This window comes from Onychostoma macrolepis, chromosome 10, assembly GCF_012432095.1.
Source record: "Onychostoma macrolepis isolate SWU-2019 chromosome 10, ASM1243209v1, whole genome shotgun sequence".
Classification (NCBI taxonomy): domain Eukaryota; kingdom Metazoa; phylum Chordata; class Actinopteri; order Cypriniformes; family Cyprinidae; genus Onychostoma; species Onychostoma macrolepis.
In genome coordinates, this window is record NC_081164.1 from 10,116,619 (window position 1) to 10,184,319 (window position 67,701).

The window sequence follows — 67,701 nt, forward strand, 5'->3', positions numbered from 1 at the left end:
CATTTAAACTGCCATATTGGGGGGTTCAGTATATCACTGGATTATTTGTAAGTCGCTTTGTATAAAAGCATCTGCTAAATTAATAAATGTAGATGTAAATTTGAACCAGTGGCTCTCTAATTAGTTTTAGATTATGGGCCAAAGATGGGAAAGTTGTGGCACCACCACATGGAAAAGACTGTAAGCTCCTCTGAATATTAATTAGCTTAAGCTGATCTTTTCAGATTTTTTAGACATTAATTAATATAATAAATTGCCACGTGGAGTTGTATGACCTTTCAATGTTACACAATGACTGATGGTTCTGAAACACATTATCAAGTTTGCCCATATATTTGTACATGACCTATTAATTTATAATTAACCTGTATAGCTCATCTACAAGGTTTCAACCAATTTACATCAAGATATGATTCTAAATAAAATGTATAAAATCATTATAATAAAAAAAAAATAAAAAAGCAATGGCTCAATTTGATTTGGTTGATATAAGTTTTGCCTCCTAAAATCACTGTAATTTCATATATACAGTATATATCATCATTTTAGTATTATTTATACACTATTATACACTATTTGTTTATTCATACTTTGAGTTAGCTTTTTATATATATTCAGCTTTCATTTTAATTTTAATTTAAGTTTTAGTCATTTATGTGCATTTGTCATTTATTATATTTTTTATTGTCAATCTATATTTTTAATATTTCTATTTAGCTTAATTTTGTATTTCAGTTTTAGTTTTATGTTTGGTACTTCAACTAATTTGCAACATTGCAACATTTTAAATTGTTATTTAAATTAAATTTAAGCAATTTCCACCAAATATATTTTATTTCAGTATATATTATTTAATATATTAATATATTTTAATTAAATGATTTACTTCTTTTCAATTGATCAAAACTATTTTTAATAGTTTTAGTTAACGAAAACAACACACTGCAAAAAATGCTTTTCTTACTTAGATTTTTAGTCTTGTTTCCAGCCAAAATATCTAAAAATTCTTAAATCAAGAAGGATTTTCTAGACAAGTGAAAATTATCGTCTCGTTTTCAGAAAAAACATGTAAGTAATGTGACTAAAAAATCTAAGTAAGAAAAGCATTTTTTGCAGTGCACTCATTTTCTCATTTTGTGAACATGTCATAAATTTAATTTAATAACTTCATTCTGACTTCAAAAATATGCAAATCAAAATGTAAAATTGGAAATATCATAAACTCATGATCTCAAGTGACTAAGCAAAGTAATATTTCCCATTGACAAACTCAGAAATCTACTTGAGAACTGCCGTATAGAAAAACAAGGTATTAGAGATGTGATTTAAATACAAGCCAACAGATGCTTACATTTTAATATCAGATGACTAAATTTAGTTGAGCAAGTGCCAATGATTTGAACACACTAACAATTCCCTCAAACAACTGATGAAACCCCTTGAAATAACCACATCTCCCTTTAATACAAAGAGATACTTTAACTAAATCTGTGAAGGCGGGGAGAGCTTGAAGGCACAGAGTATGTGCACAAACCACTCTTTCTGTGTGCCTTTTCAAAGAAAAAGGAAGGAGATTGTGGACCTTGAAATCTTTATTTCTCTGTTTTAGAAATAGTCATGCTTATTGAATTTGCCAGTAGACATTCATTCACACAGCACAAAGCAAACATCTGAAACGGAAGCATGCAAACTGAGGCAGCATGATGGTACCACGATGTGACAAGGTTTGATTGTTCTAGTTATATAAATAGTCGTTTCAGTTGATATTTCTCGGTCAAGCTGAGGTAAGTGCATAGGCCAGGTTGAATGACAGGCATATCGAACCTATTTCCCTAAAAACATGTTCCACTTAACTGGCCTCCCCACAGAGCCACAGGTGTGTACAAAGCAGTGACGTTCAACCCACAGGAAAAAGAGCGGACGAATGTCTCCTTGTGTTCAAATTACATAGTAACACATATCATTTTCAACTCCTCTTCAAAACCAAAGCAATACCTTTCACAGTCAGGCTAGCTTTAGCTCTTAGCCTTCATGCTGCTGCATAACGCTCACAGTGCCTTTCTCATCAGCTACAGAGTTCCAGAAGTCTGTTTGAACATCAAGCATAAAGTTCAAACCTCAGCATAGGAAACGCAGCAAACCCACGGCTGGTTGCCGGAGATGGGATATTAATACTAAAGATTGAAACTGTCAAAGATAATAAGGTTGTTGTGGAGGCCAAGCGTTCTATCCAGCCTGTCATTGAGGAAATTATAGTTTATTCAAGTATATTTAAAGAGTGATTACCGTACTGGATTACACCAAAATGATGTGGGTCACATGTGTGCGCATTAGCCATGTTGTCTCATCTGCCACACTTCCACATTTGTGGGAACAGCAGAGGATAAGTGTAGGATGACGGCTCCATCTGAGGAGAGCTCCTTCTCCATGTCTGTCAGAGCTCAAATATTCTGTCTCCACCTACACAGATCACAGATGGATTAACCCACAGACCTGCGGGCACCAGACCAGCAGGGGGTCCCGATGAGCTGCAGTGCCTTTATATTTTCTAGACCTGTAGTAATAAAAAATATGGCTGCATCTGAAATCGCATACTCTCTGAGTAGGTATTTCTTTTCAATAAGTAATTACTTGTCAAGAGTTCTAAAAGTAGATATTTACAAATCCTACTTCATCCACTGGAACGCCACTCTCTTGTGAATGTGCGCATGACAGTTTTATGGAAGCTAGAGATTACAATTAGATTACAAAAGTTTTAAATATGAATATTTTCTTACACAAATGCATTGATTCGCTTCAGAAGGCCTTTATTAACCCCTCAGAGCAGTGCGGAGCACTTTTTATGATATATGGATGCATTTTTGGGCTTCAAAATCTTGACCACCATTCACTGCCATTATAAAGCTTGGAAGAGCCAGAACATTTTTTAACATAACTCCAATTGTAATTGTCTGAAAAAAGAAAGTCATACACCTAGGATGGCTCGAGGGTGAGTAAATCATGGGTCAGTTTTTATTTTTGGGTGAACTATCCCTTTAAAGTTAATCTTTAAAAGTTTAAGTTTTTTTTTTCAGCAATGATGTGTTAAGTTGATCAAAAATGACAGGAAAGATCTTTAAAAAAATAAATATTTTCAATAGATGTTATTCTTTTGAACTTTCTGTTCATCAAAGACTCCTAAAACAAATGTATCATGGTTTCCACAAAAATATTAAGCTGCACAACTGTTTTCAACATTGATAATAATAAGGAATGTTTCTTGACCACCAAATCAGCATATTAGAATGATTTTTGAAGGATCATGTGACTGCTGAATTGACTGCTGAAAATCAGTTTTGCCATCACAAGAACGAATTACTTTCTATAATATATTAAAATACAAAATAGTTATTTTAAATTCTAATAATATTTCACAATTGTACTGTTTTTGTTTTTGATCATGAGACTTCTTTCAAAAACCTAAAAAAATGTTACTGACCCCAAACTTAAATGGTAGTGTCACTAAAAGGACATCTTTGCCTGTCACAGCACATCGCACTGGACAAATATCTTGAGTGTTACATGTGCAACACCGTATGAAAGTTAATGCCCCATTTAAATGCACCTTCTGTTCAGTTCTGTTGCGCTCCGTCTGTTTTGAAAGCAAGAACACGTCCTGTGATGGGCCCCATCCGTGCCCAGAGCATGCCAACACCATAATCCGTCCCTGATCCACACATGTTGACTTACGCTACCAAAACCGCTCATTGTTCTGTTCTCAACAGCTACTGTATCCACAGAAAGAACTCCCTCGAGTCCACGCATTGAACCCTAAAGGTACACAACCTTTGACAGAGACTGAACAAGAATTCCCAGAGCCTCTTGGCAACAGCGGTGACAGTCAAGTGGGATGTGGTGATTAATGCAGAACATGAATAACCAGAGAGAATAAGCACCTTTCCAGCCGAGAGCAATCTTGGCATGCTGAGAATACGTGGGCTTTGTTTGGATTAAATGTCTGGAGTGCAGAGTTTTTGGGAATTCTGGGTGATGACAAACTCTTGACTGTAAAGTATCCAAGGGGCTCTCAAAACAAAACCTACACATTTCATATAGCTTTGACTCATGGGTGTGATGTTGTTCCTTAGTAAATTGCTCATAGCTTTTGGCCACAGGAATGGCTTCTTCGATTCAAATGAAGGGTAAGCTTAGAGATAATGTCACTTTTGTTCGATTTGAAAGACAGAGCTGTAAAATTGAAGCAGACAGATGATTACAAATCAAATGTTACGCAGTCTGAACTTAATGACTGCATTGAACTTTAATTTGTGGAACGATTACACATTGTATGGTAAACAAAATAATTTTGTATATTATGAGTCAATGCCACTGTTAAGTAAAACGCCACTGGTATTATTTCCAATACTTTTTGCAAATTCTCCTCAGCGATGAACACAGTTTTTCCAAAATAAACTCAGATTCATGATTCTTGGTCTCAGATTCATGGTACTTAATGTTATTTTGTCTTCCAAGAGTTTCTATGTACAAAAAAGGCTTAAATTTGGTTAATAATTATTATAAATAATAATAATGATAAAAAAATATATATATATATTTTGCAAACATGAATAAACAATACAAATGAATAACTTCATTAATTAACAAACTAAATAAATAATAAGTAGCTAATTATAATTCTGAAACAAAATTAAATGGTTGTTGTTCAACTGAAGCCAAGGACTAAAAAGTTTTTGTTGCACTGCTCTGCAATCTGTCCTCAGACACTTTAGCAGACAAGCCTAATAATCCATGACACAACAGAAAGAAATATTTACATTTGCAGAGGAGTAATGAGATGCAATTATGGCCAGAATTGTGTAAGTTAGATCCAGACCTTTCATGACTGTCCTACACAATACTTTAATGTTTTACAAGCGTTTTGTTCAAAGGTGCTTCCTAACAGAAGAGTATCCCGGTACCATATGCAAGTGATTCCCACTTGGCAAATGAAAGGCCATTTCGCTCCAACAATGTGTTGTAAAATTGAAAGCTCTTAACCACAGTCTATCGTTTACTGGATCTACAAAGCTTCCCTCTGTCCTGATGGGGTGTGAACATTTGCCACAGTGAAACCCGCTCCTCTTTTTCACTTGAGATGCTCTCTGCTTCTCCATTGGAAGGTGGTAAAATGTGTGACAAGGAGATGGTGTAGAATCAAGGAGAAGTGGTAGAATTATGGCCTTCGAGAGAAGACACTTCACGTTAATGAAGCCATTAGCAACTCCAAGGTTCATTCAGAATTTCAGCAGATCTCTACTTTAAGATTAAACTATGACCTTGCTGCTCTAAGTAAAATCTGACCGAAATGACTCTGTAGTCTGGTAAGAAATAGACATTTTATAATAAGGTTATATAAGGGAAAATGTACATCCCTTACATGGTGATTAGGAGCTGAGAGGAATGAACATGTTCAAACATGACAAATATTTTAAGGGATAATATACAGTCACACCACTTACACAGATTTTTACCACATAAATTTGTACAGGGACATGAAATATTGATTTGAGAAGAAACTTTTTAAAATCTTACCTGTTTACTATCTCATAATCATTAGAGTGTACAAAACAATCATAACGCAATATTACTATAGGCCTACTATTTATACTGAAGTCCTCCAATTTCATTTTAAATATAGTCGATAACTGACACACAAGATGAAATTAGCTGTGTTTGGGTGGAACAAGAATGCGCTATGATCTGAGTAACAATACAGCAGTCATTAAACGGTGTTGAGATTATTGTTGACAATTATCGTGGAATAAGTGTCCTCGGTGCGTAGCGACTGACCAATCAGAATTAAGCTTTTCAGAGCGCAGTGTAATAATGTTAATTAAATTCTGCTGTTATTTACTTATCCTCCCGTTGTTCTAAACATTTTTTTCCCTCTTTTTTTTCTATGGAACACAAAATAAAATAAAATAAAATAAACAGATTATATAGATCAAAAAAAATAATAATAATAAAAAATGCTGAAACATTTCTCAAAATATCTTCTTTTATGTCGGCAGAAAAAAGAAAGTCATACAATTTTGGAATGACATAAGGTTGAGTAAATAATGGCGGATTTTTTGAGGTGAACTATCCTAATGCATAGCTAACAGTGAATTAATATTTGGTTAAAGTTAGTATGTAGAAAATAAGTAGGAAAAGAACACATATTAGCTATCAACAATATAAAAATATTTTTTCAAAAAAAATGTAAAAAATATGACAACATTTATTTAAAATACATTTATTTCATACTAAGTATACTTCAAATATATTAACATATTTATTGACGTATTGCTTAAGACGTACAGATATAAAATTAAAATTCAACTTTATTTGGAGTATTTCTTTTTTTGCACAATGCACATTTCTTAATATTATGCCTAAATTGTGTTTTAATATCACTATTAATAAGGATTGTATGATCTGTATAATGTCAGTCTTTAATTGCAAGATACTACCTGAAGCATACTTGCAGTTTCACTTCAATCAAATATACTTAAGTATATCTTCGGACCTCAGCAGTACCTCTGCACGATTAAAGTGCATTACGCACAAAATTAGTTTTTCCAAAGCACTGTAAGTACATGTAAGTGCACATACTGTAAAATAAAGTGCAACCAACTTTAAATATACAGGTTAGTACACCAAAAGTTCAATTGCAGGGTATTTTTATTAAGCACATAAATATGCAGCCTAAATGTATTTGTAATATACTTAGCTTTAAATAAATGTATTTTAAATTCATTTTAGTATGTTTTAACATGGTGTACATTAACCTAAACTAATAAAATGTTGTTGAACCTCACTGTAAAGTCTTATAAAAATAGATCTTACACTTTATAAAAAAAAATAAAAAAAAATCTCCTTCACTGTAAGTCTATTGTTTTTTTCACACTTTTTTATTGTCCTCAAAAAATAAAAATAAAAAATTATTTAAAGTTCAATCACTTTAAAGTAACTCCCTCAACAAGCCGCAAGAGGTATCATACTTGTCCACAGCACAAACAAGATATCAAAGTAGGTAGAGGCTAACTGAATCTACATAACAAATGTGGATTTTCTTGCACTGGTGCAACAGTGCTAACTGAGCATGCAACCAATAATGTGACAACTATTTTCAATTACTAACACAGACAACTCATCTCATTCAAGCTAATGAGCAACTCAGCTGACACTTTGAGACCACTCAGTGACGGAAACTTCACCTTCTCACATTTATAAGTCCCCGGCAGAACCGTGGGATACCGAGTGATTCACAATGACAGATTTTCCGCAAGGTGACATTTTTTAATCAAAACTTTCTGCTGACTGGCAGAATGACTCTGTCGCCGAGTACATACTTGACAGTGGCCTTCACTTCAGATTCTGTCATGCACACTAACCCGAATAGGCTACAGAAAAACAGCAGGGAGACTTACAGCAGAGAAAACAGCCAAGTGAAAGATGATGTTTGCTGAGGGTACCTGTGAGAACATCCAGTTCAGATTTATTACAACAAAGCGTCTCAGTTCACTAAACAGGAGTCCTAAAAGACCATCTGGGTATCATGTTAATCAAATGTGACTCAGAGCACCCTGTGTTTTTCATCAGTGTAAATGTCACGCCGGACCATGTAAATGATCTTTTCTGGGGTGAGTGTCTGATCTCCTGTCGGTGGTCTTTTGTTAAATGGCAGTGTTGACATGGCTGTGAGCTGACCTCGGTAAAGCCGAAAGCACAGAAGCACACACACTAACGCAGGTATAGCGCTCCAGATGACCTCCAGCTTTTACTACTGACACTCAGTAGAGATGAAAGCCGCCTGAGGGCTTGAAGAGAGAAGGGCTAATAACAGAGCCCTCTGATATCTGATCACAAAGGACAGTTTCGCTCTGGCCCCTTCTGCCTTTCATTTCTGTCTCTTTCTTCTTCTTTTCTCACACTTCACGCTGCAGAAATGAGGGCCATACCAATGGAGCACTGCACGACGTCTTGAAGAAGAATGCACATCAGGAATACTGTGAAAGGAACACTTAGCACACTTATGTAGTGTGATTTCAATGTGCCATCAGATGTTCATGTGTGTAAATAAGTAATTTAAAGGATTTTTACACTTTTACAACAGTGCCATCTATAGGCAGTCATAATTATTGCAACACTGACATTCTTATTTCAGTGATGTTTACTTTATATTGCTAATGCTCATATTTTCATGCTACATGCATGAAAGATATCTCAAATCATACAGATTTTTGAAGAGATGCGCTATTGGTTTTCTAATTGATCAATACTGCATGATGGACAAATTAAAGACCAAAAAATCCAATTTTAGGAGGGACCAGAATGAAAACGTGATCTTCTGCAATCTTATTCACACCTTAATCCACACAAAAGAATACAGCCACAACAATAACAATAAAAGCACAGAGGAAGTATATTATTGGAATAACTTTCAGAAAGTTTTTTTTTTTTCAGCTGATGAATGATTAAAACTTTGACAACCAATCAGAATCCATCCTGCTTTGAAGAGCTCGATCATTTAAAGCGGCAGTGCATGGTTATAATAAACAGAGTTGGTGTGGATGCTAATATAGTAATCGTTATAGTTATCTTTGTAGTTATCATTCTTGGTGTGAGTGGGTCTTTAAAGGAATAGTTCACCCAAAAATGAAAATTCTGTCATTAATTACTCACCTTCATGTTGTTCCAAACTCGTATGACCTTCGTTCATCTTCGCAACACAAATTAAGATCTGACCCTGCATAGGCAGCAATGCAACTGACACGTTCAAGGCCCAGAAACGTAGTGAGGACATTGTTAAAATAGTCCATGTGACATCAGTGGTTCAACCTTCATTTTATGAAGCTACGAGAATACTTTTTGTGCGCAAAGAAAACAAAAATTCAACAATTTCTTCTCTTTCGTGTCAGTCTTTGCCTATTATCTATCACCTTCATGTCAAACTCCCGGTCGCGTAGATTCCTAGTGAAATGACTGGAATATGCTTGTGAAATTTCGCTGAACGATGGTATATGTGACCTCACCTTTATACTTATATTGTTACGCTTCTTTTTGACATGTTTTACTCTTTTCCATGTAAATTTTAAGCAGTACTACTATCACTGCTCAAAACATATTGGTAGAAAACAGACATGCTTGTTAAACCATGTGCGTAGTGTTTTTAGCTTTGGTAGGGGCCCCTTTTAGCCTCAAACACCCCCATGTGTCACGGTGCCTGTGAATGGCCCAGGACTCACTAACTCTACCCAGCTGGGATGGAGACCAAGAGGCTGGGGTGCCCCCTCTGCTGCACTTCAAAGAGCCACGCTGGGTGTAAGTAACATATCTTTCCTTGCATCTTTTCATTGAGGTGTGGGTCTTACCACAGGCTGCAATATGAAGGCCTGAGAGATGCTGTGTCAATAGTTATGGTTACTGAGGTGGGCTGTCATCCGGAAGGCTGTGGGTTTGAATCCCCCTGCTATGAGGGTGGTGTGTGTCTTTAATATACAGTACAGGGAAAAACACTTAACGTAACTTAATGCATTAAAACAGTGTTTTTAAAAATACCAAACTCAATAAACATTATTTATTCATAATGCATGAAGCCATGGTAAGCATTTTCCTTATAACAGTTTTCTATGGGAGGAAAATGCTTAACGCGTAATTAAATGCGTTGTGTTCTATGGGCTCATATCTGCTTTTCTGCACATAGTATGATTTATTAATAATGTTTATTGAGATTGGTATTTTTAAAAACACTATTTTAATGCATTGGGAGGAAAACTTAATGAATCAGTTCAAAAAGATTCATAAAACAGCCCCGGCCTCACACTCTCAGAAATAAAGGTACAAAAGCTGTCACTGGGGCGGTACCTTTTCAAAAGGTACACTTTTGTACCTATTAGGTTCAAACATGTACACTTTAAGCACTAATATGTACCTTTAAGGTACCAAAATGGACCCTTTAGGTACAAACATGTACCTTTTGAAAAGGTACCGCCCCAGTGACAGCTTTTGTACCTTTATTTCTGAGAGTGCACTTGTTAGTGGGTTGAATCAAGTAATCAGTGAATTGATCACAGCTGACTCCCTCAGTGCACCACGAGTCATTTTACGGTTATGTGACAATTTGAAATGAACGGGAACTGTAACAATAATGTAAATTCAAGTTTGTGAGTGTTAAATTATACAGTACTAATTTTGGTCATTGCTTAAAATAGAGAAGTTCAGTTGAAATGTTTAAACAATAAAGAGAAATTGTTTGAGAGTAAAAATGTAAGGTGGAATTTTTCCCCCATTGTCCATGCAGCTGGGGTGAAGAACAATTCCCACACAGATTACAACCTGACATCTCCGGACACACAAAACCATCACTAACGTCTGAGTGTGCGTATCCTGAGGGACTTCTTAGCACTTTAACATGACTCAGCCTGCCCTATTGGTGTAGTACAACAAAAGATCCTCTTTGGTGCATTTCCTGTGTAGCTCACACAACTCCTGTCAGCCATCAAAGTTGACCGCAATGAGTAACAAGTGACTCAAACACACGCAAACCCTCTGGAAACCCAGAACTTCACAGGCCCATTGACCTCAGATCTGGATATTTCACACCGTTCTACAAGAACAGACTTCCTTTCTTCAACTGTCAATTATACAAAACCATTATACAGTACAGTGGGAACCAAAAGTCTGAAACCACTAGAGAATTTTTTTTTTTTTAACGTAATAAAAATAGTAAGTATTTGAGTGAAGAAATTTATTTTATTTTTTTACCAAAAAATTACTTTTATTCACCAAGGAGGTATTAAAATAATCAAAAGTGACAGTAAAGAATTATAAAGAAAAAAATAATAATAAATATTTTTTTCCCCCAATTTTGATAATAATAAAAAAATGTTTCTTGAGCTGCAAATCAGTATATTAGAATCATTTCTGAAGGACCATGTGACACTGAAGACTGAAGTAATGGCGTAATGTAATTTTAAATACATTAAATACGGTAAATACATTACTGACCCCAAACGTTCGAACTGTAGTGAATATATTCTATACTGCTTATTTCACACCATGTTTCAGCTGATATAACACGCTGTATATTTCCGCATGGGTGGCGAAACACCTGAGAAGCATTTTACAAGTGCTAGAAGAGGCTCTATGACAATGTCAGGCTCAATTTTGTCAACTAAGACTTCTTGGGTGCAGACTCTCTCTCATTCAGTGTCCACTTCCACAGGAAATGGCTCCCAGCCCAAATCAAATTATGCTGACTAGCATGTCCATATCTCTGATGTGAGTGGAAAGGAAAGAGATCAGTTTGCCTGCGGGGGCCAAAATGCCAAAGGCATTTATTCAGCAGTAAGGATACGCCCTGTCTTGTGTTTTAATGTCTTTTTATGTTACCTCAAACACCTCGATGTGTCACACAAGGGGACGTTTCTCATGAAACCTGCATATTTTTATTTTCAGCAAAGCCACTTCCTGGCATAGACTCTGAAAACGTCTCTCACATCTCGAGAGTAACACTAGCGTGATGCATAGTAAATGGCTTCATCAGGATGTGAAAATGAGATGTAATGTTACACTAAGAGATGCATGTCACGTTAAACAAATCACTCAAATAAGCACCTTAGAGGCACTTTCTCAAATGTGACATCAAAATCAAATCGGTTCAAAATCAGCACATCTGGACATTTTAATGAGATAAAGTATCACGTAAACTAGCAGTCAGATGTTTGGAATAATATTTAGTGATGTTTTTATACTCACAATGGCTGCATTTACAGTGGGTACGGAAAGTATTCAGACCCCTTAAATTTTTCACTCTTTGTTATATTGCAGCCATTTGCTAAAATCATTTAAGTTCATTTTTTTTCCTCATTAATGTACACACAGCACCCCGTATTGACAGAAAAACACAGAATTGTTGACATTTTTGCAGATTTATTAAAAAAGAAAAACTGAAATATCACATGGTCCCAAGTATTCAGACCCTTTGCTGTGACACTCATATATTTAACTCAGGTGCTGTCCATTTCTTCTGATCATCCTTGAGATGGTTCTACACCTTCATTTGAGTCCAGCTGTGTTTGATTATACTGATTGGACTTGATTAGGAAAGCCACACACCTGTCTATATAAGACCTTACAGCTCACAGTGCATGTCAGAGCAAATGAGAATAATGAGGTCAAAGGAACTGCCTGAAGAGCTCAGAGACAGAAAGGTTACAAAAAAAATTCTGCTGCACTTAAGGTTCCTAAGAGCACAGTGGCCTCCATAATCCTTAAATGGAAGACGTTTGGGACGACCAGAACCCTTCCTAGAGCTGGCCGTCCGGCCAAACTGAGCTATCGGGGGAGAAGAGCCTTGGTGAGAGAGGTAAAGAAGAACCCAAAGATCACTGTGGCTGAGCTCCAGAGATGCAGTCGGGAGATGGGAGAAAGTTGTAGAAAGTCAACCATCACTGCAGCCCTCCACCAGTCGGGGCTTTATGGCAGAGTGGCCCGACGGAAGCCTCTCCTCAGTGCAAGACACATGAAAGCCCGCATGGAGTTTGCTAAAAACACCTGAATAAGATTCTCTGGTCTGATGAGACCAAGATAGAACTTTTGGCCTTAATTCTAAGCGGTATGTGTGGAGAAAACCAGGCACTGCTCATCACCTGTCCAATACAGTCCCAACAGTGAAGCATGGTGGTGGCAGCATCATGCTGTGGGGTGTTTTTCAGCTGCAGGGACAGGACGACTGGTTGCAATCGAGGGAAAGATGAATGCGGCCAAGTACATGGATATCCTGGACGAAAACCTTCTCCAGAGTGCTCAGGACCTCAGACTGGGCAAGGTTTACCTTCCAACAAGACAATGACCCTAAGCACACAGCTAAAATAACGAAGGAGTGGCTTCACAACAACTCCGTGACTGTTCTTGAATGGCCCAGCCAGAGCCCTGACTTAAACCCAATTGAGCATCTCTGGAGAGACCTAAAATGGCTGTCCACCAACGTTTACCATCCAACCTGACAGAACTGGAGAGGATCTGCAAGGAGGAATGGCAGAGGATCCCCAAATCCAGGTGTGAAAAACTTGTTGCATCTTTCCCAAAAGACTCATGGCTGTATTAGACCAAAAGGGTGCTTCTACTAAATACTGAGCAAAGGGTCTGAATACTTAGGACCATGTGATATTTCAGTTTTTCTTTTTAATAAATCTGCAAAATGTCAACAATTCTGTGTTTTTCTGTCAATATGGGGTGCTGTGTGTACATTAATGAGGAAAAAATGAACTTAAATGATTTTAGCAAATGGCTGCAATATAACAAAGAGTGAAAAATTTAAGGGGGTCTGAATACTTTCCGTACCCACTGTATTTGATCAAAAATACAATAAAAACAGTAATACCGTGAAATATTTAAATTTTAAACCAACCTTTTTTCTCTTTTAATATATTTTAAAATGTACTTTATTCCTTTTCGTAGCAAAGCTGAATTATTAACTATTAATCCGTCTTCAGTGTCACATGAAATCATTATTATTAATAACGGTTCTTCTTATTATCAATGTTGAAAAAAGTTGCTGCTTAATATTTTGGAATTTTAGTTTTTTCAGGATTCTTTGATAAATACAAATTTCAACAGAACAGCATTTATTTGAAATAGCAATCTTACAAAACATTATGAATGTCTTTATTGTTACTTTCAATCAATTTAATGTGTCTTTGTTGAATAAAAGTATTCATTTCTTTTTTTAAATATTACTTACCCAAAACCTTTAAATAGTCTTGCATGGTTTCCATTAAAATAAATAAACAAATAAAAATAAGCAGCAAACACTGTTTTAAACAGTGATCATAATAATAATAAAAAATAAATAAAAATCATGTGACATTAAAGACTGGAGTGATGAAAATTCAGTAAATTACATTAAAATATATTAAAACAGAAAACAGTTGTTTTAAATTGTAATAATATTTCACAATCTTATTGGTTTTACTGTATTTTTGATTAAATAAAATGATTCAATTATTGTTATAATTATATTATTATTATATTATAATACAATAACTGAATTATTCACCGGTAGTGTAAATGTCCTAAAAAGGCAGTATTACGCATGCCTGCACTTCTTACTCACAGGATGCACGCATGAATGTGCACATAAACACTTGTATTACATAAATGCAGGATCAAATTATCATAGTGCAAGTCCTTTAAAGACAGCAGGACTTTTTGATCAATGAATAAACATTAGGTCAACACAATTGTCGTCCCCCTCAGCGTCTTTCATTTACTCTCTTACAATTCATCATCATTAGAAATGGGATATGATACTGTGCTGAGTCCTCTTCGACGTATTGTGTTGACCCAACGTAATGGCTTCCTGTTGGTTAACATAAATCTGAGTAAAGATAATGACTCTGATCAATGGGATTGTTTGGGAAAGGCCTAATCAAATCGCTCTGATGCAGTGCTTCCTCTGCAGGAGATCTGATGCTAAACACATTATCTCCCCATTTCCATCAGGCCTGAGGCTCTCCCTGCCGCACACTGTCTGCCAGACGATCCGTCTCTATAGGAGAGCAGAGAGAGAGAGATTTGAGAGATCTGGTCGTGTCATTCTGTCTGATCTAAATGTCACAGGCCTGATCTTCTGTCCTTGATGTGTCAGGATCTGTTCCTGATATACCTCGTATGCAACAGAGTGTGAGTTCCAGAACGATTAAAGATTCAAGCTAAGAGTTATTTTGTACTGATACAAAAGATGTTGGTTCATCACAGATGTAATGTGAAAAATGTATAGATGTGTTTGATCTTTTTCATGTCGTTTGAATGGATTCAAACTCTACAGTTAGCATTTCAGCTTTTACATATAAATCTATGTCATCTCCATGGACACCTCAAGCAAAATTGAAAAGATAAAGTATACTGCCACCTGCTGGACATACACCATTACTGCAAAGCCCTCTACTGTAAGTAACTGTAGAAGATGAAATATCCCTTGATATGTTAAGTAATATTCTAGCAGTTGTATAATTATTTTTATGTGTTATATTTATGTTTTTAGATTTTGTGATTATATTTTTGGCTTTAAAAATGTAAATGTAACTTTATAATTATTTTGTTCGATTTGATATTTAATAAAAATATTATATAATAACAATTAAACATAAATTTAATGATTTAGAAAAGCATATTTATTATATATTGTAATTATCACACATTTTATTATAAAAAATAAAATCTATTTGCCAAAAAAAAAAATATATATATATATATATATATATATATATATATATATATATACTGTATACAGTATCTCACAAAAGTGAGTACACCCCTCACATTTCGGCAATCAGTATATCTTTAGTATATCTTTTCAAGGGACAATTCTATAGAAATAGAGTAGTCAATGTGCAACTTGTATAGCAGTAAAGATTTACTGTCCTCTGAAAATAACTCAACATTCAGCCATTATTGTCAAAAAAGCTGGCAACAAAAGCGAGTACACCCTACATGAAAACAGCTATATCTCGTTTAACCATGCAAAGCCACGTCCTATTCATCATGTTCATGTTTTTGTCTGCTTGACAGGACTATACCAATTTGTGTATCTTGTTTTAGAGCAGTTAAAATTTGGTGCTTTGAGTACAATTCTCTCATACTGACCACTGGATGTTCAACATGGCGTCTCATGGCAAAGAACTCTCTGAGGATTTGAGAGTTAGAATTGTTGCTCTCCACAAAGATGGCCGAGGCTTTAAGAAGATCAGTAACAACCTGGAACTGAGTTGCAGTACAGTTGCCAGTGGCATACAGAGGTTTTCCAAGATGGGTTTCACTCGGAACAGGCCTCGCAAGGGTCGATCAAAGAAGTTGAGTCCTTGTGGTGCAGAAGCTGGCTTCAAAAAACAGACGAATGAGTGCTGCCAGCATTGCTTTAGAGGTTGCAGAAGCTTGTCAGTGCTCAGACCATATGCCGCACACTGCAACAAGTCAGTTTGCATGGCCGTCGTCCCAGAAGGAAGCCTTTTCTGAAGCTGGCTCACAAAAAGCCTGCATACAGTTTGCTGAAGACAACCTGGCAAAGAGCATGAATTACTGGAACCATGTCCTGTGGTCTGATGAGTCTAAGGTAAACATGTTTGGCTCAGATGGTGTCCAGCATGTGTGGTGATGCCCTGGTGAGGAGTACGAAGAAAATTGTATCTTGCCTACGTCAAGCATGGTGGTGGCAGCATCATGGTCTGGGGCTGCATGAGTGCTGCTAGTACTGGAGAGCTGAGGTTCATTGAGGGAAACATGGATTCCAACATGTACTGAGACATTCTGAAGCAGAACATGATGCCTTCAGAAACTGGGCCGAATGGCAGTTTTCCAACATAATAACGACCCCAAACACACCGCCAAGATGACAACTGCCTTGCTGATGAAGCTGAAGGTGATGGAGTGGCCAAGTATGTCTCCAGACCTGAACCCTATTGAACACCTGTGGGTCATCAGCACACCAGCCTGCACCAAAACATTAAATAGTTTGACCCTGTACTCCAGGACTACGTTGAATTAATTATATCTTGTTCATAACTAACTATAGTGACAGCGAGTGTAAATACATAAGTGCCATTTTTAAACAAATGATCGAGAGTATCTTCTTTATCTTGATTAGGCTAGTCCTGTAAAAGTGGCTGTGGCATTTCATGACAACACTGGCCTGATTAAATCAAGAAATAAAAAATAGGTTACTCGCATTTTAGGCATAGCTAATACCAGTTTCTAAATCTGTTTTGTTACAGCAATGAACACGACTGGCTCAATTCTGAAGTGTGCACTTGATGGACACTTTGCTATCCCATGAAGACACGGGAGAAGAGTTACGAATGGCAGTGAAGGGACGCAACTGACGCAGGTCATGTGACAGTAACAACAAGTTGGATGTAGTACATCCGAATTTAATTCATACTAGGTGCATTCATACTATATAGAACTTACTTTTTTAGCAGTCACTAAAGAAGTTCAAATTCGAATATAGTATCTACTCAGACAGTATGCGATTTTGGACGCACTGATTAGTGCTTTTTTGAACAAATTGATTTGAAAGAAAGATTAATTAGAACTCATACCACCTATTTTGTTCCTTAATGAATCCTGAATGAATTAATTCCTGAATGATTTGTTGAGTCAAAAATGTTCAGTCCCAAATGCATAAAAAACGGCAGGTAGGCTGGATGAACATGCCAATTCATACTTTAGCAAAATAGTGTGTTCATGAGCATCATGGTTTTGTGTAACAGCAGTAGTTCTAGAAAGATGGAACCATCTAGGTACTTTTTGCCTCCTGTTACTGTGAATTCGAACACACTTCATTTGAAAATACTGTTTTTGCCTACTTTATACTGTAGTAGAGAGGCATGCAATTTCAGATGAAGCCATAGTCACTTACTAACAAAGTAATGCTGATCAACAATTCATATGTGAGTATCAGAACTAACCATTGTATAAAATTACTTTTCGCAGATATCTTCTTTAATTCATTCATTTAGGAAGAGTTACACAAAATGCTAATTATTGTAAAACGTTTTTTTGTTTGTTTGTTTGTTTCAAACATTCTGTGAACTTTAGGTAATCATTGAAAAGCAACGTCATGGTATTACCCGACCATGTTCTTGCTGCATAACTGACAGATCTTCACACTAGTCAGAGGGACGGAGGCATACCAGGAAGTGAAGAGGGACTGTGTCTACTTCAGTGGCTCTGAAGCTTGTTAGTGTGAGATAAACGGGACCGCCAGGGGAGCAGCAAGAGAGACACACACACAGAGAATCTCCATTTCAAATCTCTCTGCCCACTAGCTCTCCCCTCTCGTCTCCCCTGCCGTAAATGCCAGCTGCCCCCTGCTGTAAACGATGGTGTTCATCTGCACAAAACCCACTACAGTCATTAACTAGAACTACGGCATAGCATGAATCCAGTCGCACACTGGAGGACCAGATCTCACGTCCCAAATGCTAAATTAGAGGGCCTTCACAGCATGGACAATTATCATGTAATCCCTCTTTTTATGTTAATAAGCAGCGTAACCCCCCAGTGTGTCTTTCCAGCTTGACCCATCCAGAGAGAGATTAACCTAAACAAGAGGGTGGCCTGGCAGGAAGGCCCCTCAGAGCCCTTAGTACAGAAAATTATTCCTCCAAAATCATCTGAAATTTGCATTCTAGCAATCTTATCCACCTTATTTTAACATTAGAGTGAGTGCAAACCTTTGTAACTTGTGCAAGTCTTTCAGTGTCATTCACTTCCACTCATTTTACCTGTACTGAAAGTCTGTTTATTTGATCATATTATTTTAAATCATTATCATAATTATAAACTCGTTTGTAGGGCAAGTAGTTTTACCGTTTACTGCACTTTGTTATTCTTCTTGTTCGGAAGACTCACACATTCAAAGGAAATAGCTCAGTTCTGCGGTCCAAATAAGGTGGATAAGAGTCATTAAAAGAGTTCTGTAACTTTAATGAAGCAAACTGCACATCTCAAGCTCCACTGGATTGATACTGACTGTATTCTGCCTGTCTTTCTCTCTCTCAACAGTGAGACAGCTCTACCCTACAGCACTAACCTAGAAATCCCCAGCCAGCCAATCACAATCAAGCATGGCCTGACTTTAGCTCTGTTCGAATCCTGTAATACTGATGCTTCTTAAATCAGCCAAATGTTCTTACACGCCTTCATTTCATGTATCTTTTTCTATCTCTATTTTCTTATGTGGCCTTCTGTTTGGAATCCAGATCAATTTTTTAGTATCACAGTTCTTTTTTTATTTATTATCATAATTTACTATCATCATTATTTTTTTGTCTTGTGACACATACATTTAGATTATGACAAATTCATGTTTAAAACACACTCGATGATTTCTCATACCTGCAAGGATGTTGTACTGTAACAGGTGACCAGCAGAGGGCAGCAGGTGTCGCGGAACAAACAGAAGCTCTTATTTTAACCCTCACTAGAGAGTGCTAATGTACCACGGAAACGACACGAGTGGCAAATATCAACATGTTTAATACCTCAGACTCGGTAATGAGACCAGACATCAGCTAGCAAATATACTGAGGCCGTCAGACATGCCTAACTGTGAGATGGATGGATTCACTTCTCCTTATCTTCAGAGGCCAAAGAGCAGAACATCTCTTTTTGCCACTGATCCACAGATGCTCCAGAATTCACTGGATTATCTGAATTTTCTTATCTGGGTCAAAGATCACCTGCAGGACCCCTCAAAACCTGCCTGAGGAAGGATGCCATGATGTGACCATTCAAAAAAAAAAAAAAAAGTCCTTTCAAGAGAAAAGTTAAGGCAAATACTGAAACTCACAAGAAATAAAAATACAATAATACAAATAATTAAAACAATAAACCTAAATTTAACCTCAAATGATTCCCCCCTGTATGCATGCTGGGCAGGAGATCTTCCTTAAAGATCTTTCTTTTTTCCCCCCATTAGGTCAGCTTCTATACTGTCTTCTGTATACTTATACGAAGACCATCATCATAAATTCTGTTCATAAAATCTGACAACCCATTTTATAATTTATATTTTATATATTCACTTAAACTAAGATTTAAACTTCACAGATTCCATTAATAGATAGACAAGACAGGCTGTAGATAAACAATGGATAATGAATTATTTTTATTAATGAAATGTATTATTATTACTATTGCTATCAGTATATTTTAAAATATATTTTTTTTATAAAAAATGTTTGTTAATAATAATAATTTATTATGTGATAGATAGACATGACAGGATTCATTGATAATGAGAAATATTATTATTAGTAGTAGTAAGTGAATAGAGAGAGAGAGATTCAATTATTGAATGCATATTTTATAATATACATAATATTTTAAATTATTGTTAATAATAATAATCATCATCATCGCTGTTACCATTTAATTAAGTTATAGATAGACAGGATCTATTGATTGATTGATTGATTGATTGATGCACTCTCATTGTTCATAGTCAGGGTGTTGTAATTTGTCCTGAGAAATGGAATGTTATACTTTGCAAAGTGGACACTACATTTGCTCACCAGACAATCAGTGTAGTATATGCATCAAGAATTTGATTTAAAGAAAACGCCTCATATTTTGATTTGACTCTACAGCACAGATTAGTGGGTTTTTCAAATGCAAGTTTTAAAACAGTTACATTTGATCTCCCCAAAATAATCCTTAATATATGCGGTTACAGTATTGCTGTAATATAAATCCTCAGTTATAGAGTCAAAAATGAGATGTGAGAAACTGAATGTAGGGCCATCACACCTGCCAGCTTCAGTGAGTGTGTACTTTGAAGATGGTTTGATTACAGTCAATTTTGCTGCTCTCTGCTGTTTCAGGCAGAAAGATTTGTCTTTATACAGAAACAGCACATAGGTGTGGTTTTATAAAAATTTATTCCTACGTGTAATTATAGTTTGAAACAGCGAACAGATTGTGTGGAACTGTGCCATGAACTTCAGTTGTAGATATTTGGTGGAACCACGCCAAAAGATCAAGGTAGTATGTGATATTAACATTTGACGTGTTTTATTTTATTTTTTTTCTGTGATGTTTATTGCTGTTACAATCTTTGTAGATATATACTATTGACATAATATTATTAGAAGATGCCGAAGGTTTGTCTGTTGAACTACACAATCAAAGCCAACTTGAGCTTAGCTTAAAATAAATTATTTATGGCCTCCATAAATGAAACATTAATGTAACATACATGTTACAGAAAGCCTGTTTTGCTGCATGCATTCTTTTTTCACAAGTGAATTTCTGAGTTTTCAATGACCTTTCTGTGACTATTATGATTTTTTAAACACATATGGAATTCATATGATTTGTTAATGAATCATTCAGACCTTTCTGTGAACTGCTTTGACTGATTCATACAAAAAATCTACTCAAAAGAATGATTCAGTTTGCTTTGCAAACAGTTTTTACTTTGAACAAGTAATATTTAACCCGTTAAAGGTTTTACAGAAGAGCATAAAATGCATATTTAATACACAAAACAATTTTAAAATTCAGCAAAATTTCAACTTTTTCATGACCGTGGAAACCTTGTACATGGTGACATTTAGGTCAAGAAATACCTAAATTCAGTTTGCAATACTGATGCAGTGGTGATTCAGTAATGATAATAATATTACGTTTTCAATTACTCACCTAATGCAGCATTTAAATCATTTTAAGCCCAAAACAACAGGATATAAATCAAAAGTTATTGAGTGTATATAAATGAGCTGTTTACACATAGAAAGGAGACTATGGAATTCTGAAGCCCTTCAGATCTATTATCACTCATCACAATGAAAGACAGGCTGCTGAAGGGTTAATAAAGACCACCAAAGCAAACACCTTGATTTACTTCTGAGCCACATCCATTGAAAGCAATAATCTGATCAGTCACTGATGTGATTTTCCTTAACTCACTCTTTCCCTTTCAGTCTCTCAATGGGTCAGTTTTACAAAATGACTATCAACACATACGGTTTTAATGTTACTAAGATAAAACATCAAAATACAGCTGATTTGATTTTACTTTTGTGGGAACAGAATGTCTCATCAAACTTATCTGACCAGGAGGTTAATGATTGGCCCATTAGATTCACTCACGAAGGCTGAATCTTTTGTTTTGTGAGGTAGTTTTTTTCAGTCAGTAAAGCGGTAATTAATAGCCTAATCATTTGGTTGCATACAGAAAGTCACGTTTTGCATTTGTGTGGTTGAGTTGCATAACTCAGAAAAATATGATAAACACATAGGCTAAGTGACAAAGTAGAGTGATTCAGGTAGGCTACATTTAATTTAGGCTAAGTCAGTTAATCATCACATTCGTCACTCACCCTCCATCAGTGAAAAATGGCAATAATCTTTAAAACATTAAGTTAAAATATATAAATAATCTAATAAATTTCTCAAATTAATAATTATAATGAACTATTACAAGAGTTCACATAGCCTACCACATTAATATCCTGACAAAAAAAAAAAGTTAGGCTACTAAGGTGATTTGCTGGTCTTAGTTGGTTTAATATGGTCTCTAGATTGGCCTGGTGCTCAGCTGATTTACACCAGCTAGACTAGTAGAAAAGTGCACAAAACCCGTTTAAAGCCAAAAGCAGACTAGCTTGATCAGCTTTGGTGGAAAAAAACGAAGACCAAACCAGTTTAGGCTAGTACACGCTGTTTTTTTGTTTTTTTTCTTCAGCAGGGACAGGGTTAAATTTCGAATTACAAGAAAGATTGACAGAAAAGTATGAACTTTTGTTAAAAAAAAAAAAAAAAAAAAGCATCTTTTCGCTCAGGTATGATTCCGCCTCTGCTGACCCCCCTCTTCCTCTTCCTCCTCCTCATCATTCATCAGTATCAACGACATAAATAATCATGAACATAAATAGCTTGTTTTATTACAGCTCGTGTGTGACCAAAGTGATATGTAGAGGTGATAATGCGATGTCCACTCTCATGTTAGCACGCAGAGCCATTGCATGAACAACTCTCATAAAGAGGGCAAACGAGACAGGAAAACGGTGCACCAGTATGTGAGAGGACGAGGCTGTGACACGAATGAACACACGCATGGCTTTATATCGTCTTTTAACTATACTTAGCTTTCAACAGTCGTATGCAAAGAGTGAATGAAGGGCAAACACACCAATGTTGTCCACTAATGTGTGTTTGCACTCGGTGTCTGTTTAGTGTGTGTTGGGATTGTTCCGAAGCGTATGTCACACTCGCTCTCTTTTCTCGATGGCGTCTCTATATCGATAAATTCACACCACCTGCTGATCTAATGAATGATAGTGCACACTTCTTCTGTAACTATTGTGTGTTTTGCGTGTTATACGAACGTCCAGGACATTATGAAGATGTGGTTTTAATCTCTCTATCTCGGAACCGTGCCGAAATGTTTCGCGCACTCCGAGTGGCTGTCTCGGGCAGTCAATCAAGCGCGCGGCCAATCACAACTGTCCTTACATGAAAACTATATTTTCACTCACTGCATGTACAGTAGACTGTATGTTGCAAAAAGTGAAGAGAAAAGGCACCATCGAAGAGGTGCGAGAGGTGGACACCGGACCTGTTAAGTCACTTTGGGGGCCTGTTGCAGGTAGGTGGCGAAGCACATGAACTGTTAGACTTTATTTTACCAGCGCGACGCCGATCTGACACTAATATACAACATCCAGGAAGCTCATAGTGAATCTGCGATCAGAAAAGCATTCCCAGCATGGTGGTGTCATCCTTCAGAAGTAGGTGCTGTAAATCAACTTAAATGCATCACAAAAGTTTAGGCAGAATGGCTTGACTTAAACCCTGTTGATAAATCCGGTTTAAAATGAAAGGTGTGTTTTGAAACAAGGTGACTGATCTAAGCTGCTGTACCATCTTAGACCAGCAACAAACCAGCTATCGGTCGTTCATAACAGCTTAAGGTGGTCAAGGAGGTTTTTGCAACATTTCTAGCTGGTCTAAGATGGTCATTAAGCTGCTGGACCAAGTTAGACCAGCAACAAACCAGGTACTAGTAAGTACAAGCTTAAGGTGGTCAAGCATCTTTTTGCAACATTGTTGGCTCAATAAGCTTTTGATCCAGCAAAAACAGCTACAGACCAGTCAAATGAGTTGGTCAAGCTGGTTTTTGGAACATGGTGGCTTGGCTAATTATGAAAATGATAATATTACACGAGTAGTCAAGTCTGTCCACTGTGGACAAATTAACCAGATGTGTTTTGGAGCTGTTTTATAGGTGATGGTCAATCTTATATGAGCAACAAACCAGCTATAAGTCGTTCTTATATCAGTTTAAGGTGGTCATGCAGGTTTTTCCAGCTCATTTCTAGCTGGTCAAAGATGGTAGTTAAGATGGTAGACCAGCAACAAACATGCTACCAGCTGATCATGTGAGGTGGTTTTAGGAACCCGATTACTGGTAAACCAGCTAATTCTGATAATGATGATCTATATAGTCAAGTTAGTTCAAAACAGCCACATGTTGTGCAGAAACTAACTAGATTTAATTTGGAGCATGGTAGCTATTTTGTTGTTGTTGGTGGTATAAGATGGCCATTAAGCTCTTTAACCAGCAACAAACCAGTTACCAGCCGGTAATGTGAGGTGGTTTTTAGAATCTGTTTAATGGTCAGCCAACTAATTATAATAATGATGATACAGTCAGTCATAAATAGCCAATAGCTGTGCACAAACTAACCAGGTGTGTTTTGAGACATAGTTGCTGGTTTCTAGCTGATGTAGGCTACTGTAAGATGGTTATTAAGTTCTTTAACCAGCAACAAACCAGTAACCGGCTCCGCATGTGAGGTGGTCAAGCTAGTTTTTGAAACCTAGTGTCTGGTCAACCAGCAAGTTGTGAAGACGATGACATAGTTAAGTAAGTCCAGAACTGCTTTGCACAAACTATGCATGTTAGCTAGTTTATAGCAGATAAAAGATTATCGTTAAGCTCTTTAACCAGCAACAAACCAGTTATCGGCTGGTGATGAGAGGTGGTCAAGCTGGTTTTTGGAGCATGGTGACTGGTCAACCAGCTAGTTGTGATGATGAGATGATATGAGTCAATCCAGAGCAGTCACAAACTGAAACTAGATGCGTTTTGGAGTTTCTGTGCTTGATCTGGTCTGCGAAGGTCGTTAGCTGGTCAAAGCTTGTAAACCAGCAGCAAACCAGTTACCAGCTCGTGATAAGGTGGTCAGACTCGTTTCAGGTGATCCAGCTGGAACGCAGCTACAACGTTATAATACACTGTTATAAAACACAGATATCATACTAAACTGAATTTTCCAACATGATGATGATGATGATGATGATGAAGATGTGACACGGTAGGCCAGTGAGTCCAGCGCTGTGAACATCCACACACTGTGCACACGGGCTTCATAACAGAGCAGTCAGTGGGAACACTTGAACGCACGGAGGGGGAGGAGGGCTGCGAGAGAAAACAAACCGAGAAAATTGTTCGCCTGAAACGAAAGTAGCAATACCAAAGTGGCATTCGGCCCCCACCGTTATTCGTTTTCGAAGTGATCGGTGCGATTGTGATGTAGTTTTGTCGACTTCACGCTGCGGTGTTGCTCCTTTCCAAGCATCCGGTAAAAAATAATATAAGTGTCTGTGGGGCTACTGTACGGACGGCCAGTGCAGAACTGTTCTGATGTGTCAATAAGTTTGAGGCTGGAATGAGAAGGCCCTGGCGTTTCCACCGGATTTCAGGGGTAAGTTTGCGTTCACAGATGCCGCGATGACTGAAAACTTGGACATATTTTGTGTGCGAAAAGCCCCGAGTTCCGATTGATCGGGAGCTCGCGCTTAGACAGTGCGAAATTCGTGCCAGTTTGTTGTGCTTCGGCATAAACAACTTTGGCGTTCGGCGTGTTTGACACCTGCTCTCACCGAACATCAGGGTTTCTGTGAAATCCGCGACGATTTAACATGTATGACCGACCGTGCGATTATTGCATATGGGTCTGCTAATGACACGTTCAGGCGAGCTAGAGCAATCTCGCATCACAGGGGCTAGCAGGCTAGCCAGCTACTTTTATTCTATCTGACTAAACGGAGCGAGAAACCCGAGCACAAAACCGTCTCATCTGAAAAGTCTGCCCCGAAAACCCCTAGTTTAAGTAATGAAAGCTCGTGGAGGGGGATCTCTCTCTGAAAATGCCCTGGCGGAGTTTGACAGGAGTGAGATTTATACTTCATCTTCCCCAAAGCAAGATGGACTCTCGGCTGTCTGTCTTGTCAGAGCCCAGATCGACATTTTGCACCGAGATGCAAACCGAGCACAGTTCAAATAAAGGGTCAAGCGAGTTATGAAATGAGCTCGATGGCTTAAATAATCGGAGGATATCGTCGACATGGTGCTTTGTGGAGTTCTTGATTCGGTGATCGAGAGTTCTGCACACACACACACACACACACACACGGAGAGAGCACCGCTCTCAGGCTGTACCTGAAAACTAAACGCTGCAATACTGTATATACCGTCCATCCACTCGACGAAACTGTGTCGGATGTGCTTTAATAAGACCTGCGTGAACGAGATGAAGTATGGCAAGCCTCTTTAACAGTTGTTACAGCTTGCGTCTTTATTAATGGGTCGTATTGTTTGAATTCACAAGTAACTGTTCATTAGATGTAAATGCATATGTCAATAAAACAAAGATCTGCAGTGGAAGAGCAACAGGAATTCATTCATTCAACATGAGCGTTTATGACCATTGGCGATGAGAAAAGTTAGGAAGAGCTCCATTTTATGCAGAGGAGCAGCGATGTGATGCACCGACTATTAGTAGGAGTTTAGTAGGACCGCCTACTGGAAACCAGTGACCTTCAACAATTTAAACACTCTGAGTGTCAGCAACCTTTCACTGCTATGTCAAAGTTTTAAAGAAATCACAATGAAACAGTAGCGACAGCTCTTTGCTTCTGTATTGTGACGTATGCTGAAATAGAAAAATATATGGACGTGGAGTTGGTTCAATCCGTCAGTTGTTTATTGAATTTTAAAGGGTTACTCCACCCCAAAATAAAAATTTTGTCATTAATCACTTACTTATGTTGCAAACCCCTAAAAGCTTAGTTCGTCCTCAGAACACAATTTAAGATATTTTGGATGAAAACTGGGAGGCTTGTGACTGTCCCATTGACTGCCAAGTAAATAACACAGTCAAGGCTCAGAAAAGTATGAAAGACATCGTCAAAATAGTCCATCTGCCATCAGTGGTTCAATCTGAATATGAAGCGACAAGAATACTTTTTCTGTGCAAAGAAAACAAAAATAATGACTTTATTCAACAATTCGTCTCCTCCGAGTCACCGTAGCGCCATTTTGGAGAATATCAGCTGGACGCAAACTGTGTATGCTGTTCTGTATCAGCCGCACCACACGGATACGTTTTCTACGTTTATTTACACTTCGATTTGAACGAAAACAGCGTATCCGTGTGGTGCATCTGATACAGAACAGCGTACACAGTTTGCGTCCAGCTGATATTCCCCAAAATGGCGCTACGGTGACTCGGAGGAGACGAATTGTTGAATAAAGTCATTATTTTTGTTTTCTTTGCACAGAAAAAGTATTCTCGTCGCTTCATATTCAGATTGAACCACTGATGGCAGATGGACTATTTTGACGATGTCTTTCATACTTTTCTGAGCCTTGACTGTGTTATTTACTTGGCAGTCAATGGGACAGTCACAAGCCTCCCAGTTTTCATCCAAAATATCTTAAATTGTGTTCTGAGGACGAACTAAGCTTTTAGGGGTTTGCAACGTTTTAGGGGTTTGCAACGTAAGTAAGTGATTACTTTGCACAGAAAAAGTATTCTCGTCGCTTCATATTCAGATTGAACCACTGATGGCAGATGGACTATTTTGACAATGTCTTTCATACTTTTCTTTTCATCCAAAATATCTTAAATTGTGTTCCGAAGAGGAACGAAGCTTTTACGGGTTTGGAACGACATGTGATTAATGACAGAATTTTCATTTTGGGGTGGAGTAACCTTTTAAGATGTGGGTGTTGTGCTTGAAAGTGGAGGCGGATGAACATGAGCTTGCAGGAACGGTTTAAGCGGACTAAATGATCGGAGAAGTCCGGTATGCGTCACCAGAGACAAATATGCCGTTTTGAGGAAAGATCCAGTTATGGTATTTTGATTGAATATCAAAAGGTCAGAAAAAATGAAACGCATACAGATGAATAGTTTACAATAATATCTATAACATACATTTAGAGAAGGTGAAGTTTAATTTCATGCCAACTTCAGTTTTATGTCTCGTCAGCTAGCAAACGTTGGCAAGTTAATCCTTGCAGACAGCAATTTTCTGATGTTTCTGACCTCATATAGGGATGAGTTAAAAAGTAATTTAAAAATGCATGTGTTGGTCTTGTCACAAATAGTTTGCCGCACTGTCATATGTTGATGCACAGAATGACTTTAAATGACAGTTTAAGCAGTAGTGACGTTCATTACCATGTTAGATCAACCAGAACTAAGAACGGCGACTAGCAACCAACCAGTACATTCACTTATGGAATGCAACTACAAAACCGCTAGTTTATTCATTAGAAGTGTTATATTATCAATTATAAACTAGTAATTAATTAGTAATATATTCTAATTGGTCACTAATGTTTATTGCAAATATCTTTCACAAAATTTTATGGGAATTGTGGTTCAGATATCAGCTATGTGTTCCTGACTTGTATATATTCATATTGTACTTAATCAAGTTTTACTAGTATTGATTTAGTAACTTGTTTGTTTATTAGTAGATATTTGTCTCTGTTAGATGGTACTAACATCTATTAATACTAGCATCTGTTAGTAAGTGGCTAAATTATAGATACAAGTAGGGATGCACCGAAATGAATATTCTTGGCCGAAGCCGAGCAAAATGAAACACTGGGCCAAAGGCCTTTTTCCCCATATATTTTGCCAATTTTTTTCACCATTGCATTAATTTAATAGCCAAAATATGCTTTTTACTGTTTTGTCTAGCTTTTCAACGAAAAAATAATTTACAAAACAACAATTTAAAATATTTACTTAACACTTTTTTTTAACATCCTAGCAGACACTACCACAACTTAAAATTAATAAGTTACTAAAATATTTTTTGGCCATTTTTGAATCCACCTTCTTGAATCAGTTACGTATTTTTTACTGTACAAATAAATGCAGCCTTGCTGAGCAGAAGACATTTCTTTTAAAACACTGGAAAATATTAGGCTACAGATCCCAATTTGAACACTATGTGTGAGTGTTATAATAAATGTATTAATAGAACTGTTGTAATTATTATTATTATTGTCTTTTCTTATTTTATTTTATAAATGCATAAAAATGTTACTGAGCAGCTGACGAGTAACATAGTTTCAGCTCAGATTTTCCTCGCGCTTTGGACTTTAAACCCTGGCTAACAAGCAGATACCCTGCGAGCTCATGCAGCGCTGTTTGAATACATGCAATTCATGCGTGTATTAGAAAACATAACGTTCTGCAGTTTGTTTACTAATCGTTTGAGGCCACGATTTTCACGATTTCAATCATCATACAGTAACCAGCAACAACCACCTTCCCTCTTCTCATTGGAGACATGCAATGCATCAGTACTACTGATTTTTGCATCTTTCTTGGACAATTTTAAATGCTTCCTCACTGCCAACATTTTGCTGCATTAGTGCACGCCTCTATTTGATCGCGTCACGTCGTTGTTCGGTTCAATTTATTCTGTCTTTTCGCTTATTCGGCCGAACACCGAAAGAGCTTTTTTTGCTATTTTTGGCCGAACAATTTCGGTTGCTGAACATTCGGTGCATCCCTAGATACTAGTGATTGTTGGAATAAGAACAAATGTCTAATGAACGGTTCCTAGTATCAAATTAATGAGTTAAATGGTTAAATTGAAAAAGTTACTAGTCATTATTGGACTATATGATGTCGATTGACTTTGTTGCTGCAAGTCATTTTGATTTTTGTACTAGTAACGTTAAAAAATAAGTATTGGTAAATAATATACCTGGTAATGAATAAATGTTACTACAGCTTGCCATAACTGAAGTGGTTTTGAATGAATTCAATATATGCTGTGAGCTATGTCATAACTTTATGCTTCATCAACAACACTTAGTTTGCCACCTTAGTTTGAAGCTGGAGCGGTGCACGTATGACCAACTAATCCACAAAACAGTTAAAATGTCGCTGACCGATGAGGTCGGACTCGGGGCAACGTTATGTGGTGCATTTGGCTTTGCTTTCGACGATTTATTCCTGTACTGAGGGCACAGTGTTTTTTTGTTTTACTTTGTAGGTCATCTTCATCGCATGATACAGCCTGACTGACAGATCCATCCTCATCTTTCAAATACCGTATTTCCATATTCTGTGGCTCTGTAAGTACGCCTTCACTTCATGCCATGTGTTTTTCCCCTTCATCAGTTGTTATATCTCTTAAATTCACAGACTAATTGGGATCTGATGCCTCAACATCACGGATCAAACGCTCATTACATCACAGATTTTAAGCTCGTGTCTGTACATAATCACCTGCTTATTGGGTGTGCTCAATCCGAGATAAAACACATATTCATTTTGCAACCTTTTATCATGCAAAAAGCCAGTCTGTTCAAACATGGTCTACTTTCCTGAGTGACTGCATCAATAACAAATTGTACTTTTGATCATCATATAATGGCATATTATAAAATTCATAGATAGCATGTTATTCCTTTAACTTTTCCATTGTAATCTGTAAAGAATAGACTATAAATACCGCATTGTTTTTGGTATTGAAGCCAGGCTTGATGACATTGTCATGAATTTCTAAAAAAGAATAAACATTTTCTGATTTTAATCAGAAAATCTATTCAAAAAGTGTGCAATCTGATATTTTGGACTTGTATTTCATAAAACAGTTACAAGATATTTTTTAATTAAATTGTAATGTAAAACCAAAATTGTAGCTTTGTTGTATACAGTTTATTATCTAATATCAAAGTGAATACAGAAATTGTTATAAAGTTTGAGATATGAAATGCCAAAAGTGAATGAGCATAAGAAAAAGTTCTTAGCCGAATTGTAATACTCCATCAATTTTCTAAGATTTGACAAGAATAAAATAACAATGTAGTATTTTAAAACCATTAAAAATATATTTTCTTAATTAATGGGTCTTCAAATCTGATGTTAAGTTAAGTCGTGACGTATTGTCAAGTATGGTGACCCATACTCGAAATGGTGCTCTGCATTTAACCCATCCAAGTGCACACACACAGCAGTGAGTAGTGAACACACACACACACACACGTTTCGATGCTTGTCAAATTGAAACTAAAGATCACAGGCGAATGCAGTTTTTTAGGACAAAAGTGCAATTCATTTATGGATGATTGTGCTATTCAAGTTTTTTTTTTTTAATAATAATAGTCTGATAATGCAGACCTCTAAGTTCACTATTGATATTTACATATGAATACCAAAACTGCTGTTTTCTTATCCTATCCTCTTATTAGTATCAGCTGTTGTAGGTTTTCATTGCATTCATCAAAAGTGCATCATTAAAGTTTGATTTCATCCTATTATTTCTGCTAGTAAAACATGCGCTCCTGAATATTGATTCAGGCGAAGCAGCCTTGTTTACACCCGAGGCTTGGAGCCACATTTCTGGTCTGTATAATTACATTCTGACAAATCAAACTGTCAAAGATAGCTGTCGCAATGAAGAACATTGACACACCTCTACAGTGTAAAAGTCCCAGTATTCTGTGTGTGATTTATCTTTACATTGTGACATTTTATTTGATCAGGAATGTATATCTTTATGAGTTCAAATGAGCTTACTTTACACTCTTTAGACAATAATGAGATATTAAGGTGCCCCAAATCAGATCTCAGATCTTGTGTCTACCTGTCATCATCTACCCTGTTTAGCTTTCTGTTTGCTATTCAAATAGAGTAGAACTAAATCTATATTAGGATTATGATTAATCTCATGCACCGGGGTTACATTCAAATAAATATTCCCATTTGTTTAATCTTGGATGTCAATTACAAATAACAGATTTCTTGGACATGTAACTTTTTTAACCGCAAACCTGTTGCAAGTCCCTGTTTTGGTTCAGTGAGGTTTTCAACTTTTGTTTCATTCAAATTTGGGAAGTTTAGATATAATTTGTTTTTGAAAGTGCCTGAGAGTACATAAGATAGGGAGGTCAAAAACATAAAACATGCGGGAAGGGTAACTTTTATTGTAATGTCAAAATTTTCAATTTCATTTCATGTTGCCTGAACTGAAAACAAATCGTTCACTTTTTACACAGATTTCCTTTGACAGTAATAATGACTTTCATTGTAAACACGATTTCTGCTCAGTTTTTTATGTACTGACTGAGATACAAGCCAAAATGATTTTCTGTGGTAATCAAGAGCATGCTACTACTGCATTCCTATAATAGTAATGTTAATCTATATTTACATTCTCACAACCATCACAGTATTATATTTTGGTCGATTATGTATGTTTGGGATTTTTCCTATAAACTGATGACACAATATTTCCCATGTGAAATCATTTTTTCCAATGTGTTTTTTTATCCTTATTTGATAATGTAAGCTCCTGTGATGTCCCCTTTATTGCGCTTTATCAGGCCATCATTCACTAAGAAGGGCTATTTCCACTCAGGCTGAACACCCATTAGTGCGTATAGTGACTGGTCATAAAGGAAGAACTGCTGTCCTGCAAGACCTGATTGGTTTCATTCACGTGGCCCGTGCATAGTTGTACCTGCTGTACCTTTAGGGAACTTGCGTGTTTTGTTTTTGCCCTAACTCCCATTAATTAAACTTCTATCATCATTTACTCACATTCATGTTGTTCGGAAACCCACAGAGTTTTTCTGTAGACCACATAAGGAGATGGATATCATGAACTACTTTGTTACTGTCTGCTTTCGTTGTATGAAGAAGAGCAGGATGAGCGTCCTCAAAACATCTCCTTTTGTGTGTCAAAGAGGAAAAATGGGACTGAAATTACATGACAGGAAAACATTTGCTAAATGTATAATGTAAATGTACATAAAAGTGTGTAAATGATTCAGTGAACTATTCATTTACTTTAGAAATCAGTTAGAAAACTAATAAAATGTGTTTCTTTTATTTTAATTTTGCTTTCTACAGAAAAAAAAAAAATCATTTGATTAATTGCCGGTTTTAGTCACAAATCAGCATATAGTTTGTGAGAGTTTTGTGTTTACGTTTCCTTCCTCGCCGTATTCGTATTTCTATCTTTAGAGTTTTTCCTTGCTACTCACATTTAACTTAATTATTTTTAGATTATTCAATTGTTTTTCATAGTGACAATATAAAAGACAATTAGCATTTAGCATTTTGCTAATTATTTGATTTACCATCATATATTCATAACGAGCTTTTTCTGTATGATATAGTTTTTCTCAAACAGTATAAATTGATCCTTTTACTTGGAAATATATGTTGCTTTTAAAATAATTATCACATTGGGAATAAAAAAGCATGAAAACGTCTTGGTTAACAGACATTTACATCTGCTTATAACCTGCTCTTTTTTTGAGTTCTCACATTAACAACGATGAATGAATGTGCGAGACCTTGTCTAGTGTCAGCATTTGTTCATAACAGTCCTTTAACCAAATTAACAGCAAGAGGGCAGCAGACACCAGCCCTGAACAGCCTTTCAGAAGATGTCTGCTGCTAATGCAATGTTTAGATACATTGTACTCCCAAATTCAGATCCATTCCTATGTGCCGTTTAAAATTTAACACATGATAATTGAAGCATGTCAGTTAGGAAACAGTCCAGCTAGTAGTGAGCTTGTATGTTAAGTTTCATGGTGACGTGACTGCGTGTGTCTTCCTCTTCCTGTTTGCGTGCATGCGATGAACGTGTGTGAGATGTGTGCTTTGGTCCTATTGGAGAGGAGAGAGCTGGTGTATGTGAAGGTCACATGTACAGTAGAGCTGCACCGGTGCTGCAGACGCAGAAGAACAGTGCTGAGATAGACAGGGAACCCTGTGTCCACTCTCCCTCAGTGAACACTGCGCCACACTGCACTCGACAGCATGCCTGTTTTCCTTGAACTAACACTGCACATTGGAAGAGACTGCACTTTGAATATGTCCGCTATTATGCGGATAATCCTTGATTTACAACCCCATCAAAAATACATTATTATAGTGTGAGCTTTTCTTATATTCTTATGATACCCATCAAATTATGTTTGCAGTCTTTGGCTGCCTTTCTGTTTCCTCAAATTGGTCCCTTTTTTCTTTCTCGTTGTAACCAATTACACATTTCACCTTTAAATTAACTACCAGGCAGTGTAATTATCAGTGTGTCATGGCCTCTTCCTGTCATATGGTCTATTATGTGATGTTAAAGAGCATTTAGGGCCGTCCTTAACCTCTGACCTTTGCCCTCATCAGGGTCAGCAGCAGTATGAAGAGCGGAGGTGGAGGGAAAGAACCTCCGGTGGAGGGAGAGGTCAGTGGAAAGCGACCCAAACGCAAGTGTCTGCAGTGGCACCCGCTGCTGGCCAAGAAAGCTCCAGACTTCTCTGAGGAAGAGGAGGAGGAGGACGAAGAGGAGCTGGAGAAGGTGAATGATTACACAAACTGGATTCAGCTGAGTGCATTAAAGGGATAGTAAACCCAAAATTTAAAATTCTGTCATTAATTACTTTCCCCTCATGTTGTTCAAAACCCGTAAGCCCTTCGTTCATCTTCGGAACACAAATTAAGATATTTTTGGTGAAATCTGAGAGCTTTCTGACCCTGCATAGACATCAACGCAACTGTCACATTCAAGGCCCAGAAAGGTAGTAAGGACATTGTTAAAATAGTATATGTGACATCAGTGGTTCAACCTTTGGGCAATTTTATGAAGCTACTAGATTACCTTTTGTGTGCAAAGAAAACAAAAATAACAATTTAATTGATGCGTTGTGTTACTGTAGTAAACACACGTCGAAAACTGACACGGAAGAGAAGAAATTGTTTTCTTTGTGCACAAAAAGTATTCTTGTAGCTTAGTAACGTTACGGTTGAAATAAAAAAAATTATATTTTAATATATGTTTTACATTTTTTTTCAATTGCTAACAAGCGTTTACCAATACTTGAAGTACTTTTTCTAAACTCTTAGCCAAATAGTTAATTTTCTGGCCAAAACTACATTTTGTTAAATAAATACATTTTTCTACATATACTAACTCTATAAAAACACAGCAAACCCAATCAGGGCTCGAGACTCATTCTTCCCACTGGTTGCACTTTTGCTACTAACTTTTTCAGTTGGTCGCACGAGCACATAATTTGGTCGCAATTATTATTATTTTATTTTTTTTGCTACAACATTTGATTAATCAATGCATGCTGATGAACTTTTATCATAGTTTATAGTTATATGGTAACGAAAGTGTTCAACATTCAACCCGTTCTTTTTCATCAGTATTATTTGTGATTAAAATTTTGTGAACAGGAATTCCTTTTTTCACTTTCAAATTCGCAATTTTGGTGTCACGTTTTACAAGAAAAGATAATTGTCTGTGTTGCTTATATCTGCACACCTTTCACTTTTTAAGACTAAAACAAAAGATGGATTCATTGTTATTCTTAATTAAAAAGCACAACAACAATAAAACAGTAGGCTACAATGACAAACTAGCTTGCATAACATTTATTAACAAAAACGAATAAGACGAGGCATGGCATAGGACACATCACATGCTGTATTATGTACTGACTAATAAATTACAGAATGTTTAGCAAACACCGAGGAATCAAATAAATAATAATATTAAAAAAAATAAGGAAAGCCTCCATAGCGTAACTTGAGGTAAACAGCAAAGATTAACAAGCTTTTCAAAACGAAAACAAAAAGAAAAGTACAACTAAACTGGCTGTCCCTGACAGGACTTGCATGTTTTTGTTTTTTTTCTACAAGAATACCAACATGTTCACCTTCTCTGGTTTAAGAAGCGGCCTTTTACTTTAGCTTGAAAACCAAATCCTCCGTTGCGCTCCATCTGTGGCGCGCACCTTCGCGCTCGTGCTGACGCAGCGAGTATAAACCAGGCTCTGCACCTGAAGCGCTCGCACTGAAAGCCCCTCTCTTCACGTAATCAGTGAAATCTGACTCCTGCTACAATGTGCGCAGACCATGCACTCGCACACGTGCAACCACGTCAAATTTTACTCGCACATTCTCAAAAAATGGTCGCAGTATAGAGCCCTGCCAATTCAAAATCAAGTCATTCAGTCAAAACATTGGCGCTGGTTTTCTATCCAATAGGAACATACAGTCAATCATAGCGCATAGACTGTCAAAATGATAACAATTAATGGCATTACAAAAACTGCATTGCTTGCCATGTCTCAGTTTGATCTGTATAGAACATACAATATGAGATCCATTAAAAATATGTAATAATAATAAGAAGAAGAATTCAGTCAGCTAGTTAATTTTTTGTGTGAATGTGTGGATTCGTTTGAGATAGTGTGTGTACAGAATAGTGAAGGAGTCATCAGTACTTTATGGAATGTAAAAGAAAAGTGACAGAATTGCTGCAGTAAAGGCTTTACTGGCAAAATGAAATCGCTGTCAGTGATCATAAAAAGCAAAACATACAGCCCTTTGCCTATTGCCCCCTACCTCTCCTTCTCCCTTGTCAAAAAGTCAGAAAGAGCTTTACAGTATTACCAAGTATGTTTACACACACAAGGAATTTGACTCGGTGACAGGAGCTTCCAGTGCAGAAGAAAGTACGGACATAGTGCAAACATACACTCTTAAAAATAAAGGTGCTTCAAAAGGTTCTTCACAGCAATGCCATAGAAGAACCATTTTTGGTTCCACAAAGAACCATCTCTTTCTTACATTTTTATAATCTGAAGAACCTGTTTTGTGAAACAGAAAGGTTCTTCAGATGTTAAAGGTTCTTTATGGAGCCATTTAGACATAAAGGTTCTTCTGTGGCATCGTGAAGCACCTTTATTTTTAAGAGTGTACATGACAGTGCAGACATACATAGGAATTATACACAACACTACTGTAATATAACACTTACATAAGAAAAACAGAAAATTAAATAATGCACTGAATACAGAAGTAGAAATATAGAGGGAAAAAATGTAATTGTTTAAATGAATGTACAGATATGTTATTTACAAGTGTGCAGTTCACAAATGAACAATTTTCGGTTTTCTCTGTATAAATGTGTCAGTTATGATGGACATTGTATTGTTATGAATGTTTTACAATTGTTCTAACCAAACCAGAGTACCAAACAGTCCTGGTCCAACTACTCCTCTCCCTGGTCCAACCAGTCCATTCCTCATCCAACTCTCCCTCCGACAGACATTTTCTTTCTTTTTCTGCTTCTCTGTGTTTTTCTGTATTGTTTTGAACAAAACCAATCCAGAGAGTGCCTTTTTATTGTGCATGGCCATGTATGGAAAGACTTGGAATTATTCAAGATTGGAATCAGCTATTTCTCAATTATTAGTAATTAAAATAATTCGTAGCAGCTCTTTTAAGCTGCTGTTGTTGCAGAAGTAGAGGCTTTGCACTATATTTAAAGTTTGGAGCATTAGGTCTTCATTTCTGTCATGCTATGTTTAAGCATTTGTAAAAAAGATAAGAAAAACATTTAAGCATTTTAGAAATGTGTTAATTGACTGAATATTGTGTGAAAACAACGTGAATTGTGTTAATGGTATGGTCAAAACAGACGGATGTTGTGCTAATTGTGTTTAGAGTTTTGAGTTTTGTGACTACAGATTGGACAAAGGGATGTTAGCAATTGAAAAAAACTGTAAATGTAATTTATTCATGTGATGGCAAAGCTGAATTTTCAGCATCATTACTCCAGTGTTCAGTGTCACATGATCCTTCAGAAATCATTCTAATATACTGATTAGGTGCTCAAGAAAAATGTCTTATTAATGTCAATGTTGAAAATGGTTGCGCGGCTTGATATTTTTGTGGAAACTGTGATACATTTTTTTCAAGATATCTTTTTTTGATAAATAGAAATAATTTATTTGTAACAGAAATGTTTTTTTAGCATATTATAAATGTCTTTACTGTCACTTTTGATCAATTTAATTAATAGTTAGTAAGGTGGTTGTTAAATTTAGGTATTGGGTAGGATTAGGGATGTAGAATAAGGCATTAATATGTGCTTAATTACTACTAATAAATGGCTAATATTCTAGTAATATGCATGCTAAGAAGCAACTAGTTAAGAGACTCTAAAATAAAGTGTTACCTAATAATAAAATATCAAAATAGCAATAGCATGTATCATATTGTGGTTCAGTGCTATTATTTTAGCTGGGCTAAATAAAGACTATTGAAATAGACCTTCCTTTTCTGCCCAATCTGTTTCAGTTTCTAAAACGCGTCAGTACAGCAAAAAGCAAAACAATTTCACATGGTCTTTAACATTGCTTCATTGTTAAATCATTGTCAGGCTCAATCAGATTTGTAGAATATACAAATGCATGTTTGTTTTTTGTAGGTCTGCCCTTGACTAAAGTTTTTTTCTGGTCAACTAGTAGTCGTTCATTTGAAGCATTAATCGACTAATCGCATGTTTATTAATAAACCATTTAAATCATAATGAGCCTTTAATTGCCTACATTGCCTAATAAGAACTCAAGCACATGCATAAAGCTTGCCATGGTACACCGGAAAAACAGTAAGGAGGCTGCATTAACATTTTAATAATTCATTGATAAATTAGTGTTTTTTTGTTCTCGGTTTAAGAGATGAAATCGGCAACACTGACACTGACTCGTCATCTCTGCTGTAGTGATGCGTCTGTATGCATGTTTCATACAGATTACATAATCTGAGAATATTTGTTTTCCATTTGAATTGGTTCATTTGAAAGTAGACATTTCAAGAAAACCAAATTGAAAACCAACAATAGAAACAGCATTATGTCGACGCAAAAGCTAATGTCTTGCATTTTGGTCAATTATTTTATAGAGGAAGGACAAAAATTGAACTACCTCTGTAGTTTCCCTATAGTTCAGATTTCATCCATATTGTTTCATTTCAATATTGTACTGTGGTGAAATATTGCAGCAAAAATATTTGAATAGGCTTTGGTTTTAATCTCTGTGTAGTTTTGTCCACTGCTACTGTTGAAATTGACCAGGTCTCTGTATGTCTCTTTCCACTTTTTCCTCACTTTTCTCCTCAGGTGCCAGTGTTATGTGCAGAGAGTGGAGCACAGGAGGGAGAGTGTGGTGGGATGGAAGATGACAGTGAGGAATACACCTCTGAACAACGGGCTCGCCGGCCCATGAACGCCTTTCTGCTGTTCTGCAAACGGCACCGTTCCCTGGTCAGACAGGAGCATCCACGACTAGACAATCGGGGAGCCACTAAGATACTGGCCGACTGGTGGGCTGTACTGGACCCCAAAGAAAAACAGAAATACACAGACATGGCCAAGGAGGTAAAAACCAATCTAAGAGAGGCAGACTACACAGAGTAACCAAGTTTTTTGTGGTCATAGCAATTAAATGTAATAGCAAATATAAAATTAACTTGGCATAAAAAGCTAATTGTTTTAAACCCATGAAAAACTTTAAAAAATTTAAAATCAGTAGTTACAAAGGTTAAGGAAAATATCAACAGCCGAATTAAATCTATTAGGCAAGGCAAGTTTATTTATATAGCACATTGTTTCCAAATGCAATGACTTCAGTTTTCTCCTTGTTTAACTGAAGAAAGTTTTAGCACATCCAGCTGTTAATTTCATCAATGCATTGGCAGAGGGAGTCAATGGGGCTATAGTCATTTGGCGATAAGGCTAGGTAAACCTGGGAATCATCTGCATAGCTGTGATAGGCAATTTGCTTCTTTCTCATTATTTGACTTAGTGGGACCATATACAGGCTGAACAAGAGTGGTGCAAGAATTGAGCCTTGTGGGACTCCGCATGTCATGGATTTATGCTCTCCTATACTCACATAATATTATTTGATTATGTTCTGTTTTATACAGTATAAGGATGCGTTCATGAAGGCTAATCCTGGTTACAAATGGTGTCCTGCCACCAACAAGCCGGTAAAGAGTCCTTCTCACTCTGTGAGTAACGCCCGCAAGAAAGTCTGGTCTCTTCCATCCAACCCTAGCAAGGAATCTTCAGTTGCCAAAAAACAGCCCAAAACCGACAGCACACCCCAGCTCAACTTCGCCATGGCTGGTAGGAACAAAACAAACACTTAAATGTGTCCACACATACACTGCTGTTCAAAAGTTTGGGTTTGGTAAGATTGTGCTTATGCACACCAAGTTTGTATTTATTTGATCAAAAATAGAGTAAAACTATTGGGAAATATTATTACAATTTAAAATAACTATTTCTATTTTGATATATTTTCAAATGTAATTTATTCCTGTAATGGCAAAGCTGAATTTTCAGCAGCCATTAGTCCAGTCTTCACAGTCACATGATCCTTCAGAATTCATTCTGATTTGGTTTGGTTTGTGGATGTTTTTTTTTTTTTTTTCAAAAAATAGATTGTTGTACTATTATACATGCCTTTACTATAATTTTTTAACAATTTTATGCATTTTTGCTGAATAAAAATATTAATTTCTTACTAAATAATTAAAAACTATTGAACAGTAGTGTTCATATTCCTTCACTGCACTGTCTCAGTGGTTGTTTAACTGTATAGTTCAACATTTCTTTACATCTTTTTCCTCCGCTGTGTTTATAGATCCCAATAAGATGGGTGGCTTAAGCATGCTGCTGTTAGCCGGGGAGCACGCACTGACCGCCAGAGAGGTACAGTAACATCATTTTAATACTTAAGAAATTAACTTTTCAGACTAAGTGCAACCTTTGATCAAATCAAGACCCCTTTTTGAATTGCTTACTTAAGGACTGTGTGATGCATTGCCATATTTTTATTAATGTTAGGAATGCGCTGTATCATACTGATTATTGGACAGTAGTATAGATTGTATTAAATCGTTTGAATGATTTTGGATGTATATTAAATGTTTTTGAATAGTTAAAGGCTTAGTTTACCCAAAAATGATAATTCTGTCACTAATTACTCGCATGTCGTTCCAAACCTGCAAGACCTTCGTTCATCTTTGGAACACAACATTAAGATATTTTTGATGAAATCTGAGAGTTTTATGCATCTGACACATTCAAGGCCCCGAAAGGTAGTAATGTTAAACCGTAATGTTATGAAGCTACAAGAATACTTTCTGTGCGCAAAGTAAACAGAAAAATAACTTTATTCAACAATTTATTCTTTTTTTCTCTTTTCATTTTTGGGTGAACTAACCCTTTAAGTTTGCATGCTTATTTCTCTTATTTTTCCATTTAAATTACCTGTGTTGTTATCTAATACTTACTAAAAGTTAATCTTTAAAAACTTATATGAAAACATGATATAATGATATAAAAACACCTAAATGTGATCTTTAGCAATTCTCAAAAGGAATACACATTTGAAAATTATTTATTTGTATTTTTTAATCTTTTATTTTTTATTTAATTAGACAATTTTTACTATTAACCATAGTATGAAAATAATCATTGTCTTGGTGAAATATTGGCTAGTTAAAATAATTTAAAATAAATTTAATATCAGTGCATCCACAATTTATTTCAAAATTCTTGTAGTTCATATGCAAGAACAACCTCATGTGCAGATCAAAACAGCCTTGGAAAACATTTAGAATGGGTTACAGTGTAATTGCCTATATTCATATGCAGATTTTGCTGTAGAAACACATACGTCAAAATAACCACAGTCAAGTTAAATGAGTTTTTAAACCAGGAACACAAAGAAGGCTCTAGATGGGAATAACAGTTATTAGTCTAGATTCATGTCCTCGTATCTTGATGTGATTGAGACAAATCTGCATCATTCTGTACTCACGGCAGACCTCTGATATAATGAGCACATGATCAGTGCTCACGTAAATAGACTGTGACAGGCCCATCTCCACGGATACGGCAGCCGCAGCGGGCTGTGACTAAACAGACTGGGATGACTGTTTTCGGACCCAAACTGGGTTTGTGTGCCATTAGGAGGTGCATAGACTTCATGAATTGTAGAGCTTTATGAGGCGTTGAAGACGCCAGGCCAAAGTGAGTGTGTGTGAATCAGGGATGTGAGCTGTTTGTGTGTGTTCCTGTGGGTTCCTCAGACTCTCACTCCTGTTAATCCTCTGTAAATTCCATTTTCCTGCCACTAAGTGATCCTAATTGCCTTCGGCGCAGTGCATTTGTCACTGAAGAGGGCCACGGGAGGTTTATACAAAACAAAAGCAGCGCCTCGTTGTTTTGCAGACAAATCACATTACATCATCTGTTTGGTCTTGTTTGAGGGGACAGGGCTGAATTCTCTACCTGTTGACTGTCCGTAATGTTTAACCAGGAATAGTCGTCTGAATCTCTGTGTTGTCAAACAAAATTTCACATACAGGTTGATCCAAAGCAACTGTGCCTGGCATTAGTGCACTACAAGTCACTGATAAATTAAAAGTAACACCATGTTGAAGTTGCTTCATGTCAGTAGTCGTCTTGTTTCTAGTTAGTAATGTTCTAGTTCTAGTTCTAGTGAAGTAATTTTATGTGTGAATGTATATTAAATTAACCTTTTCTGGTGCCCAATGCAAGGCAGTCCTATTTCTACGGGTAACTTGTTTTTTTTTTGCAAGAAATTAATACTTTTTTAAGCAAAGATACATTAAATTGATCAAAATTGACAGTTAAACAAATTGTTTCAAATAAATGTTCTTCTTTTGAACTATATTTCTGTAAAAAAAATTAAAGGGGTGGTTGATTGCGATTTCACTTTTTTAACGTTAGTTTGTGTGTAATGTTGCTGTTTGAGCATAAACAATATCTGCAAAGTTACGAAGCTGCGAGTTCAATGCAAACGGAAATATTGTCTTTTAAAATTCTGGCAGTTTAATGCCTACAAAAACGACTGGTAAGGGACTACAATGAGCTACTTCCTGGGTCCGTTACGTAATGAACCCAGAATTTACATAAACCCGGCCCCCGTGAACATGCAGCAAAGGGGGCGAGGCCATGCTGCGCTGCTTAAGAGAAGAGGAAGAGAAAATATAGACGACGCCATTGTTTACAATACAACTGGAGCACATGCCGCTGAGTTGAGGGGCAGGACGTTCAGTCGTGCTCTACAGGCGGTTTAGCCAATCACAACCCACTGGGCCAACTAACCAATCAGAGCCCATCGTGTGTTTCTGAGGGAGGGGCTTCATAAAAGCAGGAAATGATCAGCGCATTTAGAGGAGAAGGGACAGAGCAGTGTGAAATTAAGGTAAATTATGTGAAAAATAATGCGTTTTTTAACAAACGGAGCATTAACACATGTTAGACTGCACCCCATAAACACAATCAAGCCTAGAAAAAAAAAGTCAACCACCCCTTTAAGATTTTTTTTTTTGCAAAGACACATTAAATTGACCAAAATGACATTTAAACAAACGTTTGAAACAAATGTTCTTCTTTTTAAATTTCTGTAGTAATGACTGCTAAAACTTCAGCTTTGCCATTATATAAATAAATGACATTTTAAAATATATTATAATTCAAAAGTTATTTTGAATAATATTTCACAATATTACTGTTTTTACTGTAGTTCCGTGCAGTCATTGTGAGCATAAGAGAAAAATCTTACAGAGCCTAAACTTTTAACACTACAAAACAAATATTTTATTTACAAATATCAAATATGTGAATTTATTAATATGTGACTTGCTTCATCCTTTAACCATTACATCAAAGCCAGTTTTCATGTTTCTGGTTTTGGGCCTAAGTATATACTGTATATATTGTACATTATGTTACAGCATTGTTAAAAAATTCTAATTATCTGTAATTGAGAAATTTTTTTTTAATTACTTATTTCTAAAATAGCCTGTATCAGTTGACCTCAGTGCATACAAAGTAGACTATAATTATTCCGCTGTTTCACTAATGCCGATGTCTAGATTCTGAGGTTCCTCAAGCTGTCTCGAAGTCACTTCCTGTTTAGACAGCATAATTGATGGGTATTTTTTTATTTTATTGAATCTACCTGTGGCTTTTCCATCAAACTGTCAACAGAGGGAGGTGTTGAGTTGTAAATGTCAGTGGTCATTTCAAAGAGGATGTTGATTCGAGGTTGTTTTCTTTTATGGCTTTGTTCTGCTTTACTGATTTAATTTTTTTTATCCTTTCATTTTAGATTTCCTCCAGCTCTTCCCAGACAGGATGCACAGATGTTGCTAAGCACACTGGGAAATCAGCCCTTTTCCAGCTGGCTGAGGTGAGACCACCTGAAGACTTGACAGTCCTTAATAACAGACCCTTAAAACCCTCCTTAGCAGCGAGACGTCTTAGATATGGGTGGTTGGCTGTGTGCGTCCAACTGATTTGCTTAATGATCTGAATGCAGTTTGTTGAAACTCATGTTTTTTTTTATTCTTTCCCCTCAGATTTCTTCCAGTCCAGTGCAGCCAGCTGGGGGAAGTAAGAACGCTGAGGACACAAGCTCTCTCACACATGTAGAGGTGAGGGTTTTGGACACTTAAGTGAAAGAAGTGCTACATTAATGTGGAAGACTTCCATTATCTTGTGAATTTAAAATTGAGCACTCATTTTAATGTCCCTGTTAGGCCTCTGGACCATCTCAGCCAAGTTCACCAGACCTGCCCAAGAGTTGTGTTAAATCACCCTTGTTTCAGCTGGCTGAGGTACAGTTCAACTCTCCTAGAGACTCCATTGCCCCCCTGTCCATCCCACTGAATGTCCTTCGACCCACCTAACCTCGCTCATAGTGCAGATACAGTCATGTTATGCTAGGAAGGAGTTCTTAAATGCATTATGCAGTGTTCAGACTGCCTGTATTTACATTTTGCAGTCAGTGACCACAGCAGAAACCTTCAGTATCTCAAGAGAGTGCCAATAAAATGTCCCACTTCTGCTTTTGCTGGTGTATTACCTGCTAGAACATCAACTTCCTCCAGGCAGCCATTTTGATACTCCTGAACTTCCAGTCATTGCTTTTGTTTTCGTCATTTCTCTTCAGTGTCATTAACTGTAAAGGCCATCTGCTAACTATTAACTTTTTTTTGAGCAGTTTGCACTTTCTGTTCTTAAACTGTGGCGCAAAACGTGACAGCATGTGGCACAAAACTGGTTGTATTGGGCAGTTTTTTACTGTTAACCTAAACTAAAACTATTAAAAACTGTTTTCCGTAATTAAAAGAAAGCTGAAAAAAACATTGAGTTTTGCATGTACGAGCACCACTCACCATCACAACATTGTGATTTAAATCAGAATTGTATTCCTCTCTGTGGGTGAATTTCCTAACGAGTTGTCCGAATAATTTCCTATTCCTCTGTTTATTGCTCTTGATATGTGTGTTTTGTGTGTCTCTGTAGCAGATCTCCTCCAGTAGGTCTCAGTCAGCATCTGAGGGGAGGCAGTGCGGCCAGTCGGCTCTTTTCCAGCTCGCTGAGGTACATCAACAACCCACATACAGCACAATCACTGCCCCGGGTTACACAAAGATGCAAGACAGGAGGATGAATCTTATGCTACATACAGTATTTGATGTTATAATGCAGAATTAAAGCTCAGTGAGGCAGTGGCTGGTGTTGACCGGTTGGCATGAACAATGGCAAGCAATGTTATGTAATAAATCCTAGGAGAGTTTTGAAGCGTAGGCCGCCACCTGGTGGGTGTTTATATTTTTTTCTTATTACATGTTCCTGGTGTAATTGTGAACAATTCATCAGTACACTTTTTCTGAAAAGTGTAAAAATCTAAATGGAATCAAAATTCTTTGCTATAGAAAATAAAATAACGTGTATTTAACATTTATGCATAGATATAAAATAATATAAATAATATATTTTTGAAAGTTTAGATTTTTTAATAAAACACTTTTTTTTTCAATTTACATTTAAAAGGTTAGTTCACCCAAAATTGAAAATTCTGTCATTAATTACTCGCCCTCATGTCGCTCCAAACCCGTAAGACCTTCGTTCATCTTCCAAACACAAATTAAGATATTTTTGATGGAATCTGAGAGTTCTCTGACCCTTCATAGACAGCAACGATATTACCAAGATCAACGCACAGAAACATAGTAAGAACATCGGTAGAATAGTCCGTATGGCATCAGGGGTTCAACAGTAATTTTACAAAGCTACCAGAATATTCCTTTTGTGCGCAAAGAAAACAATAATAACATAATTTATTCAGCAATTCTTCTCGAGTCACCGTCTTCCGCCATTTTGGAGAGTACCCCAGAACGTAATCAACGCTGTTTATGTTCAGGATATAGCGGGCGGATGCTGAACGTAAACAACACTGATTATGTTGATTGCATTGATAATATAATTAAGATACAAGATAAAGATACTAATTAAGAATTGCATTTGCGAAAATATAGAAACTTCAAAAAATTCATCATTCAAACATTTACTAATGGATCAAATCCAAGGGCCTACTTTTTTTATCCAGTTTCACTTAGCAATATGTCACAGTATTGAATTAAAATGGGTTGCGAACGCAGTCTCATGTTGACTTCCAGGCAGCTTATATATGATTGTTCCATAACGTGATGTGCTTGTGTGTGTATATAGATGTGTTTGGCCTCTGAGGCTGAAAAGATGGAAGCTCGATCCTCCCAGCCCTCTGGTGGTTCCTCCTCACTCTGTGCTCAGCACAGCTCAAGTAGCAGAGTCACCGAAGAGCAGGTGGACGCTCCTGAACTTCCTGTCACCACATCATCATCATCATCAGCATTATCATCATCCTCATCATCCTCTACCTCCGGCTCCACCTCGTCCTCCCCTACTGACACCACCCCATCTGATCTCAGCCCGTGTAAGACGCTGAAGAAGAAGAAGAAAAAGAAGAAAGAAAATAAAGACTCGGACGAAAATCCTGCATCGCCCAAAAAGGCGAAGAAGAGACATTCGCCCGAGTCGGACCTGGACAGCGTGATGTTCACCATCGAAGCAGTAGCAAAAGGTGCTTGGGGCTCAGAAGAAACACCCAGGAAGAAAGCTTGTCCCTCAGGGAGTGAGAGCAGCCCCACAACGGACCAATCTCCAGCGGTGAAGAAGAAAACAAAACCGAAACCGAAAAAACAGTTGAAGTTAAAAGACAATGATGCGGCGGAGGAAGAGGAAGAAGGGGATGAAGAGACCAATAAACCGCAGGACGTAGAGATGAAAACTGAGGAAGCCCCTCTGACCCCTAAAGATGAGTGTGAGAATGAGCCAGAAATGAAGGTGGAGCCCCCTATTGGTGTGGAGGACACGGCACCATACTGCTCTCCTCCTCATCCTACAGAAATGGAGGAGAAAGACACAGACACCAAACCACCTCAAACCAGACAGGAAGATAAAGAGCAAGAGGTTAAGCCAGAGGCCTGTGGGTCCAGGAAGTCAGAGCGAAGCTGTAAAGGAGCTCTTTATAAGACTCTGGTGTCCGAAGGGATGCTTACATCACTGAGAGCAAATGTGGACAGAGGTAATGCACACACACCTCCCACAGGTTCCTTTCCTGTTTATTGATCTTGTCATAGGTGCTATGTGACTGGATTTGAAACTCATTACACATTAGTTCAAACTGATCATGTGGAGCAAATAGTAGCATGGAAAAACATACTTGCCCATTTATAACGGCTTATTCTGCAAATGTGTCAACAAACACAAAAATAGATTAGGTTGTGTTTTCTAGCATTTTCTAAGGAAGCCTTGTATCCTTGTAGACTGAAGTACAATTTCAACATCATGATGAGACATCATGTTTTTATCTCATATTATACTGAATATCATTAACATTTTAACTTAGTATGTCTCATATAGTATGTCACATATACAGTAAAATCAGTTGATACGGTAAATGAAAAAGTGCTGTTTGGGTTTCTGGTCTGTGTTGTAGGGAAAAGAGGATCCATGCGAGGAAGTGTGTCCGATCATGAGGGCGGCTGGAATGACGAGAGCTGGGGATTTTCTCAAGCTGCTACCAGCAACCCAAAAAAGCTCAAGAAGTCTAAGTCTAAAGAGGAAACCACCCCAGGGTGAGCTGTAATTCCTCCTATCACATCTCTGAATCTGCAGGGAAACAGTGATTCTTCTCCTGCAGAGGAGTTTATTTTATTTGGGCTGCAACTAACAACTATTTTTATAATGTAATATTTTTTTCATTCAATCAATCAGGTCTAAAAAAAACAAAAAATCATATCTTGCTCAGTGCTCCTTCAAACAACAAGCAAATGTAAGGCTATAAAAACACCTTAAAATAATAATGTAGGGCTGCAACAACGAATCGATTAAATCGATAAAAATCGATTACTAAAAGCGTTGGCAACGAATTTCATAATCGATTCGTTGTGTCGCGCGACGCGGAGACGTTTGATTATTAAAAAAAAAAAAAAAAACTTTAGATGAGCGCGGAGCGGAGTGAACACACTCGGTCTCTCTCGCTCACGGATGCTAGCAGAGTTTGGCGCCTCATAAATAAAAAAAAAAAAAAAAAAACGAGCGGAGGTAGAGGAAAGATACATGGCGGAGGCAGAGAAATCCGTGCGACCCAAGTCATCCAAGGTGTGGGAGCAGGGGCGGCGTTTGCGTATGGCAGAGTATGGCAGTTGCCATACCCTAGCCCAGTCAGGTGCTGTGAAAAATTATCCAAACTTGAGTCGCTTATAATTCGTTTTTATTATTTTAAATCAGAGAGTTTTAAAAATAGTAAACCAATTATAAGCATTAAAATAACTTCGTAACGCCATTGGATCATCGAGCTCTCAGCGAGACCTCGTAACTTCACCCCGCCTCCGTTCAGTTTGACGCGCCGCGCACAGCCTGGAGAAGATGAGATCTCTGCTTTTTCGCAATGCAAGGGTGAATAAATAATTGGTGTTTGAATAGTACAGCGTTTTCTTTACTCAAACACTATGTCAGTAAAGGATAATGTTTTTGTGTGTTTGAAGAGTGGAGAAGAATTAGTTATTTGCTGTCTATATACGTTTTAAATATCCTGTGCATTATGTGCATAAGCGCTTAATTTGAGATTTTGGCCAAGTGTATTAAACAACAAGAAAAAACTAAGCGCCCATATAGCTACAATCAAAGTTATATAACCTGTAAAAGTTGATGAAAGCATAATGCACTTATGCACTGCATAACAGTTACAGCCGTTCTAACGACAGACAAAACACCCCATCTCCGTCATTCTCTGGTCAAAAACATTATTAACTCCATTTGAGCTTGATTTTCATATAATGTTAAGTGCAGGTGTCTGATACAATACCAACGCTAACGACGCAGTGTTGTTAAATTATTTAATTTTTGCACTTCAGATGTAAAGCATACATGTGTATGTTTTTGTGTTAGTCCATTTTATTTTATTTTATTATTATTATTATAACAGCTCAGGGATGTTCAAGGAGCAACATGTTTGTGCACTTTCTAAAGATTTTAGTTCTGTTTTTGAATAAAGGGTTGGAAATGAATGCTTTTTTTTTTTTTTTAAAAATCCGATTCATCAATTAATCGAAAAAATAATCGACAGATTAATCGATTATTAAAATAATCGTTAGTTGCAGCCCTATAATAATGTATGTTATACGTGGGGTTTTAAATATAAATTACATATTTGTTTGATATTTAATTAAAAGTGCAATTTAAATAAGCAAACTTAACATTTTCTAGTATTAAAAAGTAACAGAACAGCTTAAACACTCTAGTGAAGAATAAATATACTAAAATGTATTTGAAATACATTTATTTCATGCCAAGTATACTACAAATGCATTTACATATTTATGTGTTTAATAAAAATAAAAATACCTTGCAATTGGACTTTTGGTATACTAAACTGTTATACTTAAATTCTGCTAAGCTAATTTTGTGCTTAATTCATGTTAATTGTGAAAGTAGTGCTGAAGTCCAACTAAAGCTATACTGAAGTATATTTGATTGTGCTAAACTATTGCAAGTATACTTCAGGTACACTTTAAATATATTGCATTTAAAGATTGATATTATTCAGAGATCATACAATCCTCATTAAAAAAACATTTTAGGTTTAATATTAAGAAATATGCATTGTGCACAAGTAGTACTCCAAATTAAGTTTGATTATAATTTTTATATCAGTAAGTCTCGAGCGATATGTCAGTAGTAAGTACATTTGAACTATACTTAGTATGAAATAAAATACAAATTTGTTGTCGACTTTATCATTTTTTATTTTTAGTGATTTAATTGATTAGTCGCAGCCTGATTCGAAATTGATTATTGATTGATAATGTAATTAATATCAGCTGAATCAGTATATTTGACGTTGAGGCTAACTTTTGGGTTTGCTTTTTTTATTAGGTTAATTGGAGGGTCTAAAACGACTTAAAACATTTCTGTGCATTAGGTTAGCTTAGTAGTCCAAAGAGTTTTGTACATTTCAAGCATGTATCATACTCATATTTGCCATCCACCATCATAGTTTCAGACTAAAATTGCAGAATAAGGTTTTTGAAGAACATTCCATCGTGTTTCATTGTGCAGGATTGAAGTCAGTTTATCTAGCAGACGTTGAATCCAGATGAGCAGACTTTGCACAGATGGCTAATGTTTTACTGTGTATAAAACTCACAGACTAGGAAAGCTTGAGGAGGAGTTCGAGAAGAAGTTCAACAGCTTACCACAGTACAGCCCCCTGACTTTTGACAAAAAGAGCGTGGCGGTAACCAAGAAGAAAAAAACCAGTACGTCCAGCCCTCCTGAACCGCCCAAACCCTGCAAGGGTGAGTTCACTTGCATGCATGGAAACTGACATCACATCCTCCTGGCCTCCACACTCATTTCCTCATTTGCTTACTTTCTTAGGAAGTAGTCATCTCATGTTCAGAATGACATGACTTCCACCTAACATAGCATGCTGTGTTGTATTTTTTTGTTCTGTTTTATTGCTTGAAATTAGGTTCATCTTCATCTCAGAAAAAGACCTTATTCCACAAGATAGTGAACAAGTACAAACACAGGAAGGAGAAATCCAGTGCCGCAGACAAAGGTGACACCCCCACAGCCATTAGATATCAGCTTCATTCTGTGTTCAGATGGCAAGACTGTGTGAACGAGTGCTGGAAACTGTGCTTGCATGGTGCTGGTTGTTGTTTGTCCGTGGTTTAGCCTAGTGTGCCTCAATGTTTCCTGCCGCATAGCAGGGAACGCTGTCATATCTAGGTCACTGTATACTCTGGTTATCTTAAAGGGGCACACGTGTCACAGTTATGTAAATACTTTTGAGGCAACCTGGTGTGGTGTAGTACAAGTGGCACAAGTTAAATGCAATATAACATCCTAAAGCATCATTCATTGTCAGACATCTGCATTGGGCCTTCCAGGTCTCATTTTTGATGTATTTCACATGACCCCCCTCTGCTCCTTTAGACGTCGTCCCAACTGACCCTGTGGGTACAGAATCAAGTCCAGTGGTGAAGTCGGTCAGTCCGTGTGTGTCTCCCTCTCCTGAACCCCAGAAGGTTCTGGATATACCTGTGGGCAGTCAGAAGAGGAAGGCCAGGAAGAGTAAAATCACACACTTGGTGCGCACGGCTGATGGCCGAGTGTCACCTGCAGAGGGTGAGCTGAACCCACAGTTTCCTGTTACATCTTATTGATTTCTAAACTGATAATTTCTTACAGAAACGCTCTACACCCATGTTCTACCTTTGTTTTCTACTGCTGTTCAAAAGTTAAGATGTTTTAATGTTTTTGTTTTTTAAAGTGTCTTTTATTTGGCTATTTATTTATTTAGCTGGAAAAATGACCCTTTGTCATTGTCCTCTTGCATTATTGACAAACTATTTTCCTGTTGACACCGTAAAGCTGCTTTGACATAATCAGTATTGTATAAAGCGCTATGTAAAAAAAGTGGCTTGACTTGACTTGAGACACACACACACACACACATATATATATATATATATATATATACAGTGTTGGGGAGTAACTAGTTACATGTAATGGAATTACGTAATTTAATTACAAAATAAAAGTAATTGTAATCAGTTACAGTTACTGAGAAAAAATGAGTAATTATATTACAGTTACTTATGAAAATGTTAAGGATTACAAAGGGGGTTATTTCTGGGTTGTTGTTTTTTTCACACACACTCCCACATACAGATTCAATTGAGTTCTTTCATAAATTGCAGTGACTGCTCTAACATATGAAACAGCAATGTTTCAGAAGTTTATAACATGCTTATCCGATAACTATATTTCCTATATGGGCTTATGTATATGCTTTATTTTTTTAAGATTAAGTTTTTTTTCTAAGGCATTGTTAGATCCAGTGTTTCCTGTCATAGCTATACAAAGATTTGATTTCAAAAACAGTATCATAGCTATTAAATTATTTCTTGTTATGATTTTAAATCTGTATTTAACCTCAGAATGATTTTAAAGTAAGTCTGATTTTGTGGTGGCTGTGCTTCAAAGGGGACATTGGGGAGCAGTTGGGGGTTCAGTGCCTTGCTCAAGGGTCTCACCTCAGTCGTGGTATTGAAGGTGGAAGAGAGCGCTCGTTATTCACTTCAAAATCAAAATGGCTTGATAATTGAGACTGTTTAGGTTTTTGGGGGATTAAAAAAAGGAATGAATTTCTATCATTGTAGGGTGGTTGTGTCCACACACTGCTAAGACACATTTATATGCAAATGAAGATATTTTTCATCCAATGTCTCCTTTAAAATTAAAATATTATAATCTTAATTAATATTTTGAAAGTCTAACAGTAATCAGTTTTGAGTTCTACTGTAAGGTTAACCCTGTCTGCTTTACATGTTTGAAAATGATTAATGAAAACATTTGAAGTTTAGAAAAGTAATCAAATGTAATCAGTTACATTACTTTAATAAAGTAATTGAAAAGTTATACTACTTATTACATTTTAAGTAGGGTAACTTGTAATCTGTAACCTATTACATTTCCAAAGTAACCTTCCCAACACTGTGTATATATATATATATATATATATATACACATATATATACAGTGGGGAAACAAATTATTTGATCCCCTGCTGATTTTGTACGTTTACCCACTGACAAAGAAATGATCAGTCTATAATTTTAATGATAGGTTTATTTGAACAGTGAGAGACAGAATAACAACAAAAAATCCAGAAAAACACATTTGAAAAAAGTTATAAATTGATTTGCATTTTAATGAGTGAAATAAGTATTTGATCCCCTATCAATCAGCAAGATTTCTGGCTCCCAGGTGTCTTTTATACAGTTAAGGAGCTGAGATTAAGAGCACTCTCTTAAAGGGAGTGCTCCTAATCTCAGTTTGTTACCTGTATAAAAGACACCTGTCCACAGAAGCAATAATTCAATCAGATTCCAAACTCTCCACCATGGCCAAGACCAAAGAGCTGTCTAAGACCTACACAAGGCTGGAATGGGCTACAAGACCATCGCCAAGCAGCTTGGTGGGAAGGTGACAACAGCTGGTGTGATTTATTCACAAATGGAAGAAACACAAAATAACTGTAAATCTCCCTCGGTCTGGGGCTCCATGCAAGATCTCACCTCGTAGAGCTTCAATGATCATGAGAACTGTGAGGAATCAGCCCAGAACTACACGGGAGGATCTTGTCAATGATCTCAAGGCAGCTGGGACCATAGTCACCAAGAAAACAATTGGTAACACACCACGCCGTGAAGAACTGAAACAGGGGACAGGACAACTGCACCGCATCAAAGGGACGATGGACGGGGCCATGTACCGTCAGGGCCAGGGCAATGAAAATGGGTCGTGGATGGGTATTCCAGCATGACAATGACCCAAAACACACGGCCAAGGCAACAAAGGAGTGGCTCAAGAAGAAGCACATTAAGGTCCTGGAGTGGCCTAGCCAGTCTCCAGACCTTAATCTCATAGAAAATCTGTGGAGGAAGCTGAAGGTTCGAGTTGCCAAACGTCAGCCTCGAAACCTTAATGATTTGGTGAGGATCTGCAAAGAGGAGTGGGACAAAATCCCTCCTGAGATGTGTGCAAACCTGGTGGCCAACTACAAGAAACATCTGACCTCTGTGATTGCCAACAAGGCTTTTGCCACCAAGTACTAAGTCATGTTTTGCGAAGGGGTCAAATACTTATTTCACTCATTAAAATGCAAATCAGTTTATAACTTTTTTGAAATGCGTTTTTCTGTATTGTTTTCTTGTTATTCTGTCTCTCACTGTTCAAATAAACCTACCATTAAAATTATAGACTGATCATTTCTTTGTCAGTGGGCAAACGTACAAAATCAGCAGGGGATCAAATAATTTTTCCCCCACTGTAAATATATATATATATATATATATATATATATATATGAAAAGAAAACAGTGGTACAGTGACATAGATGCATCATGTAAAAATAGCCACTGATGCCACTTGCCACTGTAGATATGCGCTATTTGCAGATATATTTCTCACCTATGTACACCGCAACCAAAAGTGGTAACCAACAAAACAGTACTAAAGATAAAATAAACCACATTAAGCTGTCATCTCAACATGGCAGATCTGTCCCATGTAGAATAAAATGCAAATTTTTTTAGCCAGTGATATGACTGGATTTTTTATATCATGCGAGTAATCACTTAAAAACATTTAGATTGTTAATCTCTGCTGTCCTGCCAATCAAAAACATTGCTGAAAAGTCTAAAATTCTTTTATTACTCTCTATTACAGCAGAAGACAAATTCAAGGATCAGACCAAGAATCAGGATGAAAAGCCATTCACTCAAGAGACATTATGCAATAGGGGGGTCTGCTACAATGACCCCACATCAGCGGAAGCGGACGTGACGGATGCGTCTGGTGACCTCCCGGCCTTCTTCAGCTTGGCTGCTCTGGCTGAGGTTGCAGCCATGGAGAATGTGCACAGGTAAATAGGGAAACCCATCAATCTCTTGGCCATGATGGTGTGTGTCTGTTGATAATAAACACCTTTGTGTTTGTTCCAGAGCCCAGCGTGCTGTGAGTATCCCCACTGAAGGTCAAGTGAAGGACATGGCTCCTGTGCTGATTTCCTGTGCGGACCAGTGAGGCCTCAGCCTGGCCCGGGACGGGTTTAATCCGGACTGGGCTTATGTATGGACATGCTGGGGCCTTATTCTTGACCCTCGGCCTCAGATGCCGGGGGGAAAGAGCGAACGAGAGCGAGAGAGACTGGAAAGGGATGAGGGAAGCTCTGAGCCGGATGAAGATGTTTTATCCCAGAAGCTTTCACCTTACACCCAACCCCATCCTTCCTCCCTCCCTCTCTCTCACCCCCTCAGGGCCCTGGGGGAGCCAATTCTGGTCCCTACGCCTGTTTCCTCTGGTGGCTCCGGACCAGTTATCAGACTTTACAATCTGCAAGAAATGGCTACTATTTAAGGTCAAGTTTTGCCTACAAAAAGTGCATTTGAAGCAAGTGCTCCCTCTCTGTCTTTCTCTGTCTTTACGGTTCTGTTCCTGGTCAGCTTCATTGCACAAACGTCTTTTTCACACAGCAGCACACATCTTCTCTCGGTCAGAGGAACGTTTTGTGGCTTCCTGCCCCCTTTTTTGCTCTGAATCTTACGAAGAGAGAGAGAATGAGTGTTTTCAGACTGCTTAACCTCAGCCTCATACCTCACAAACCTGTTCAGATTTGTTCTCTGCACAGAAGCACCACCTTCACCTTCATAATGCACAGTTGATGCCTAGATGCCTCTTTCTTTCAAGCAATGACCCTCAATGTGTCCGGTGCCTCTAGATGACAGTTGTTCAGAGATAAACCACCTGTTTTCCACTCAGCAGCAGCAGCGATGTGTCGGGGGGGAAGTCGGATGTTTGTGCAAGCTGCGCTGTGGTCGATGAGCAGGGTCCAAAATTAGCACTTGCAAAGCATTGAATATTTTATTATATTAATTTACATTACCGTTCAAAAGACTGGGATCTGTAATAATGTTTTTGAAAGAAGTCTCTCATGATCACCAGTGTTGTATTTATTTAATCAGAAATACAGTAAAAACAGTAATATTGTGAAATAATAATATGATTACAATTTTAAATATTTATTTTCTATTTTAAAATATAATTTATTTACTCAGTTTTCAGTGTCACATGATCCTTCAGAAATCATTCTAATATGCTGATTTGGTGCTTAAGAAATATTTCTTTTTTTATCAATGTCGAAAACAGTTGTGCTGCTTCATATTTTTGTGGAAAAGGTTTCTTTGAGTAGAAAGTTTAAAAGAACAGCATTTATTTGAAATAGGAATGTTTTGTAACATCATAAATGTTACTGTCTCTATTAATCAGTTTAACGCATCTTTGCTGAATAAAAGTATTAATTTCTTTCAAAAAAAAACTTACTGGCCACTTTTGAACGGTAATGTATATTCTAAAAATACATTTTCATATACATTTTTTTTGTAATGTGAAATAATCCGAAATAATTCATATTTCTGGTTGGCAATTTTTTGTTTTTAAATGAATTAACTGTTGGCTAAAAGAGCTAATTTTAGACCCTGCCTACGAGTGTTTCTGACTGACTGAATCACCCGATGGAAAGCCAGTTGAACCGTTTTATATTGTGACAGCCCGTCACTTTTAGCAATGCGCTCTTCTCTGACATGTACAGCTATCAATGAGTTCATTGAGTATCAATGAGTATGGCGATACTTGAACGAAAAAATGCATTTTATGTCAATACTTGACCTTACTGCAGTGTGTAGCGTCTTGCTGGCTAATCCAAAAGAGTGCTACTCCTCTAATATAGTTTAATAATAGACACTGCACTAATTTTTAGCTACCGTAGACAATGCTTTTAGTTGTCTTTGGCTTTCATTATAATAGCAAGTTTTGTTTTTGTTTTAGTCTCAAGTTAGCTTTTGTATCATCACTGAGATACTCAGCCCTCGTTTTTTTTCCTATACCTGAGGCTGTAGACGCCATTCCAGCTCAAAGTTTTGCTGATTCTGTCCATTCCTCCAAGCACACGGTGGGAGAGAGTTTGAGTGGAAAAGAAAGCAGGGATTGACGTAGAAGAGAAAGGCGTTTTTCTCTCTCTCTCTCTCTCTCTCTCTCTCACAGACACATACACGCGCACACACACAGACACCTTGAATTGTGGGAGTCAGCACAGCATGTTCTCCTACGACGTGCACATCCTGTGTTTTAGGCACTTGTGAGTCAAACTCTTACAGGGTCATGTTCTGACCTTCAAACCAGATTGTGTGCTGCGTGTTAATGACACGTTGCAAAAAATCACGTTCTTAGTATGTTTGTCTCGTGAACATATCTAAAAAAAATTCTTCAAACAAGATCAGTTTATTTGAGAAGCAAAATTGTGTTTGGCTTTCCTCTACCTTTTTTAAAAAACGAAAACCACATGGCTGAAAAAGTAAGACAAACAAGATTAATTCAAGATAAGTGGTGGGGTTTTGATTTAAGTGAAAACAGTTTTTTTTGAGTGATCTTACTAAAATGATTCTTCACCGATTCATTCAGTGAGCTTTTCTGCAGGTTGCATCATTATGCCAATAAGTTTTGACAAGCAAATGTCATTTAATGAGTTATGAGGAAGTTCTGAACCATTTACTGTACTTAACTGAATCTTTAAAAACCCACATTGTTCAATTTATTGCTTCTCGGATTATTTAATCTTGTTTTAAGGATGTTTGGGTATATTACTGGAAAACATTTCTGCTTCGAAACTGATTTTTGCTGTGCACATCAGCTCCCTGGGTTCGTGGGCTGGTTCGAACATCAGACTCTGCTTCCTGAAACCCTCCTGAGGTCGTAGGGAGCCTAGATTAGATAAATGAAGGAATGCTATAAGCCAGATCACAGGTTTAAAAGCCGCACACTCTTTCACTGTTCAAGTCAAGCTTTTTCCTTTTTAATAAGACAATTGATGTTCTTTTGTTTGTTTTGCTTCGATTTTTCTTCTATAAATGATAATGTCTGTGAATTTATGAACTTATAACTAATAAGGTTTTTTGTACTTCTTCGAAATACTGTATTTAATTTGTTCTCCTTAGAACACCTTCTGTAGGGCGCTGTTTTTCCTCGCTTCGTTCGTAACATTTTGTTTAGAAACCTCAGCCTTTCCTGAGGTGTGCTCTACTGGATCGAGACTGTTGTCAAAAGCTCATATACAAATATCTGTGTATATATATATATATATAAATATATATACCTATGCTTACCTGTTAAGCCAACAAGCACTGATAAAGAATGCACCGCCTCTAGACGATTAGTTCCTGCTTGTGGACGTGCACGTGCGAGACAACCACATTGCCGCATATGGCCTACGTCTGGCGTGCGCGGTGGGGTGCGAGATCTGTGTCTGAATGTTCCCCATTTCCTGTTATTTATACAATAGAGGCATTTATTCCAAGCCAAGGGTTTAAACCTCAGTGTATTTTAAGTAATAGAAAGCTTGTAGGCTGTAATTGTGCCTGAGGCAGTCATGAGACATACTGATGACGTTTACCTGAAAAATCAGGACCTAATCACTTTTATAAGTGTGATTTTATTAAGCTAATTTTATAAATCACCTGTATGGCCCCGCTTATGAAACTTTAAAAGTTACAGTAGGGTAAAAATGTTATGAATTATGAATAATAAGATACTAAACCTCCTGCTCAGCTGTTTTGAATCAGTTGATTGTCATTATGGACGATTTGAATTGTATCAATCAGTGATCTAATTGTAAATGATCCCTTCTTCAGCATTAGTTAGAGTGGGCGCCATGTTTAATTTTTACGAAAAATCCTTGCGTAAAATTCAACTACGTCCACCCTGACTAAAAATGCGGTCACGTTTACCGTTTCTCAGCTAAATTTCGCAAGCAAACTCTAGTCGTTTAAATCCATACAATCTGGAGTTTTCCGTGAGGGCAAAAACGTTCCCTAAACAAATTCACTGCAAATTTGCTTGGTTTAAAAATGGTTTCTGTGTGAATTCTGCTTCATACATTTCTACGAAATTGACAGTAAATTTCGCTGAAATTTCGCTAATGTGACCGCAACTTACAATTATGTTTCCTCAAAAGATGGTTGATCATAAAAGACGCGTCTCATCCGTGTCCCAAATGTTTGTCGTTCACAAGAAGTTACCGTAAGACGTCTTCCCTTGCGCGCAATGCGCCTCAGACGCAATTTAAGATCTTCCCGGTGATCAGGAGACGTGTTGAATACAAGCGTCATTCTCTCAGACATTTGCCAAAGAAAAGCGAAAATATTCTGTAAGGGAAATTTCATGATGCAGAGAGCCAGGCTTTACTCCGCTGAGCTTAGCCAGCGGATTCGTCTTCAGGTTTCAAATGTATTTTATCAGCACAACTAATTCTTCTAGTCTTTTCTGATGGTTTTTCCTCTGAATTAACCTGCAGTGAGAGTGGTGTGCAAAATGTTGGCACCTTTTTAATAACTATTTTAGAAAGACAATATTTGCACCTTAAACCCATACCAAAACAACATCACATTCTTAAAGGGACAGTTCACCCAAAAATTACGATTCTGTCATCATGTGCTCATCCTCGTGTTCATGTATTTGCATGATTTTGTGGAACATGCAAAAAAAAGATGTTTATAAGAATGTTCATGCTGCACTTTTCACAATGTAAAAATATCAAAAACACCATAAAAGTGTTTCACATGACTCCAACTCAAGTCTTCTGAAGCCATAATATACTTTTGTGTGGAGAAATTTAGGTCATTACTGCATACTTTTATTGTGCTTTTTGGCGTATGGAAAAATGCAGCATGGACATTCTTCAAAATGTCTCTTTTTTTTTTTTTTTTTTACGCAAGAAAGTTAGTCATACCGAACTAGAACGACATGAGGCTGCATAAATGGTGCAGGAATTACATTTTTGTGTGAATTACCCCATAAAGATTGATCCCATCTCGCCAGTGTCCCCTCATGATTGTCATTCTTTCGTGACCCCTGCGTATCCAGAGGGGGAAATATGTGTATTTGAACAAATTGTCATTGCTAGCGAGAATTATAATGTGTTGAATGATAACACAGCTTATTTGAAAGTCCCCGCATGATGCATCTTTAGAATCTGATCCCATCCCATGATGCCCCGTCATAACGTTCACCCCTCTTTTTTCTATTTAGAAGATGCCTCTTAGCAAATTGCCTCTATGAAACAGAAATTCCTATATTAGCTATAAAGATTATGATATTACCCTTTTGTGCTAGATTGTCTCTTGAATGTAATGGATTTTGTACCTGTATTTTTCTAATTCCAATCCAGTCTTTCTGTATGCGGTGGCTTTATATGGAGGAATTCTAGGCTGCTTCCTTGCGTGAATAATTTGTAAAAACTTCCAGTCATCCTTGAGACACAAACCCTGACCTCCGAAGTGTGCAGTGCAACTGCCACCATCATATCTGACATTAAATATCTTTCACTTTTACGCGTTTAGTCCCGAAACATGCAATAGCACCGATCACAGATATCAGTTGCCAAACCTTTCCACGTTTCACCTTCTCTACTCGTTTCGAGTCTTAATAATCTTGAATATGCACCCTGTCAACGATGAGGATTTTCTCTGCTCTGTACAAGAATGTACGTTCATGGCTTTAGATGCAGTTGTGGTGCCGTCTTTTTAAACGCTTACCCGAGATCCTGTTCTTGATTCCTCTAAGGAGTTTATACTTGTGTGCTTGATCTGATTATTGTCACTAGTACTGTATGATGCAATGTATGGATCTGATTGTTACAGCCCAGTTGTTGATGCAGCCTTGCCTTACTGATCCCCTGCGTAGAGAGGGACCCCTTTGCCATTGCCCTTCTCACTGAGTCTTATGTCATAACACTGTCTGCTGACGCAAATGTTATTCTTTAAACAACTATTAAAGTAACATACATATGAATGTGTCTGTTTGCTGTCTTGCTTTCAGTTCGTCAAAGTCACTTATAGCCTCAAACACAATCTCACAAGAATACCTTTCAATTAGAAAAAGTAGGCTAGTGCAGTGGTAATGCACATGATATACAGGTACCGCCTTCAATCGTTGGCAGTTAACATGTTAGACGTTTAGGACTAAGTACAGACTCTGCATGCAGTGATTACAATGATATCTTCACTAGCTGTTCACCACCTGATTCTTATTATCTTGAGCTTCACACTGTGTTTATGTGAGGGTAAGGAAATTAATTTATGTTGTGATTATGAAAAGAAATTTCCCTAGTGATAAAATAGTACAATTTATTCGTATGTACTTTAGAATAACTAAGAATATTTGTGGCACACTATAAATTGGTATACTTAAAGTCTGCAAAATTATCATTTTGTACTAAATGCATTTTAGTTGTGCAAAAGAATATCCACTTTTTTATTTCATTTTTGAAATGCAGAATTCATTCAGCTAAAACTTCAAATGTATTTTGGTGACAGTACAATTGCAATTCAATTACACTGTAAGAGTGTTGAACATACATTAATAGTATACTAATAACAAACTGAGGTCATACTAACCCTTACTTTTAGAGACTTTAAAATGCATTGCAATGGCATTCCAAGTAAGCTTGAAGTGTGCTAATGGCACAATTATTGTGTGCTTCTAATGTAATAAATGAACCTTTATAAATAATGGCACAGCTTAAGGAATTACCTTGTGCTAACACCCCCAGCATATCAGTCAACTCAATTTTCCAGAGAACAACGTTGGACACAGACATTTGAACACTGACTGAAGGAAACATTGCAGACTGGATTCGAACCCGGGTCGCTGCCACACACATGCACTCGCTTTACCAGATGCACAAGTGCAACGTTGTCGTTGTCCGTTACCATCTTTACTTTTGTTACTACTTTCTATATGCGACCATGGGCCACAAAACCAGTCATAAAGGCTTTTCCACACTGAGCGCGATGCGGAAAAGCGTGGCGAATCGCCGATGATTGTTCGCTTCAGTCATAAGGGTCAATTTTTGGAAATTGAGATTTATACATCATCTGTAACCTGAATAAATAAGCTTTCAACAACTATTTGAAAATCTGGACTCTGAGGGTGCAAAAAAATTTTAAAAATCTAAATACTGAGAAAATCACCTAAAGTTGTCCAAATTAAGTCCTGCAAATATACCCGTGCTACTTAAGACTGGTTCACATGTAACGCTGCTTTGCAACCATGCAAAATTGTGAAAAGTACTATTTGAAGTGTGGTTAAATTATTAGAAATGTTAAGTTCATAACTAGGCTATACAAAGTACTGCATCATTATGAATTATTATTATAATTATTTGCAACTCAAAACATTTATTTTTATCTATACTATTTTTATACTCAACAAGTAGAACTTCAATACAGTGTATTGTATTGTACATTTACATTTAGCCATTTAGCAGACACTTTTATCCAAAGCGACTTACAAATGAGAAGCAATCAAAACCAACAAAAGAGCATTTAATCATAACAGGTCAACAGAGTATTCAACTAAAATAAATTACTGAAGCATTATTTCAATATTTAACAAATTAAATTGTTTTATTTGCAAATCCCCCATTGTAACATTTGTGCAGAAACTCTGCCCTTACAGCACCTGTTAGCAGAAACATACTGGATGTTTCAATTCATACCTCACAGTTTGCTTTTGGTTTTTTATCAGCATCATCTTAAAATAATTTCATTATTGTCATATTTGAAATACATTGTGAGACTTGTGTCTTTAGCTGCAATGAGTTTCTAGACTCTAAAAGTTTCTTCTGAAAAATGCAAAACAGCAAAACTGACTGTTGGTGAATTTCAGAGCTCATGAAAGTATATGTTGAGGAGAGACTGACTTATCAAGCCCCCTTCACTGAACATACTGTAGCCTATATTTAGGCCGATGTTAAAATCACATTATTAATATACCTTAAAAGACACTTTTAAGGGGTGAAGGAACAAACAAATATCAATACACAGAATTTGATATTGTCTCTTCTGCCATAGTATCCAGTATCATTTTTTTCAGTGTAGTATAGACATGTCAATCTATTTTTTAGTATACTTATCATAAAATAAATATATTTTAAATACAATTAAGTATATTTATTTTTCACTAGGGTTGATTTGCTTTAATGCAAGCACACTCGCAAAGTTCTGATTAAAACTTAAAAGTGTTTTATAGTCTTGTGCTATTAGATGCTGTTCATTCTGAAAACCATTTTAAACAGGAGAGCTTCACTTATGCTCCATTACTCGATTATGGCAACAATACTATACTGATCTAAAGAACCTTCCAATTGATTTGAATATAATGCTTGCATACATTTTGCTGTATATATATGTGTTTTTAGCATATAGCCTACTGCTAAATACATTATTCAAGTTTAAAAATATATATATATATATATTTATTAAAATAAATATTTTCTGATAAAGAAATCTATAAAACAGTCATAAACTTATATTAGACATTGAAAATATGTTATCCTAATTTCAAATACTGTACCAGTACTGCTCATAAACCAGTCTGTGCACTGTTGAATGTAGATTTCTACTGAACAATTTCAATGCTTATTCTTTACTTTGAGCATGCTGAACAAAAACAATAATATGGAAGAAAAATGTTTTTGATTGGGTAAAAGAGATTGTACAAAAATTCTATTAAATTAGAGTTCAGCTGAATTATGTTTTAATTTCACTTCACAGGTGTGTTTGTTTTCAGAGCAGTTGAAGGAGAAACTGTCAATCTGCCCTGCCACTCACCTCCTAATGACAGTGAACAAGTTTCTGTAGAGTGGACAAAACATAACAGCACAACTATTTGTAAATTCAATATTAATACCATTAAGGGATCTCCCGCTGGAGAATGCATTCCTCGTTTCAAATTAAACAGAAAGTCTTTTACACTAAGTATAGAAAATGTTCAGCCCAGTGACTCTGGTCATTACAGCTGTAAAACATCAAGAATAATTCCACCACCTTCATTAGACAACACCACAAATGTGACACTCCAAGTTGCAGGTGAGTGTCATTCATAAATTATAATTTTTTTAAGTGTTTACTTCTTGTAGGCTATAGCCTAGATGTCGGTAATAAACATCATAACATTTCTCTCCACTGCAGTTCATCCACGTCTGTCTCTGCTGAAACTGAACAGCAGTAATGACACCTGTGTCCATCTGCTCTGCTCTCTGGAAGGTCTGACGTCTGAGCAGGTGAACTTCACCTGGGGCCGAGAGGGTCATCATGGGTCACTTCATCCATTCACATCTCATGCCACGAAGAGTGAGCTGCGTCTGTGTAAACCTGACTGGAGTGACGGAGACACAATCACCTGTTACGTCAGCTACTCAAGCACACAAACACAGAACAGCACTAAGCTTGACTTCAATCTTGAAGGTGAGTGATTTTAAAATGTGAAAAAAGAAAATGGTTATTCATATAGAAGCACTAATTAGAACTCACTACATTCCAAACATGATAAAACACAAAGGGCACTGTAGAATGATGTGTCTAATTTTCCTTGGACTTTAATTTTACAAAAACAAATGATTAAATGTAATTAAATTAAACATGAAAAACAATCGGAAAAAAACCCCCAAACTAACCATAAAAATGTCAATAGAAATATAACTAACATATCAACCAATCCAGCAGGCCAGACTGAGACCCATCTTCCAGTTTGTGTGGTCCTTTTCAGCATCTTCATCATCAGCATCGTTTTCATCTGGATGTTGTTCTTCATATTGCGATGTAAGAAAAACTGCATTTTGCACATTTGATATATGCAAAATTTGACCATTTAAAAATAAGACCTAAATATGTATTGCCATTCAGTAAAAACAGAGTGTGCAATTCTTTTAGAATCTCTGATCTCTATTTAATTTGATCTGAATATGAGCTTAAGTTGTTCAGCACAAAGACCGAGCTGACAAATCTGTTTTTATTGAACCTATGGATGAGAAATTTGTGTCTTTACAGTTGAAACATTCCATAAGTTCTTTTAGCTTTGAGCTAATTTTTACAAAACACTCCTGTCTCATTCTGCAGATAAGGACCATCAGCATAAGAGCATCGGAAGAACTTAAGTCATTCTCTTACTGTAATATTTTTAAAAGTATTGTCTTTTAGATTTTTCACTGTATGCTTTAATGCATGTTAAATACATAACTCACATGTTGTATGATGTATAATAAACCACAGATAGGCCTGCTTCTCTGTTGTCTGAGTAATTAGCATCACTAAACTAAAATATTTAGATATTTTTATTTTGAAACTTTTTTAATAAAATGAAAGCTGAAGGTGTCATATGACTTGGTGTATATGTATAATGTCCATGAGGGTTACGCTCCCTCATTCGCCCTTAAAAGAATAGTCCACTTAAAAATGAAAGCAATCATTTATCAGATTGTGGGTGAATGCATGGACAGGAAGTTCATTACTCTGGGTATTTGCGTGGCAAAGTGTCACACTAAGCGCAGCTCATAGAAGTATTCAGTCGACATGTTTTTAAGATGGATTACAAACTGCCTTTTATTTTTTACTTTAACTTTTCTCCCAAATACTGGTAAGAGACTTCATTTCTGTTTTCCTTGCCCTTTTAATGTAAATCAAGTAAGTTTCATGTAATGTCTCACTTGTGAAAGTATTAACTGATTAATAATAAAGATGCCGGTGATGAACCTATAATTGAGGTAGATTTTCTGTGATCTTTTTTTGTGTGATTTATTAGCTGTATGATTGAAGGCAACATTCTGTTGTCAGCTACACTGAAATGTGTCTCAATCCACAGATGCAGAGAATGTTTTCAGAGCAGTTGAAGGAGAAACTGTCAATCTGCCCTGCCACTCACCTCCTAATGACAGTGAACAAGTTTCTGTAGAGTGGACAAAACGTAACAGCACAACTATTTGTAAATTCAATATTAATATCATTAAGGGATCTCCCGCTGGAGGATGCATTCCTCGTTTCAAATTAAACAGAAAGTCTTTTACACTAAGTATAGAAAATGTTCAGCCCAGTGACTCTGGTCATTACAGCTGTAAAACATCAAGAATAATTCCACCACCTTCATCAGACAACACCACAAATGTGACACTCCAAGTTGCAGGTGAGTGTCATTCATAAATTATAATTTTTTTAAGTGTTTACTTATTGTAGGCTATAGCCTAGATGTCGGTAATAAACATCATAACATTTCTCTCCACTGCAGTTGGTACACATCTGTCTCTGCAGAAACTGAACAGCAGTGTTGACACCTGTATTCACTTGCTTTGCTTAATTGAGAGTCTGACGTCTGAGCAGGTGAACTTCACCTGGGGCCGAGAGGGTCATCATGGGTCACTTCATCCATTCACATCTCATGCCACGAAGAGTGAGCTGCGTCTGTGTAAACCTGACTGGAGTGACGGAGACACAATCACCTGTTACGTCAGCTACTCAAGCACACAAACACAGAACAGCACTAAGCTTGACTTCAATCGTGAAGGTGAGTGATATTAAAATGTGAAAAAAGAAAATGGTTATTCATATAGAAGCACTAATTAGAACTCACTACATTCCAAACATGATAAAACACAAAGGGCACTGTAGAATGATGTGTCTAATTTTCCTTGGACTTTAATTTTACAAAAGCAAATGATTAAATGTAATTAAATTAAACATAAAAAAAATAAAATAATAAATAACCATAAAAATGTCAATAGAAATATAACTAACATATCAACCAATCCAGCAGGCCAGACTGAGACCCATCTTCCAGTTTGTGTGGTCCTTTTCAGCATCTTCATCATCAGCATCGTTTTCATCTGGATGTTGTTCTTCATATTGCGATGTAAGAAAAACTGCATTTTGCACATTTGATATATGCAAAATTTGACCATTTAAAAATAAGACCTAAATATGTATTGCCATTCAGTAAAAACAGAGTGTGCAATTCTTTTAGAATCTCTGCTCTCTATTTAATTTGATCTGAATATGAGCTTAAGTTGTTCAGCACAAAGACCGAGCTGACAAATCTGTTTTTATTGAACCTATGGATGAGAAATTTGTGTCTTTCTTAGAAATGGCTGTGTTTTTTTGTTTGTTTGTTTTCTAGAACTTTAATGTAAGCAAATTTTCCTTGACTGTGCTGTTAAAATAAAAATATTTATGTTTTATGTACTCAGTATTACTTCTAAATAAGTATCTAATATACAAAGAATTTTCTTGTCCAACAATTGCATAAAAAATAAAGCTTTTTTATTCAAATGAAAGCTGAAGATGTCATATGACTTGGTGCTCTAAATATGGTGTCCTGCCTCATTTAAAGGGATAGTTCCCAGAAATGTCATCATTTCCTCACCACGGTAATGTTGCAAATCTGTAAGACTTACTTTCTTTGTAAAACATTAAAGAACATATTTTGAGAAATTAGAATTATTATCCATATAATAAGTCAATGATCACCAAAACAATGTTCCACAGAAGAGAGAAAAAAAATTGATACATATATATGTGACCACCCTGCTGCATGGAGTTTGTGTCATAACAATATTAAATTATTTGTATATATTTTGTTATGTATTTAGGTATGTCTATTTCTATTTACATGTGTATATAAGTTAAATTAAAATTACTTTAATGTGTTATAATGAGTTTGCACTGGACAGTCCAGCTGCATTTTCCGAATTCCTGGTGGCAGTTGAGAGAGAGTAGAGTTACCGTGACAACTGCAGCGCATCCTCAGACAACAAAGAGGACCGCTTGGGCAACCACTAACTCTTGTCTCTGTCTCTCTCATTTATTATTAAGGTTAGTTAAAGTTATTAAAATGTAATGCCAAACTACAGTTTACATGATTTAATGTGTTAATAATTTGTTTAAATTGATCATTTGTGTAATTGTGTAATTTTCATACCCGTTTCATAGAGAAGTTTATATGAGTCGTTTGCATACTACCTTTAATACTTACCGGAGTAGTTGATCTGAGATATTTATGAGTAAATCCAGATGTGTGGAAGATCTGCAACATTTCTGTACATATTATTATCTATTTATTTGTTGACTGTGATTTGATTTAAGTATTTAT

The 67,701-nt window shown here is 36.7% G+C and overlaps 1 protein-coding gene across 5 annotated transcripts; it reads left to right on the forward strand.

Annotated features, from left to right (window-relative positions):
* The first annotated feature begins 22,889 nt into the window (after positions 1-22,889).
* Positions 22,890-60,573, forward strand: LOC131548313 (HMG box transcription factor BBX). 5 transcript variants are annotated; one of them, XM_058789542.1, is made up of 17 exons: positions 22,890-23,179; positions 29,905-29,986; positions 34,053-34,224; positions 38,839-39,096; positions 39,648-39,849; positions 40,370-40,437; positions 43,874-43,954; positions 44,124-44,198; positions 44,304-44,381; positions 45,073-45,150; positions 46,282-47,176; positions 47,591-47,729; positions 50,305-50,453; positions 50,630-50,719; positions 51,100-51,291; positions 54,400-54,595; positions 54,675-60,573. In XM_058789542.1, the coding sequence occupies exons 3-17, from the start codon at positions 34,066-34,068 to the stop codon at positions 54,754-54,756; spliced, it is 2,742 nt and encodes a 913-aa protein (XP_058645525.1). In that variant the 5' UTR covers positions 22,890-23,179; positions 29,905-29,986; positions 34,053-34,065; the 3' UTR covers positions 54,757-60,573. The 5 variants fall into 5 exon arrangements, with proteins under 5 accessions (XP_058645525.1, XP_058645527.1, XP_058645524.1 ...); XM_058789541.1 differs by lacking the exon at positions 22,890-23,179 and adding an exon at positions 24,969-25,301; XM_058789545.1 differs by lacking the exon at positions 22,890-23,179 and adding an exon at positions 24,969-25,301 and having other exon boundaries at positions 45,076-45,150.
* Positions 60,574-67,701: the final 7,128 nt, after the last annotated feature.

What these genes read in the sequence shown, in the direction of transcription:
- LOC131548313 (XM_058789542.1), top strand. Translation starts at nt 34,066, where the DNA reads ATGAAGAGCGGAGGTGGAGGGAAAGAACCTCCGGTGGAGGGAGAGGTC. An exon ending in ACACAGACATGGCCAAGGAG is followed by an intron (nt 39,097 to 39,647) that starts GTAAAAACCAAT and finishes TGTTTTATACAG; the next exon opens with TATAAGGATGCGTTCATGAA. An exon ending in ATCCAGTGCCGCAGACAAAG is followed by an intron (nt 50,720 to 51,099) that starts GTGACACCCCCA and finishes CTGCTCCTTTAG; the next exon opens with ACGTCGTCCCAACTGACCCT.